This window comes from Papaver somniferum, chromosome 10, assembly GCF_003573695.1.
Source record: "Papaver somniferum cultivar HN1 chromosome 10, ASM357369v1, whole genome shotgun sequence".
Classification (NCBI taxonomy): Eukaryota; Viridiplantae; Streptophyta; class Magnoliopsida; order Ranunculales; family Papaveraceae; genus Papaver; species Papaver somniferum.
This window is the reverse complement of record NC_039367.1, coordinates 64375312-64447400: the sequence shown is the minus strand read 5'-3', so window position 1 is coordinate 64447400 and position 72089 is coordinate 64375312. Positions and strand designations below refer to the sequence as shown.

The window sequence follows — 72089 nt, the reverse complement described above, 5'->3', positions numbered from 1 at the left end:
CCAGGGGGGAGATAAGGGCGGCACCCTCCATTAGGGAGCTGATAAGTGTCTTAAGACGCAAATGTCATGAGGCTTTTTATTCGCAAGGGTATTAAGGCTTGTCATATTTGTGCAACAATCCTGAAGAGGCAATAATACAAAAGAAAAAGATAAGACGAGATCAATGGGTTTTCGCATGAAAGTGCGAAGACGTCCTGAGATTTCGTCGCAAGACGGCAATGTCATGGGGCTTTATTTTCGCAAGAATATTTAGGCCTGTCATATTGTCGCAACATTCCTAAAGAGGCCACGATACAAAAGAAAATATTAAGGTAAGATCAATGGGTTTTTGCATGAAAGTGCAAGGACGTCCAGCGATTTTGTCGCAATGACAAGAGGTGGCATAATAAGACCTTTAATTAGGAAGGCAAAATAAGACCACACAGGAACGAGATTTTGTAAAGAATCAAAATTCACTTCGCATAAGATTGCGAAATTATACATAATTAACTGCGAAATTAAGGCATAAAATAAGAAAAATTTATAAAATCTCTCATTTGGATACAAATAACAGAGGCAAGTATGGGAATGAATGAAATTAGAAAATGTTATTTGTCTGCATATGATAGATTTACACAAAAATTTATGATTATATTGATTAAATGTATTGCAAGGAAGAATTGTTTTAATGAATGCAGGTCAAAATGAAAGAAACACAAATATACAGAAAGAAGGAATAAATGTACAAGTATTACAGAGAATCAAAGAAAGAAACAAAGACTACTTCTTAGGTGATCCTTCATTATCTTCATCAGACTTGTCAGAATCTTCATCACCATCAGAACCTTCATCACCATCAGATTCTTCATCATCAGCTTCGCTATCAGAAATAATCAGACTGCGAGTATTCTGTAGGATCTCTTCCAAGAGACAAGGATAATCAGAGTGAGGGATACTATGATCGTCACAAACCATTTGGATAGTTTGATGCGAAAATGCATAACATCATTCTTAAAATTCGCAACAGTGATCTTGATTTGATTCTTTAATCTAGAATACTTGTCGTTGCGAGAAGAAAGAGTCTTTGCGAGTTCCTCCTTTTCAGCTTCAAGTTCCTCAATCTTTTCACGATATCTACTTTCAGAATTTGCGAGCAAAATAAAATCAATTATTAACTTGATGAAAATTCATAAGAAACAAAAGATTAGTAAAGAAGAGCAGTTAATAACCTTCTTTGTCAGAAATCATATCTCTAATCAAGGTTGTATGCTCGGCTTGGAGACTAACATTTACACCTAAATCTTTTCTGGCATTATCTAAGATTTTCGCAGCCCAAACAAATTCATCCTCATTACTTATAAGAAGACGAGAATGAATTTGGTTTTCCCTTTTACAGAGCTCGATGTTCTTGCGGTTAGCCTCATCTTGTTCAAGTTGAACTTCAAGAAGAGTCTCTTGGAATTTCGCCAAAGCCTTAGCACCTTGATCAGAGATACGATCCTTATCATCTATAATTCCGCTAATTTTGGTTCTCAACTCGTTGATTTTCTCTTTAGAATTAAGGAGGAGACGTTTAAATCGGTTGGCCAAGCCTAAACTAGATCTATGGTCAATTTCTAAGAGGCGAAATTTGGATCTAAGTTCATCTAGAGAAAGAGATGAAATTCTATCATTTGAGAAACTATTTAAAGAATTATTAAGACACTCAAGAAGGGTATCATTATCCAAGTCATTAGGAAATGAACAAAGAAGGGTAGCTTCATCAGAAAGACCATAAATGTCTGCAAAAAGGATCATTTAAATAAGGTAAAACAACAGGATGAATGAATGAAGGGAAAGGAGAAAAGTAACATACCATAAAGCTGATTATTAACTTGCTGAAGACTAGAGATTTTGTTCTTATATGAAGAAGAATCAATTTCTAGTTGTCTATTTTTCTCGCGAAGACATTTGACTTCAGCTTCCAATTCTTCATTTTTTGTGCGAAATTGAAGATTCTTCTTTTCAAAATTTTCGCTCTCCTCTCTAGATCTGAGGCAACGGCGAAAGAAGCTTTTCCAGCCTGCGAGAAAATACAAAAAATATTAATACAGAAAAAGATTTTGAGTTACAACAATGAAGAAGTAAAAGGATGAAAGTATACCAGACTATTAAGAGAATGCAAGAAGTCGGGAGTCACTGATGTAGAAACTCCGCGAAGAGAACTATCACCATCCAGTAAAGGGACATCGCAAATTGTAGCGAGATCTTTGCAGGTATTAGCGAATTGGCTATCTCCCATTCCTTGCAAAGAATCAGAAAAGAGACTAGAGAGCTTAGCCATAGAAGATTCAGGTGGAGAATCTTCATTTGCGGCAAGGTCATCATTATCCTCATCATCCTTGTCACTTTCAGAATTTTAATGAGAAGGAATATTTGAAGGAGAATAAGAACGGACTTTTGTTTTCTTTGAAAGAGGGGCAATTGATTTTTCCCTGCGTAGAGCACATTTGCCTTTATCACCAGTCTTCGCAACATCGACAAGTTCTTCTATTTCAGCAATAATCTTCACACACAGATAGAAATAAGAAATGGAAGCAACATTATACTGTTTAAAATCATAAGATAAAATTTCTTACCTCATCTGTGTATGAGCGAAGAGCTAACAAGGTACTAGTCCTCCCAGTCCTGTTATAACTATCTTTCAGTTTTTGGATCTGTAGAATATCGCAAGGGTCGGCGAACACAAAAATAAAGACAAATAAAGAAATATAAAGTGATCAAAACTGGAAGAAACATACCTCTTTCTCCTTCTCGGTCCAAGAGAATACCCAAGGTTGATAGGTAGCGAGATTCTCAGGAAGAATATTTGATCCAGCAATATAAGGCCCTCTTAGCATCAAGGGAAAAACACACCATTTATCATCTTTGGATTGGCGAGGAGTTGTGTTCTTACCAGAATTCCAATCAATATCTTTCATAAGTATTTTCGCTTCATCAATGTTATCTTTCCTTTTTAAACGAATACCCCAGTGAGTATTCTCTTTCTTCATGGAGATCAATTCATAATTTTCAAAGAAGCTCGCTACTGTATATTTCTTGGAAATTATTTCTAAGTATGCGAATTTAGGATCCCTAAGTTCTTTGGAGTAAAGATATCCTTTACCAGCACCACGATTAGCGAACTCTAGCATCATACGGATGCAATCCCCACTCAACTGGAAGATAGCTCGCGAAAATCCCGAATGAGCAAGAATTTCATAGAACAGAGGGATATCTGGGTCGTAAATAGGAATGGGGAGACCTGCGAGAATTTGACCTAGCGAAATTATGATTGATTTATCATCACAATATTGATCAGAAAAAAGTTTGATAGAAAGAATTGGTTTGGCACTTTCACCAGGAATGGTAGAAAGTGTGAAACCTTTCTCTGCAAGATCTTTTTGGACGTCTTTTAAGTTTTTCTCATGTTTATGGCCACTTGGAGGCATATTTGAATATAGAGTATGGGAATGAATAAAAAGTAAGAATATTGAAGAAGGAAGAACTACAGTAGAGGAATTTACGGAAGAACAATAGAGTTGCAGAGATGAGAGAATTAAAAGAGAAGAGAAAGTAAAAAGAAAGTGAAAAGAAGAGTAAAAAGAATATATAATGAAGATTTTTTACTCGAAGAAATAAACACCATTAAGACGAAAAGACATGAGCGGTTGAAAAGCAGCGGTTACAGAAGACGTGCCAAGAAACGGATGGAAGAAAGAATACGTGTGATAAATGCAGAATATGAAGAGAGGAACAGCTGCGGCATTTCTCACATCATTCTCTACTTTGCAGAGAAGATATGAGAAGAGGCAAGATGTAGGATCAGAATCTCGCAACAATAATATTTCAGCGAAATTATCAATAACACAACACAACAGCGTCGCAGAATAATTTCAGAAATGATATAATAAACGACATCAGCTAAAATCATGAGAAAAATGTGATGATCCTGCGAAAATTAGAGAGTTTGCGAGATTAAAATTTGTAAGGTTACGAGAATGTCGCAAGCTATATCCGAAAATAAAGGACAGATTAGCTGTCATCCACTATGTATTTCCCTATAAATAGTCGTTCAACTGAGAAGAAGAGAGAGATCTTTCTTAGAGGAAGAAACAAGTAAATAGGAAAGAGAAAGTCTAAAGTAGAGGTTATTCTTGATTCCTTTATCTTTTCTTGTGAGAATATTCAAAGATTCATCAATAAAATTAAGATTGTAAATCTGAAAATGAGTTGAGTATTAATGGAATCATGTTAGGGGTGTAGTGTAGGATTTCCTGCAACTACAGTCTCTTTTGATGAACTCAAGAAAAGAGGAGCTGAAGAAAAAAAGGAGGTTTCCCGTCAACATGAGAAAGATCGCACCCGGCGTAAGAGACAGAGGGTTGAGGAGAAGCGTCGATTCTTGGATGGAGTGCCTTCTGATTCTGATGTTGATGCTTCTGAAGAAGAGATCACATGGGAACCATCCGGCGTTACATTAAGCCTGATCGATATGAAAGAGAACATCAGAGGATGATGAAGAAAATTGAAGCTGAAGCTGCAGCAGAAGAACTCGGATTCAGATGATGATGTTATCTTCCGTCCACCGGACTTCACCAATGATCTGACAGTGACTCTGAAGAAGATGATTCCGAGAAGGACAGTGACGATGAAGCTGACAATTCGGATGAGTCCGACGAGTAGTTTTACTTCCATCTTCTTTAGACGTTAGAGCATTCCCTTTTAGTCTTCATAGTGGATATCTTTCTTTTGACTGTTTAAACGACTTTACTTCAATTAGACTTTTCTTCTGAATGATGAACATTTTGTTAACGTCGATTTCTTCTAATCCATGACATGGACCAATGTCCTACATCCAAAATTCATCATGACTTGTCGATTTTCATGAGAAGTAACATAACACACGGCTGAGAATTCATGACGTGTACAAGGCCGCGTGGCCTATCCTTTGACCCGTGATGTTCAGTCCCCAGTGCGTTTATTTCTCCGCGTCTTCAGTATCGATCTTTGAATCCTAGGGTTTTAGTTAAACTCGTAACTGAGTTGACTATCCGCGCGTGATGACTATCGCCTGATATATATCTTCAAGGACTCCAAATCATGATCCACTCAAATATTTCTTCCATTACTGAGTCAGTTTCATCGTGCAGAGAAGTTTGATCTTACCTGCTGTCATGTCGGCAATAGCATTTCTTCTCAAGATGATCTCATCGAAGCGTGAAATAGCAAACGTCTATCTCAGTAAGTTGTACACTTCTTCTTCTTCTCCTTTCTTGTCTCTGTTCGATCGAGATTGTTGATCACAAGAGAATGATTTGTCGTAGGACTGTAAGAAGAATGCTACTCCTCATAATGCAAGGCCTAAGCGGACTGTTAGAGCTCCTGCCCGGTATGGATCGGCTCGTGCTGAAGCTGGATCGTCTGTAAGTAAACCTATGACTCTTGAGATTGTACTGAGTCCCGGGATTAACACTCCTTCGTTTCATCGTAGGCGGATGTCCGTGTCGTCGATGCTAGACGAAGAAAGAGTGGAAAGTCCGTGACCGTGGTTGAGGTTGAGGAAAGCAGTAACCGGGCATGTGAAGATTCTGCAGGATCCGTAGAGACTGGAGACAGTGTCCATTCGTGAATACCCAACCGTGGACTCTTATTCGAAGCTCCATTGATTAATACCTTCCACAATGAAGTGGTCGGTGGATTCGTGATTCCCAAATGTCATGCGCCTCTGTACACCAAGATTTGGAAGAGGTATGGTCACATTGCTACCACATAAGTGTGGAAAGGTTTTCTTCCAACTCTTTTAACCACGGTAGCGGGGCTATTGCGATCATCGAGGAAATGAACCAGATGCATTTGCGAGACGTCAAAAACCATGAACTGCACAATGGGATGAAATGATCTCGAATTGTGAATATTGCGATTCAATGTAAGCTGGCTCCGTCGTCTTGAGATAATCAAGGTTCATAAGGCGCAGAGGCTTGATGCAATTTCCATGAATGCCGCTTTACTGGATGAGAGAGGATACTGGCTCTGGAGTCAGCAAGGGTTGAGAAAGCGGTCGAAGACTTGAAGGCAAAGACCAAGATTTTTCAGAAGAAGCTTGACGAGGCTTCTTACAGGGATATCCGTTGCTGGATGGTTTGCTCTGAGTGAGCATTGTGGTTGTTGTTTTTTGAGTAAATCTGAGTTTCTAGTTAGGTGAAACAGTTGATCATGGTGAACGAATTTTGCTCATTTATGAAATGTTTAATGAACAAAGGAGCATTCGCATGCTCTTTGGAGGAATGAAATTACATTTTGAAAATGCTTGAAATGAAAGAGGTAGTTGTTTCATGGATCAGGCATAATAAGCTTTGAGCCATTTGCCATTGATGATGTTTCCTTCCTTTCCTCCATTGATTGCTAAAATTTTGTAGTATCCGCTAGACACTGCTTTGATAACAACATATGGCCCTTCCCATTTAGGAGAAACTTAGGAGCAGACATGTCTTGTTGAATGTGCTTTGCCGTCTTTAATACCAAATCTCCTACTTGAAATGTTCGAGGTCTTACCATTTTGTTGTAGGCTCTGGAGATCCTCTGTTTGTAAGCTTCCACATATTTTTCCACCTTGGTTCTCCTTGATTCAAGCATATCCATTCAGCGATTCTTGATTGGAGATTTCAGCCTCATCCCATTGTACACCACTGGATGCTGCAATCCTGGCTGAGGGAATTTGATTTCTGCTGGAAGTATGGCGTCAGCTCCATAGAGGGAATATGGAAGTACCGATCGATCCTTGGTGCAGTTCTGTAAGCCCATAGAGCCATGGGTAATTGCTCATGCCATGATCGAGGATTGTCATGAATCGTCCGACTGATAATCCTGATCAAAGTCTTGTTGGTACTTTCTGCTTGACCATTTCCTTGTGGATAGTAAGGCGTGAGAAGATTTGTTTGATCCCATATTTATTGAGCAGCTTCTCAACATCTTGATTGGCAAAAGGAGTTCCGTTATCTGTGATGATATGCTTAGGAACTCCGAATCTGCATATTATGTGCTCTTTGATGAAGGCGCAATCGTAACTCCAGTGGTGCTTCGAAAGGAATAGCTTCGACCCACTTGGTGAAGTACTCTGTCGCAGTGATGATGTATTCATGTTGTTTTGAAGATGCTGGATTGATCTTCCCAATGATATCTAGTCCCCAGTTAGAAAGGCCACGGACTATTCACAGAATTCAACGGGAGACAAGGAGTGTGGATGAGATTACCATGGGTTTGGCATTGGTGACACCTCTGAACGTGTGCGGCTGCATCATCTTCCATGGTTGGCCAATAATATTCTCATGAATTTGAAGAAATAGTTTCCTCTTTCCTTGATGTTCTCCATCATGTACTTCCTTCAGGATTGTAGGGATTTCATGTTCGGCTAAGCACCTCAGTAAATTTCCACCAAAGCTTTTGCGGTATAAGATCCCATCGAGATAGACGAATCTCTTAGCTTTCTGAATGAGTTTGACTGCTTGCTTCTTTTCCAGTGGTAGTTCGTTGTCCCGGAGGTATTTGATGTAAGGCTCCCTCCAGTCCCCAGTGTGGTGGACCGTCAAAACCTCCAAGTGATGAGGAGGTGTTTGGAATCAGGACAAGATCCTTGTAAATCTCTTGACTGAGTCTCCATGGATGGCCAGTAGTACCCCATTCTTTGAAGCTTTCTGTAAAGTGTTACCACTAACGTTTGCCCACAGACTTCCTCATGTATGCGCTTGAGTGTTCTTCCGCTTCGTCGCTCCCAAGACATCGTGATAGAGATCCATCAGGGTTTCGATAGTATAGCCCTCCATGAAGCAAGATAGTTCTTCAATTCCTTGAGGCTGACTTGGCCTTCTGAAATAGAGCTGCTCAATTCATGAATGATGGGTGCTCGCCAATCGTTCGCTGGAATGTCTTCGATCTGAGTGAGCCAAGTTGAAGATACGTACGCCTCTGTACAGTGATCGTTTTCTGTGCTCCTTCGAATTGCAGCTTGGAGGCGAGAGTTGCTAGGCAATCAGCATGCCTATTGTTAGTCCGTCCAGTATGGACGATCGTTGCGTCAGCAAAATAGGTCAACAGTCGCTGAGCTTCGGTTCTGAATGGAGCAAGTGTGATTTCTTTGAGAGAATATGTTCCATTCATCTGGTTGACCAATAATTTTGAATCTCCCCTTATCTCGAGGTGTGTTGCTCCTGCTTGCTTGGCCAAGGATAATCCTAATAGGAAGGCTTCATATTCCGCTGAGTTGTTGGTGCAGTGGAAATCCAACTTGAACGAATGTGAGAAAACTTCACCAGATGGAGACACCAGCACTATGCCCGCTCCTCCGGTGTCACTACTAGGGGTGGCAGATCCATCAAAGTATAGAAGCCATGTTTCTTCCTTGATGACCAAGATGTCTGGGAATTCGCCGGGCTTCTTCATGTAGTGTTGTTGTGTCTTCCCCTGGAAAAGCGAGCAAGTCTGCGACCGCTTGACCTTTGATGGCTTTAGGTGGCGTGCAAGCTATGTCAAATTCTGACATCTGGAGTAGCCACTTCGCTGGTCTGCCTATCAAGGCTGGATTTGATAGCAAGAACTTTATGGGATCAGCTTTGGAGATGAGTACGACCCTGTTAGATAGTAAGTAATGTCTGAACTTCTGGATTGCATGTACCAATGCCAGGCATGCCCTTTCGGCCTTTGGATATCGGAGTTGAGCATCTCTCATTGTGCGGCTGAAGTAGTAAATCGGTCGTTCGACGCCTTCGTCGTCTTCCTGAGCGAGGAGTGCGCCGATGGCGACGTCACTGGAGGCTGTGTAAAGAATCAGAGGTCGTCCCTGCACTGGAGACCTCATGACGGCCGGTGACAATAATATCTGTTGTATTTTATGGAAAGCTTCTTGTTGAACAGCTGTCCAGGTGAAGCTTGCTCCTTTTTCAGCAGAGGTGTGAACGAAGCAATGAGTTGAGCTAATCCAGGAATGAAGCGTCGAATATAATTTACCTTGCCCATAAAGCTCTGTAGTTCCTTCACGGTCGTGGAGGAGGCATGGTGGTAATAGCTTTTGCCTTGTCTGGGTCGACTTTGATCCCTTCAGCCGTGACCAGGAATCCTAAGAATTTTCCGGAAGAAACTCCGAATGCGCACTTTAAAGGATTCATTTTTAATTTGTATTCTCTGCATCTTTCAAACACCTGCCTTAGAACTTCGAGATGAGATGCTCGAGTCTTCGATTTTACCACCACATCATCAACATAGTCTTCTACTTGCTTGTGCATCATGTCGTGGAATATGGCAGTCATGGCTCGTTGATAGGTGGCACCAGCATTCTTTAATCCAAAGGGCATCACAGTGTAGTGAAAATTCCCAATGGGAGTACGGAACGCAGTCTTGTTGGCGTCATGTTCATACATCTTGATCTGGTTGTACCCACTATAGCCGTCCATGAATGAGAACATACCGTGACCACTGGTTGCATCGACGAGCATGTCAATGTTGGGTAGAGGAAAATCATCCTTTGGACAACATTTATTCAAGTTCCTGAAGTCGACACAACATCTGATTTGACCATTTTTCTTCTTAACAGGTACCACATTTGCTAGCCACGTTGGATGAAGAATAGGCTTGATGAACCCTGCTGCCAACAGTTTCTGGATTTCGACCTTGATTTGCTCCTCGACTTCGTGTCTAAATTGTCTGGGCGGTTGTTTGACAGCTTTGGAACTAGGGACGATGTGCAGGTGATGGGTGACGAGTTTGTCATCCAGACCCGGCATTTCTTCGTACGTCCAGGCGAAGACATCTTGATATTCTTTCAATAATTTTATCAGCTCGGTCCGCTCCTCTGGTGATAGTGCTGAACTGATCAGGATTGGCCTTGGATCGTCTTCAGTCCCAATGTTGATTGTTTCAAGATCGTCAGGTAGAGTCAGTGTCGTGTTGTAGTTGTCGTGGGGCATCTTGGACTTCTTCTTCAAGTGATAGCTCACTCTGACACGATTCTTCATGGTGGGGAGACTTTTCATCGTTCTCCCCGATTAATTGCTAATCTTTCCGTCGGCGATAAATGACTCCCTTCTACGTCTCGATCGGTCGTGAAGTTTGACCCTGGAGTTGAGACTTGATCATTATGGCGTTTAGTCGGTGTAGTAGGTGACTTGATCATTTTAGCAGCTGAGGATGACGGATCGTTATCAGCCTTCTCGATAGTCTTCCAGCTTGGAAGTGGAGTACTGCGAATCCTGCTTGGAGGTTCCGGGACGCCTTTTTGAGATTCAAGGAACTCAGTATCATAGACGGGAGCATAAGGAGATGATGAAGCCGGAATGCGAACGATCTTGTTGTCGAGCAGGGCCTTCATGCATTGATGGTATGTTGAAGGAACCACCTTGTTATCATGGAGCCATGGGCGTCCCAGTATTATGTGGTAGTCAGGTTCTTGCTCGATCACATGAAACTTTGCTTTCGATCGAATCGGCCCCACCCTCAAATCTATGTATGCATATCCATATGTATGGCTTTGACTTCCTTCAAATCCTGTCATTAGGATGGGATAGCGAACGATTTTACCTTGTGGGAATCTGGCCATCCTGAGAGTCTTCATAGTGACAATGTTGGTGGAAGCACCGGTGTCGACAAGAGCTCTTCTAAATTCGGTGCCTTTGATGAAACCAGTGACATACAATGCTCGGTTGTGTCCTTCATCCGTCATGCGATCTTCTTCTCCAAAAGAGATGTTGTCGATCGAATGCCCAGGCACTAGGGAGACTTCTTCAACTGATGGTGTTGGTGGCGTTATTTGCACGCTGGATGATATCTGGTTGAGTGCTGAAAATGTGTCTGTGCGCTGATCCCTGGAGAAGTGCAGGAGTTCACATAGATTTTCAATCAAATGTGTGACCTCTTGTTCCACCGGCTTCTCGTATGTGGTGAAGCTGTTGATTTGAGGGTCAGATGACGCTTCAGTCCCCGGTGTTGAGGCTTCTGGAGCGGAGATACCGCCTAACTCGGATGTTAATCTGATGAGAAAGTCGAGGATGTGGTTTATCGTCTCCTTCATCAGGTCCATGTTCCTGGTATGGACCTCTAGGATTTGAGCCAACTCTGCCAAAGTCGGGATCCCTCTGCCTTCCATGCCGCCAGGTGTAACATGAGGAATGTTGCCGTTTGAAATATTCTGATCTGAATTAGTTGAATTAGTCCTAAGACCAACCATCTTGTGAGATTGTTAGATTGCAACCGAGAGATTAATCTCCCACTGTGGTCGCCAATCTGTAGATGGGGAAAAACGATTTGCTGGTTTTTAAGGAATTGAGGAGACGACCGTACGGAGGAGACTCCTCGAACCGAGCGAAATGTTAAACCTCACACAGATGCACCGCTGCAAAGGGGGTGCTTTAGATTCGAGAGATCAATCTGTAGTACTCCGGCCTAAATCAAGACAATGACCGTTCCAGAGTAAATTCGGTCACAAGAGAGGATGGGTTGATCTGTAGGAGGGAAGCTGGAAATGTGTGGAATCAATGGTAATCAAAGATTGTGGGTGTGTGAATTGAATATGATAAGCTCTGAATGATTGAAATTGCTCAATTGAGAGTAGTTGCTCAATTGATGAGTTGATGATCTCGTGTTGTCGATGAGACGTGAGATTGATGATACTGTGATGATTCAATCATGATTCAGAGACTTATTTATATTGCTGGAATTTTAGACACCATGATTCCATGAAGTGTGACAGTTGATGGAATCAAGGAGTGGGGAAGTGGAGATCGTGTTTGAAACCAGTTGCTCAACGTGTGGAGACTTGGTCGATTTTCCACCCACTACCTCGTGAATTCCTTCAACTGATTGCACGACTTGCTCACATTCCATCGTGTGTTTGAACACACGTGCCGTAGACCGCCAGACCAAAACCCTAAGTGATATCCCCCAAGTGACACGATTGACGTCTCGTGGTGTTAGTCAATTGATGACTTCGTGGTTTGATGGGACGATGAGTCCATGTAGTTGCTGAGTTGAACATGATGTTCTGAAACTCATGAATTGAACATGTCATGAGACAGAGGTATAGTTCTTACGATGAAGTGAGCAAGTATTGCTCATTCGATGGATCGTTGAATATTGATTGTTGAACCAATATTCCTTGGTTTGAGCAAATATTTATCATCTGAGCAAGTGTTGCTCATGTGATGAATTGTTGAATATTTGATCGTCTGAGCATGTGTTGCTCATCTGATGGATTATTGGCAGCGTACCAAAAATATTAATTAGAATACTGGTCGTTGAACCGAGCATAATTAATAAAATTAATGACCATGAGGTCGTCGTAAAATTATTAAGGTTGGAATCTGGAATGATGATCCTTGGATTCAGAAACCCTAATTTGATCAATTGATGATCAATTCATGGTTCGTCAGAAGTTTAACCATGGGACGAAGGAGGGAGCGACTACATGGGACCGTGGATCAACCATGTAGTGTCCATATGCTCACGTGAGCAAATACGAAGAACTCCTGAAGAGTTGACGATTTGTTGGTGGAAGAATGATTAAATGCTGGCTTAATCATTTATTCAAAATGCTCGTCTGAGCCTTAGGTGAGAAAACCTAATTAATTATGACGAGGCGAGGGACCGACCATGGAGTCATGAAACCGGCCCTGGGTTGTCACGTGACCGCCTGACGATCACTTCATGAAAATCCAAAGTGTTTGGAAGAGTTTTGGACCTAATACGAGCAATTGTGCAAATTAGGTCAAAACTGTGAAAATTGATGGGACCGGCTTCCGTGAGCCAAAGAGCCAATCTTGGTCGGTCAAGATAGCGTGCTCGTGTCCCCAAGGCGTCCGCGTCTCAGTCCTGAGAATTTTGATATTTTCTGGCGTGCAATTGAGCATCCATTCGAGAAAATATGCCAAAATTAGGGTTTCGACGAAACTGAGGAAAACACCATGAGATGATGAAAAATAATTATAAAATAAGGAATGAGGAGGCGTGGGACCGCCGTGGTCAAGGCATGGTCGGCCGGTCGTGACCACGGTCCCGTGGTGCCTTTTCCTTAATTTTATAATATTTTGATGATTTTATGAAAAATTCATGAATTTTGAGAAATTTGATGAATTTAGGGAGTTTCCATGAATTGAAGGAGTTTTCATGAGTTCAGGAAGCAAAAATATTAAAATAATAAAAACAGGGCGTGTGGGACCATGGAGGCATGGCCGGCCGGCTATGGACCGGTCCCACGAGTTTTCATAATTTTTTAATATTTTTAGGTATTTTTGATGATTTGAGGGAATTTTTCCTAATTTGAGAGAAATACCATAAAATCAAGGAATTTGATGAATTCAAGGAAAAATAGGAAAATAATAAAAATATAAACAAAGGGCGTGTGGGACCGGCTAGGGCATGGCCGGCCGGCTAGGCCCGGTCCCACAAGTTTTCATAATTTTATTTATTATTTATGATGATTTGTGCAAAAATACCATGAAATCAAGGAGTTTTTTCATGAAATTAGAAAATAATAATAATAAAATAATAAGGAACCGGGGTGTGGGGCCGGTTGGGACCAAGGCATGGCCGGTTGGCCAATGGTCACGCCCCACACTCCTTTCCTTAATTTTATATTATTTTTATGGATTTATGGAAGTACCATGAAACCGAGGAGTTTCCTCGAGACGAAGGAGATTTGATAAAATGAGAGAATTTTCATCAAATCATGGAAAATAATAAAAATGCATTAAAAATATAAAACTGGCGTGGGATTGACGACACGCACGGTCGGTGGTCGTGTGTCCGTGCTCCCAGCACCTGGTCAATATTTTTAATTATTTATTATTTTCTTCCCTATTTTGCATAGGTTCATCGTTTCGTTGTATTTTGAAATACTCGTTCGTGCGGTGACTGTTAGTGTATCGTCGTTAAATACACTTTCACCATTTGAATCGGGGTTTGCTTAGAGGTAGCTCAGACGCCCGGTTGTTTATTACTAATTGTGGAATCCAGTGGAGAGTAATTCACAAAACTGAGTAATAAGATGTTTATTATTAATTCATAGGATCAGCTGAGGATTCGACTACGAATTCAGAATAATAAAGTGAGCATTACCATTCCATGGGATCATAGATTCGACCATAGAATCGGAGTAATTAAGATTTATCTATTACCATTTTAAGACCAGTTGTGGATTCGATCATGAAATCGGAGTAATGAGATAATATAGTTATTGTTATTCTATGAGATCAAGCCGTGGATTTGATCATAGAATCAGAACAATTGTTTATTACCATTCCGTGGGACCAGTCGCAGATTCGACCATGGAATAGGAGCAATTGTTATTGCCATTTCATGGGACCAGTCGTGGATTCGACCATGGAATATGAGCAATTGTAATTAGGAATAATTAACTTTGTTGATCTTTACTAGCAGATCAAGCTGTCTAAGAGCATTAATTATCACGATATGAGCTTGTCGGTAAGTCATATCCTTTATATAGTCAGGATAAACTCGTTGTTTGTTCCTGAAACCGTTATCGCTCTATACTAGCAGAGCAAGCTGTCTAGGAGCCGTCCATCTCGTGATACTATATAGAATTAATCACTGAAAGTATTCAGTATTCATGAGATATGTCGTTGTCCAGTCGTGAGACTACATATCTACATGTACTCTGAGAGAAAGTACTCTCCGTTGAGAATTCGATGAGAGACCCGTGTCTCGATACTCATGTCTGATTGCTGAATCAGAGCTTCGTATAATTATGAGTTTACGATTTTAGCCCTTGTCGAAAATCCACTGTCTACAACTGGTTCTGCTGTTTTTGGTAAATTTGGGTGTGTTGATGAGGAACGAATTCAAACCCTAAACAATGCACTGCACGGGAGTACTTTTAGATTCAAGAGATCAATCTGTAAGCCTCTGGCCTAAACCAAGGAATGGCCGTTCCAGACTCAATTCGGTCACAAAGTGAAGGAAAAGGGGTTGATCTTAGGGAGGGAAGCGAAGAAGGTGTTTGAGATCAAAATGTTGAATTGTGAAGGTGTGGATGTTTTATGACTTGTATCAGAATGTGGAACTGGCTTGCAGAATGTAAGCTATCAGTTCTTGGTATTTTCTGGATACTGTGTTAATAACACTTGTGTTCTTGTTGTCGAAATAGGTTGAAAACCTATTTATACAAGTCATTTGAGCGCAACCCTGATCTCGTAGGAAGTGGAGAAAGTTAAGTGTGGAGTAATGGAGTTGTGTAAGAGGTGGTGAACATTGCGTGATCGTTAGAGCATTTCTCGGTCGAACTCGCATGCGTTGCTATCTCAAGCATGTTTGTCAATGTTAGTGATCAAAACTATAAGTCTTGATTTCTAGTCTATTATAGCTAAGTCTCGGACAAGGATAGAAAGTGTAGTTGAGCTCAAGGACTTCATGGCGATTCATCATACAAGTAGAAGAACTACTCAAGGAACATGTGGAACTTCTCGACAAAAAGGTATGTGAAGACTTGAACTTATCTGCCACTCAAAAGTCTATCTACTTTATCTCCTACTTCTTGAGACAAAAATTCGTATGCTATATATATATACTTAGATTATACACATTTGGTATTTCGAGACGAGTATACCTCGCCTATCTATATCTCGAAATATGTGTTGGTAAGCTTTTCGCTTCGACCATGTTTATCTTTACCTAGTGACTTTCAATCATCTTGAAAATTGCTTTGACGAGAAATGGTGTAACAACTATATAACGTCCTCTAAAAATGTTTCAATGATTGGAATGAGAGTTTAGATTACATAACCAATGATGGAAATAAGCATTGTTGTGGAAACACATTTATGTATAAGTCATATTCCTTGAACCAAAGTTTGCGAACTTTGTTGATCAAGAGAAACCGGAAGAATGGCTTGTTGCCAAATCCGCGAACTCAGTCCGCGAACTGCCGAAGTTCTCAAACCCGAGAATTTCTGCTGGAGTTGACAAACTACCTGCGTGATCTAAGTCCGCGGATCCAGTCCGCGAACCGGCGGAAGGTCTCTTGCCGATATTTTCTGCTGGAGTTTGTAAACTCTGCCGGTTGCTTAAGTCCGCGAACCTAGTGTGCGAACTTAAGAAGGTTATATATCTGAAGATGATTTATGAACTTAAACTTTAAAAAGACTAAGGAATGCAGTTTGAAAACCGTGGCTATAAAAGTTCATGAATCGATTCAAGTGAATCAAATCATCTTTGCTTCAATTGTGTCTTGTGTATTTACATAAGATTCCCTTGTAATTGAACAACTCTCTAACTAGTTCATTTGAGTCATTTGAACTAGTTATGGTGAAGAATAACATGTTTGATATGAAATGCTCATATGGATAACCTTTTGGTTAAGTATTGTTGAACCAACAATGTACACGTTTGGGTACGGGTAACAAACCTAGAAGCGTGTAGTTCATTTGTGTATAACAAGCTAAGTTTTCGATCTAACGGTTGAGAAATATTAGCTTGAATCTAAATCAGGTTTTCATCTAACGGTGAATATTGATTGCTTTGTTACCAAGGCAAAACCCTGGTTTGAAAGACTATATAAATGAGACATCTAGTATTGTGCAAAACTAATCCACACACCTTACGTGTGATACTAGTTTGCATACTAGAGTCGGTTCTCCTTTAACCTTTGGTTTTCTTCTTCTAAAACCAGGTTAACGACTTAAAGACTTCATTGGGATTGTGAAGCCAGACCGATACTACTTTTATCGTATTTGTGTGATCTGATCTTGCATCTTCTATCGTACGAGTACAATCAGATTGATTGGCTTGAGATTTGATATCTCCGACAGGAAAGATATAAAAAATAATCACAAACATCTTCGTCTCATTGTTTGTGATTCCACAACATCTTGTTTCGCTACCATACGATTAAGATTGTTGTGAGGTGATTGATTAATCTAGGCTGTTCTTCGGGAATATAAGACCGGATTACCAATTGGTTCTTGTTCACCTTGATTATTATCAAAATACGGAACAAAAACTTTAGGGTTTTTCTGTGGGAGACAGATTGATCCTTTGATAGACTTGTCTGTGTGAGACAGATTTGTTTATTGTCAAAGCCTGCGACTTTGGATCGTAACAACTCTTAGTTGTGGGTGAGATCATCTAAGGGAATCAAGTGCACAGTATCCTGCTGGGATCAGAGGCGTAGGGAGTACAACTGTACCTTGGATCAGTGGGAAATATATTGGGGTTCAACTACAGCCCAGTCCGAAGTTAGCTTGGAGTAGGCTAGTGTCTATAGCGGCTTAATACAGTGTGTGTTCAATCTGGACTAGGTCCCGGGGTTTTTCTGCATTTGCGGTTTCCTCGTTGACAAAATTTCTGGTGTCTGTGTTATTTCAATTTCCGCATTATATTGTTTTATATTTATAATTGAAATAATACAGGTTGTGCGTTAGATCAATCAATTGGAGAATCCGACCTAACGGTTGTTGATTGATATTGATTGACACTTGGATATTGGTCTTTGGTACCATCCAAGTTATTCCTTATATTTGATTAGTACTCGCAGTTTCTGTTTGAGGAAATCAAATCAAGAGAGAGATATAAACTCGTTGATATACTTTTAATTGATTGAGTCTTGTTGATTCTCTTAAAAGTATATTCGAGTTTTTCCATACAGATTGCTAAGCGAAATATTGGGTGGTGTTGTTAGACCCCGCTTTTTGAGTGATCACACCTTCACCCACCACTCCATCATTGTTAACCATCTGTCTTTTCCTAACACGTTCTCGTAATGCGCGCGTTGCACGCTGCATGCTGTAAACCGTCAGACCAATACCCCAGTAAGCATCCCCCAGTTTGTGACATGTTTGATGTCTCGAATAAGTGGGTCAAGTCGTGGGACCCGCCGCGGAGAATAGCACGGTGTTATTAGGTGAAAAAACGAAGTGGTTTATGAGGCCAATAAAAACATTGTATGTATTCGATGCATGTGAAGCATCGCATTTAAGCAGCTCAAACTAATCGATGCGTATGAAGCATCATTGTTTTTGAGCTTAATTGAATAAGTCGCAAATAAGCGTCTTAAAAGTGGAAGCTTGATCGACCACCTTTGGGTGATCGTTTGGTGGCTTTAGAGATACGCCATTACTTGGCCGATCACCTCATGTGGAAGAAGGATGGTCGGTCTTCATAATGTTGCTTTGCTTGCTTTCTAAAAATAAATCTATACCATCCAACTAGGCTGGCAAAGTTGGATGGTCGTGATCATTTGCGGCAGTTTCAAACTGCCATTGACGCAATTTTAGGGTTTAGGAGGCCGTGCGGCCAACTCCTCTTTGGGCGTGCGTTTCGAGGCATTGAGCCCTAGATTGCGTAGGCCGGTCAATCACGTGTAAAGGTGGGTCTACAATGATCACGTTGACATCTTCGGGGCCAATTAAAATTAAATCTAAGCTACTCAAATCAGCTGGTGAAGATGAGTGGTCGAGATCGATTTGCGACAGTAATGTGTTGCCGCAAAGTGATTTTAGGTTTTTGAAAATAGCGCAGACACCCATGTTTGGGCCGGCGGTTTTATGTGTTTTGGACTTGCTATGAGCAATTCGATCGGCGACATGTGGAGTTGGTTCGATGATGAACGCGTTGACACCTACTTGATCGTTTGAAACACGATCTAAGCCGTCCAACTAGGCTGGCGAAGTTGGACGGATACGATCGATTAGCGGCAGTTGTATAACGTCGCTTATTCAATTTAGGGTTTTCAAGGTTGCGCGATCATCCTAGCTCAATCGAACGATTTGGTGTGTCATTGACTTTCTTGAGTAAGTCGATCAAGTGAGGATAAAATTGGGTCGGTGGTGGACCCATGTATACTCCCTTGACTGTCCGAAACGCGATCTAGGTCGTCTAATTAAGCTAGCCAAGTTGGACGAACACGATCGATTCGTGACAGTTGTAAACTGCCACAACCCGAATTCAGGGTTTCGAATACAACGTGCCTTCTCGAGTTTGTGCAAGCGATCGAGCACCCAATAGGATTGTCGTAGGCAAGTTAATCGTCCAAGGAGAAAGTGGGGCCGCCAAGGACCATGCTGACACTTCCTTAATCGTTTGTAGGAAGATCTAAGCCGTCCAACTAGGCTGGCAAAGTTGGACGGTCGCGACATTTTTTGACACTGTTTTAGACAGTTTAGCTCATTCGAGCTTCTTTCAATAACGAGATTACCTTGTTTAGGTATAGCGTTCGCCAACACTAGGACGTGTTGAAGCAAAGTCCAGTTGGTTGGGATGTTGGTGGGCCCACAGTCGGTCGATGCAGTAATTACCTAGTTATTCCAGGAGTGGTCTAGGTTTGCTAAAACATGCGGCCAAATTGTGTGGCCGTGATTTTTTCTGAGACTGATATTAACAGTATAGATTTTACTTAAGAAATTCAAGCGTGATTGAGCCCACTTAAAAGTGCGCCGCTACGATATTCTCTTTGTCAGGGAGTGATTCAGCCTGTGTGAGTACTTTCATGCAGACTTCAATACTGACACTTCGGGAGATTCATGCTACTCTGCTGAGAGTGAACATTAATCGTCATGTCATGCCAACATTGAGGGTTTTCTTGCGGAACATAGCGTAGGAAAATACAAGGCATACAATGCATTAAATGGATAATGTTACTAGGAAAATTCATAGAATATTCGGGATTGTTGCACCGTTCTGAATGAATTCCATACATATTGAGTTTCTCAATGAGTGAAGAGGTTTTTTGCACTCATCACTTCTTAAAACCCTTGCAGGGCGTTAGCACATTAAATACAGGGTTTTACAATTTTAGACATATTCGAAAAACCACCATCAACAGTGTGATACAATCATTTGGTGTAGACTTGGAATGTTTCATTATGATTATTTCAAACTTGAAAATTGTTTTGATGCTAATAGTGTGTGAAAACGGCTATTGTCATCCTCTAAGAAAGTTTCAATGATTAAAATAAGAGTTTAGAACACTTAACCAACATTGGATTATAAATATTTTGTGCACTCTTGCATATATGTGATCCATGTCCGGGAACCATAGTATGCATACCCGTATGCGTACCTATTGGTTTGAGAAGTCTGGGAACCTAAGCGCGTACCCGTACGCATACTAGTGTAGGTTTATGAACGGAAATTTCTGCTCGGTTTGGAGGTATGTGTACCCGTTCGCATACTAGCGAAAACCAAACTTGGTCCGGCTATTCAAGTATGCGTACCCGTTTGCATACTTGAGTGGTTAAAGTTCTAAAATCGGTTGTGACATGAACAAATACATTTATATAATAAGGAATGTGATAGGTGTTGTAAAACACCTAAATTTATATCAATTGTTTATGCTTTCTTTGCGAGTTTCTTGTAAATTATGTGGCTTATGTTTGCTTTTAAGTGTTTCGGTATTATGGAGTCATTTGGAGAAAAAGAAGAAGAATCATCGTCTAAAAGGCCAAAAACATCATGAGAAATTGTTATTGGGAGCGAAGCTGAGCCAAACACAACCATCGCAGCTTAGTCTAGAGAAGCATAGGGAGAACATTCTTGGTGGCCACTGGGTGTCTTGAGACATACTTGGTTGGCCCTTATCCAGTTCATTTGGGTGGCTGTATCGTTTTCCTACACAACACCTGAAAATCAGAGAGAAATCAATTCTCTATCATAGCTTTCTTTTTCTCTTTCTTTACCTGAAACTGAGATGGCGGCACCATTACTCAGAGAAATCGAGAGAGGCAGAGATGGAGGCGTTGTTAATGATTTGAATTCAGAGAGAAAAGAGAAGCAACATCTCAGTTGCTGAATCAATTTGAGAATGAAATGGAGTTATGGTTTGAAAAATCAAGGATTCTGAAGTTAGGGTTTGGTTTCTGCTGCTCATGGAGAGATCTGAGATGAGTGGAGAAGAATATGGTGATTCAGAAGGATGTTGAGCTCGAGTATGAGATGACACATGGATGAGAAGAATAACTAAGGGTTTGCTCTGAATCTCAGTTTAAGAAGAACAAGGTACTGTGTTGTTGATTTTGGTGATGAATCCGAGCTCTAAAGAGAAGAAATGGTGCTATGGCTAAGCAGAAGCTTGGGTTTTGATTCAACTGTTGATTGGGCTTAGATGGAAATGAATTTAGGGTTTTGTTGTGGAAGGAATCAGGGATCATCTTGTCAAGAAATTTGGGTTTATTCTCAAGTTCGAGATACAGAACGGAGAGGATCTGAAGCAGGATTAAAATGGAAATTGGGGTTTTCTATGATGTCAGTATTAACAAGAAGTTGCAGGAAGAGCACGTGTTGATGACTGCAAGCATAACAGCTGAGTTTACAAAGGATTGTGACTGATGGTGAATGCACAGAGTGCCTAGATGTATGTTAGGGTCAATAAGCTACAGATGGTTTTATTGAGAAGCAGCTGAAGTTGGTGTTACTGCAAGCCAAGTGAACTTGAATTATAGGGAAGCTAGTGATGCCGCTGAGATGGTTAAACAGAGAAGAAGACCTAGATTAATGTTAGGTTTACAATTTACAGGTTATGGGACTGTTGGCTGTATGCAAAGTGCAGTTCGATGTCACTGCAATGTATGGTTCAGTTCGGCGGTGGAGACAACTGGTGTTGTGGATGTGTTTACATGGGTTGACTCTGAAGAGTTGCAGTTGAGGTTGCGAGTTGCTGTTCAGTGAGATCATGGTATCGCAGCTGTTGCAGGAGCCAAGGAAGGAGTCGAGAACAGCTGCAATTGGTAACAATTGCAGGTTGCTTCTAGTGGAAATGACAGGCTCTGGTGATGAAGGTGGAGTTTGTGAATCTCAAGTTGATGTTATAACTGCAGATGGATAATGGCTTGTGATGGTGAATTGCAGGTGATGAATTATTGAAGCTGCAGTTCAAGGTGCTGCTGCTCAGCTGATGTCGTGCAGCTGTGATATTAACTAGGTTTGTAGGAGTTCCAGTATTCGATTATGTATGAGAATTGCAGATTCAGAGTGGAGGAAATATATGGTGATGCAACTTAACTGATACTGCAGTGATGCAGGTAGTGTTGTTGCAGCTGCTCAACTGCAATGGATGTACACAGGTGGTATGACTGAGATGGAAATGAAGATGAATTGCAGGTGGTAGTTTAGTATGGGTTCAATGTTACAGTGCAGTGATTGGTGGTGGTTACAATGGGTTTTAGCAGTTAATGGCCTAGAAGAGATGGAGTGCTGAAATTAATATGATGTTGTGTTGGTTCAAGAATCACGTAGATGAATGTTAGCTTTACAGGTGATATTGCAGCTGAGTTGGTGTTGGTACAGTAGGAGATGAAATTGAATCATGGGTTTTGCAGCTCGACTGAAGTTATTGCAGTCCACGCAACTGATTTTGGTGGTTTAAGGAACTGATGGTTGCAGGAATGGCATTGAATAGATGAGCAGTTCTGGAGCTACAGCTGAGTAACTGGTGATGTTGCAGTACATGGATGAGAAGATGGTGGTGTTTATAGCCAAGGAGTTGGTGGTTCGCTAATGGAGTTGATGATGCAGTTGGAGTATGGAATGCTGAGGCCACATGATTGATTTGTTGGGGAGGTACAACCATGTTGGTGAAACACAATTTATGGCCTGTGAAAGATTGCAATGGCTCTGGCCTTGACCACTCATCCCATCCAGCTGAGTAAGTTGCTGACTCGGTCTGACTTTGACCCAGTTGACTGGTGACCGGTTTGACTTTGCCGGTCACCTGAGCTATTTCCCGGTTACTTCTCCGGCCAAGTTCCGGACATTGTACCATTTTTCCGGCGAATACTTATGGGACATATTTTTCTACATGGGTTTTTCTCACTTATGGGCTTGTTGGACCACTTGGACTTTGGGCTTTGAAGACCTAATTTTGGAAAGAGGAAAGGCGACAAAAAGGAAAAGCTTCTTCTTTTGGATTATCACGTATTTTTCTACGGGGAGCTTTGGAGGAGAGAGGCGACTAGGGTTTGCTTTTATTATGTTTCATCTTCTTCATTTTTATTATTGATTATAATGAACTCAAAAGCTATCAGTAGCTAAATACAATTATTGGTTATGGGATAAAGTTGATTTCACAACATGATATTGCTTCAATGAATTAGTTTTGTCTCAATAATTTATTGTTTATGATTCATGGTTTATATTGTCATATGATTTGATTGTTTGTTTGGTTGAGTCCGGAATCAATCCGATTTGCATTCATTTCTAAAGCTAGATTAGAGTTTTCAATACGAAAAAGTTGTTTATCCCTGATTCTAAGTAGCATAATTGTGGGTAGTACTTGTAGTGATATATCCTACTAGTCACAAATGAATCATAACCTTGGTTAAATCGAATTAGTGCTTTTACACGTTTGATTGCCTTGATTAGTCTTATTCCATAGAACTTAGTGCTTTTAGGGAGTTGAACTTAATTGTGCTTTTACACTTTAGGTTGCTTTCTAGGAAGAATTCACATATGCATCTTTTAATGTGGTTGTGATGAAATCAGGGAATTAGCGGGATAGACTTGCGATCAAGATATCCTAGGACTTTTAATAAATGAGAGATTAAAATATCAATTCTAGTCATTGATGATAATACATGTTTGTGAATGATACCATCCCGTGACCAATATCTTCCTCTTATTGATTATTTTCATATTTTATTGCTTTCAATTATTTTTATTGCATTGATAAACAAAAAATCCCCCCTTGGTTACTAAGAAACTGAAATTTTATAACAACAAAAGCCTCTTTGTGGGAACGAACTCTTTCTTACCACATACTTTATTTATTTTAGATGAGAGAGAAAGTGAAATTATTTTTGACGCATACGACAGCGATCAGAATGCATTCTTTGCAAACCGTGACTATAATGTTCATGAATTGATTCGAGTAAATCAAACCGATTTTGCTTCAATTGTGTTCTTGTATACTTCTATGAGAATACAACAATTGAACAACTCTTTAACTAGTTTCATTTGAGTCATTTGAACTAGTTATAGTTAAGATGGATAAGATTGATATGAGAGTGTTCATATAGCTAACCTCGGTTAACTACGGTTGAGCCAACATGGTGTACACATTTAGGTACGGTTACATAAACCTAAACGAGGGTACATTTCATTTGTGTATAACAATCTAAGTCCGATCTAACGGTTGAAAGATATTAACTTGAATCTAATCATAGTTTCATCTAACGGTGAACGTTGAATGCTTTGTTACCAAGGTAACTAAGATTGCAAACCCTGATTTGAAAACTATATACAGGAGAACTCTAGCAACTGGGGAACCTAATCCCCACACCTCCTGTGTGATACTAGTTGCGACTAGAGTTGATTCTCCTTTGACCTTAGGTTTTTCACGAAACCCTGTAGGTTAACAACTTGAAGACTTCATTGGGATTGTGAAGCCACCCAACTATTTTCTCTGTAGTTGCATGTTCTGATCTTACTTTTACTATCATTATTGAGTATTATCTTTGTTAAGATTTGCTTGAGATTTATCTCCGATAGGTAAGATTAAAAGTAGTCACAAACATATTCGTCTCATCGTTTGTGATTCCATAATATCTTGTTTCGTTAATCGATTAAGATTATTGTGAGGTGATTGATATTTCTAGGTTGTTCTTCGGGAATATAAGTCTGGTATATCAATTGGTTCATGTTCACCTTGATTTATCAAAAGACGGAACAAAACTCGTAGGTATTTATGTGGGAGACATATTTATCTATTCCAACAAACTTTTCTGTGTGAGACAGATTTGTTTATCAAGTCTTCGACTTTGGGTCGTAGAAACTCTTGGTTATGGGTGAGATCAGCTAAGGGAATCAAGTGCAAATAGAATCCTGCTGGGGTTCAGAGACGGAAGGAGCGCAACTGTACCTTGATCAGTGTGAGATTGATTAGGGATCAACTACATTCCATCCCGAAGTTCATTGGTAGTAGGCTAGTGTCTGTAGCGGCTTAATACACTGTGGTGTTCAAAACTGGACTAGGTCCCGGGGTTTTTCTACATTTGCGGTTTCCTCATTAACAAAACTTCTGGTGTATGTGTTATTTCTTTTCCGCATTATATCTTGTTATTTAATTGAAATATCACAGGTTGTGCGTTGAATCGATCAATTGGGAAATCCAAACTTTGGTTGTTAATTGAAATTGATTGATCCTTAAACATTGGTCTTTGGTACCGTTCAAGTTATTTCTCTTATATTCAATCGGGCTCGCAAATTCCTATTTGCTGATTGAAGATTGAATTGAGAGATTGAGATATAAAACTCTTTGATATACTTTTCTCTAGATTGATTCTGATTGTCTAGTTGATTCTCTTGAAAGTATATTGGAGTTTGTCTATTCATTTCCAAACAAAACATTGGATGTGGTTGTTAGGCCCCCGGTTTTTTAAACTCGCTTACATATTTCTCAAATTATGTGTTGTTAAGCTTTCGCTTTAACCAAATTCATCTTATATTCTTGACGAAAGTCAAAAGATGATCATGTGAAAATCGCCTGGTAACATCTTACATGATTTGTGTGAGACAGTCATTTGATGTAGACTCCGAATGTTTCGTATTGATCATTTGATCACTTAAAAATTACTTTGAAGCTAATAGTTTGTGTGAGACAGCTATTGTCGCCTTCCGAGAATGTTTCAACGGTTTAAATGAGAGTTTAGAACAATTGGATATAAGCACAGTATGCGTACTTGCATATGTGTAATCCAAGTCCAGGAACCATGGTATGCATACACGTATGCGTACTGGTTGGTTAGTTGAAAGTCCGGGAACTTAGCGTACCCGTATGCGTACCGGAGGTAAAGTTCAAGTCCGTGAATTCAACTGAGTTTGGAGATATACGTACCCGTTCGCATACTGGCGAACCCAAACCAAGTCCGTATGCTTAAGGAAAATATCTTGATGAACCGAAGGATTTGTAGTAGTCGAAATATTCAAAAAATGCTTAAGGAAAATATCTTCAATATCTTTCCTATTGTTATACCAAATACCCAAAGAACCTTGAATAACATTAATATGAGATCTTCTCTTATTGAAATTCACCAGAGCATGAAAATAAGCAGTATTTCGGTCAGCTTCCAAAAATTTATCTCATGCTTGCTGCATATAAAATTCCTTTTGAATAGAAAGCCATTGTTGCATAGAATTTCTTAACTTCTTAACTTGTGGATGAGAAGTGGGCAAATTATTGTCGAGACATTGTTGAAGTTGATTCTGGATGTTATGCAGATTATCTTCAGTATTTCCAAAAGAATACCTTTTCCATAATTGCAGTTGTGACCGTGTGAACTTTAACTTGCTGGAAAATTGGTAAGAAGGAGGTCCCAAGAAATCTTGTTGCCAACTTTGAGAAATGGTACTTGTACATGAATGCATTTGAAACCAACATTTATAAAGTTTAAAAGGTGCATGCTTATTAGAACTAGGTGTTGTATGAAGTAAAATGGGACTGTGATCAAATGCAACTGGAATTAAGTGCTGAAGATGAGCATGTGTATAATGATTAATCCAAATTCTATTAAGTAATGCTCTGTCTAGTCTAACTGAAATGTAATCATCACTAGTTGTATGGTTAGACCAAGTAGTGTCTGCACCTGTATAACCCAAGTCAATTAGACCAATTTGCTGAACAAAGTTCCTTATATGTCTAGCATGATGAGGATGAGAAGCATTCTTAGAATGAGTTTCTGAGGCATGCATTGAGAAATTCAAGTCACCCAAAAGCACCCAAGGAAGATCAACAAAGTTATGCATATCCAATAAATATTTCCACTAAATTTGATTATCTATAGTATTATGATCATCATACATGAAGGTAACTAAAAAAATCTGGCTTGTTATCATGAGTATGGACAATGGCATGAACAATATCAGACGTAGTATACATTATTTCAAAATCAATTCCTTGTTTCCAAGCAACAACAATACCACCAGATAACCCTATAGATGAGTCAAACCAGTAACGAGGATACTTAGTATGAGAGAGATATAACCTCACATTATTAGCTTGAGCTTTAGTTTCAGACAAGAAAAAAATGTCAGGATCATTTGTGGTTATGCAAAAACGAAGGTAGTCCCTAGTATGTGGGTTTCCTATACCTTGACGGCTCCAAGATAAAATTTTCATGGTATTGAAAAATATAAAACAGGTAAAAAGGTGAAAATAAAAATAAAAGAGAGTAAAAACAGACACTAAGATGATAAAAATGAGAAAGTTTAAGAAAAACACCTGCTGCCAATAGGTCTTTGTAATTTTATTTACAAAATTCTTTCAAAAACCTTGGCTAATAGACTAAAACCTTTCATGAACAACATAATTTCTCAAAATCAAAGTGCTTTTATTCCTAAGAGGAGCATTTCTGATAATATCTTACTAGCTAATGAAGCCATATATGTTGTCAATCATGATGATAAAGTTGAGGGCATAGATGCCATTAAACTTGATATGTCTAAAGCTTATGACAAGCTTGAATGGGATTTTCTTGAAAAAGTTTTAACTAAAATGGGTCTGTCTAAGCACTGGGTTAAACTGATGAACTAGTGTGTTTCTACTGTGTCTTATTCTGTCATTCTTAATGGTAGCCCTACTGGCTTTTTCTAACCTGAAAGAGGGCTAAGACAGGGAGACCCACTTTCTCCCTATCTTTACATCATCTGTTCTGAAGCCCTATCTTCTTACATTGATAGCCTCTAGAAGAAGGGGATTTTAGAAGGCATTAAAGTTTGTAAAGAGGCCCCTGAAATGACTAACCTTTTTTTTGCTGATGATTCTCTTTTGTTTTCTAAAGCTACTTCAAAAAACTTTCAATTCATAAAAGACTATCTTCAAAAGTATTGCCTAGCCTCTGGGCAAGAAATCAATTTTGAAAAATCTGGTATTTTTTTTGGCAGGAAGATCCCTGAACATAGGAAAGCTCTTTTGGATAATATCCTAGATATCCAAAGCAGGGATTTAGGATAAAAATATCTTGGCACTCCCACTGTTTTCCAATCTTCTAAAATCCAGACCCATATGGGTATCCTCCAAGCCATTGATGCTAGGATTTCCATTTGGCTTCATAAGCTCTTATCTCAAGCTGCTAGAACTACTCTAATCAAGCACATTGGCCGAGCTATTCCTATTTTTCAAATGGGAGCTTTTCTTATTCCTAAACATCTCTGTAAACAAATGGATTCTCACCTCTGCAAATTCTGGTGGGGTGAAACTTTAGATCCCAAGGATAGAAAGCTGCACCTCCTAGGGTGGGATATTTTATGCTCCCCCAAAGCTGAAGGAGGTCTGGGGTTCAGAAAGGATGAATTAAAAAACCTAGCAATGCTTGCTAGGAATGCCTGGAGAATCTTAGAAAATCCTAATTGTTTACTTGCCATTGTTCTTAAGGATAAATACTTTCCTAAAACTGATTTATTGAATTCCAAGTGTACTGCCAAGTGCTCTTGGACTTGGAAGTGTCTGCATGCCATAAAGGAACTTATAAAACCTTTCATTTCCTGGATTGTTGGGGATGGTCAATTCATTGACCCATGATGTGACAAATGGATTCCTTCTCTGGGTTCTGCCACACCCAACCCTCTTGTTCCTCCTGATCCTAGTATCAAAGTTGCTTATTTTATTGATTCCCAAACTAGAAGTTGGGATGTGTCTAGACTTAACACCCATTTTGATAATGCTTCTGTCTAGAAGATTATCACCATTCCCTTAAGCCAGCTTTGCACTCCTGATATGAGGACTTGAGATATTTCAAAGAATGGCAAATTTTCCTCTAAATCTGCCTACTTGGGGCTCAGAGGCCTTAGGCCTTCCCCTTGTAAAAACCTTTGGAAGTGTATTTGGAAAGTAAGAGTACCTTATAGAATTCAAGTCTTTTTTATGGAGAGCTGCTAGAAATGCTTTGCCCTCTAGAACTATTCTTCACACTAGAATTCCTACACATAGTGTGGATTGTCCTAGGTGTTCTGATCCTCAGGAAACTATTATGCATGCTTTGGTCACTTGTCCCTTTGCTAGTAGAGTCTGGTTCATCTCTGATTTCAACATAAACACTCAATTTTTTCAAAACAAATCTTTTATTGACTGGCTTCTTTTCTGGTTAATTGATCCTCAATCTAAACTCTCTGAGGATGATCAATGTCTCTTTGTGGCTATCTTATGGTGTCTTTGGACCAGTAGAAACAACTTCATCTTCCAGAACATTAAGGAAAACTTCATTGTTGTCCTAGCTAGAGCTAGATCTATGCTCCTCACTAGAAAAAACAGAAATCCTAGTGTGACTATCCCTTCTACCGTACATGTCAGTATTTGTGATAAATGGATGCCCTCCTCTTTTGGTTGGATTAAATGTAATACTGATGGTGAATTTGATGATATCTCTGGAGCAAATGGTGTAGGGTATGTGATGCGAGACTTCTCAAGAAGTGCAACCTTTTGTGCTTCCTTAGTCTTTGATGTTTGTTCTGCTGAAGAAGCTGAAGCAAGAGTCATCTGGGAAATTCTGAAGAAAGCTGTGGAACAACACCTAACTCACATCATCATAGAAAGTGACGCGAAATCTCTCATAGACCAATTTTCAGTTGGGAATTTTGATGGGGACTCGCGAACATATGCTATCTTTAAAGACATTCTATTTTTTTCTTCCAAGTTATCTGCTTGTATCTTTAGTTTCCAACCTCGTTATTGTAATTTTGTAGCTCATGAGATTGCTCAGTGGGCTAAACAAAACAATTCTACCATGTACTGGTCTACACCCCCTGTTTGGATCCTTCCAACAGTTGAGGAGGACCATTAGCCTTTTTGAATGCCTTTGCTTATAAAAAAAAAAACACATGCTGCCATGCATCAGAGTCATTCTGTGCATTGTAAGCAATTGTTGCAGCAATATCCCACATATCATTATTATTAGCCGCAGGGTTTTCATCTTGATCATAACCAGTCTTATTCGCAAGGGCAGTGACAATTTCCATATCCGAGTTAACATCATTAACATGGGGTGCAGAAGTAATAAACAAAGTTGGTGCACGACGGTATCTCATTTTAGTTCCACTAGTACTAGCTCCATCACTTGTTACAGTAGAAGAAGGTTTAACTGATGCAGAAGGCTGGAATTGATTATTGTAAGAGGAAGAAGCTCCGACATTAGAATCAGTAGCCGAAAATATTGAAATCCTCATGCCATCGAAGGGTCTTGCCTGATCTTGAACAACTGGTTGGCTCAATCTGTGCCTCTGAGAACCATGTTCCAGGAAAAGTTGTGCCTCTTGTTGAGGGTTCCGTTGAGGAGGTAAAATTGGCTCAGCAAATCCGAAACCTCTAACAACTTCTTTCATTTCAATCCTTTTATGAGTCACATCAGCACAATCATTTCATCATGGTTTGGGACTTTATAATCTGGACAGAGACGATAAGGTTGCTTCTCATAAAAAAACCAATCCATCTAGTTACACCAGCAACATTGGCAGCAGTAATACCAGTAATAAGAGGAGTATTGACATTAATTAGAACTAGTTCTCTATACTTATAAGAAGTAAGAGGGTTCACGCCATCAAGTTCAACGACTCTCACCTCACCAACAATATTACCAATCATTCGCAGGATACCAACAAAAGTAAATTCAGGCACAAGATATTTGTACTCTAACCAGTAGGGAGAAACTGAGAAATCTAATTGATGATAGTCCATAATTAAATTCCATTCTTTTAGCACAATCAAGTATCCATCAAAGTTCCAAGCTCCTCAAAACAAAATAGCTTCTTTATCTTCATAAACTTGGAATTTCATAACAAAGATATTAGGTTCTAAAGTGCATACCTGAACCATCCACTGATTATGTCTTCTTAAATGAGGCCAAATAAATTTAACAGCACGTTCAGCATCCTACTAAGACATAATACCAGAAGCATATAGTTTACCAACAAGACTATATTTCCATTCTCCGACTCCAGCTAAAATGACAGTATTTGAGTGCATAATCACCCTTTTCCTAACAGGTTCTTCATTAATGAAACATCTTCCATTTGATGAGTAAGATTGTTTAACTCAGGTCTGGCCATAGGAATGAAGATGATGTTATAAGTGAAAGAACAATGAAGGGTATGAATGAAAAAGAAGATGATACCGCTGATTTTATAATGAAATTTAGTAAGAGGTGTCATATGGATACTGTATTTGAGATAAGTGTTGAAGAAAAGTTTAAGAAAGTGAAACAGTTGATAAAGGTTTGAAGGTATCAAAGCAACTGAATCATTGTAGATAACATCCAGAACAATTTTCCATACAGGTGAGATAGTATTACAAATATATAAAATCCAATTCAAATAAGACCAATCTGAAGAGATAAAGAGGAATCTATGCACCACTGCAATAAAAAGCCAATTGTGAAGATGCCAACCTTGAAACTCCCAACTTTGAAGATAACCCATGATATGATAGGACAATACTACAACATCAATACATGGAAGCAAGTGGAGAAGTAATTAATCTGCCATGAAAAGATAAAAAGAGAATTAGAATCAGAAATTGACACATCAGAGAAAGAGAAGGAAAAATAAAATAAAATTAGGTTAAAAAGGATAAAAAAGCCTGGCATTTTTAGGGGCGACCCCAAAAGAATTAGGGGCGACACAAAAAGACAAAAAAGGTCACCCAAGCGTAGATCTAAGGTACCCCTTATCTTCGAATTTTCAAAATGGCCGATATGCCCTTATATAATCGGTAGCAAACACAACAATCGGTAGTTAACATATAATCGGTAGTAGATATATACTAATTAGACTCCGATTATTGTGTGCACATTTCGGCTAATATGCCATTCTGTAATCGGTAGCTAAAGTAACTTATAAACTTACCGATTATTAGTAGCCCCAGATTCAAACTTGGCTAAATTCCATAAGTTTTGAGGGTACATAGCCCTACCATAACCATGTCGTTTGTGTTTTGGATGTAGCCATAATCAGAGGTCAAATTGGTTACATAACCTCTCGATTATGGATTGCCCCAAAATGAGATTTTGCTTAAATCCCTTATTGATAAACTTTGAAATATGCCATAATCGGTAGCTAATCTAACTTGTAAACTACCGATTATAAGTGGCCCCAGATTCAACCATTGCCAAATTGCATAGGTTATGAGGGTACAGAGCCAACCATAACCATATGGTTTATGTTTTGGATGTAGCCATAATCGAAGGTCAAATAGGTTACAAAACCTCTCGATTATAGGTTGCCCCAAAATTAGTTTTTGCTTAAATCTTTTTTTTCAAAACTTTGAAATCTGCCATAATCGACACATTATCAAACTTATAACCCTACCGATTATAAGTGTCCCCAGATTCAACCTTTGCCAAATTGCATAGGTTATGAGGGTATAGAGCCAACCATAACCATATGGTTTATGTTTTGGATGTATCCATAATCGGAGGTCAAATAGGTTCCAAAACCTCTCGATTATAGGTTTCCCCAAAATTAGTTTTTGCTTAAATCCTTTTTTCTCAAAATATTGAAATCTGCCATAATCGGTAGATTATCAAACTTATACCCTACCGATTATAAGTGGGCCCAGATTCACCTTAACAACCATATCCATTTGGTTTGTGTTTTGGATGTAGCCATAATCGTAAGTCCAATAGGTTACAAAACCTCCGATTATAGGTTGCCCCATATTCAAATTTTGAAAGCTACCATAATCGGTAGATATTCTAATTTAAATACCTACCTATTATTGGCTTCCCCAGATTCAACCTTCGTCAAATTAGCCGTTATGAAATAGCCGTTGGAGTTTTTGGGAAAAAGAAAAAGAGTCGTTGGACCGTAAACCTATATAAAGAAACTCATATCTATCAACCCAATTGCACCAAACTCTTTCCCCTCTTCAGTTCTAATTTTTCTTTTCGAAAACATGGATATTGCTTTTGCCAAAGAAGAAGATTGTGCTATTTATAGAGCGTACGTTGTGGTAACTGCTCATGATCGTGTTTACAAGCTCCACAAATCGGAATCCCAAGAGCAGCTATGGAACTGTATTTTAATGGTTTTTGAGGCGTTAGATGGTAATCGAATTCGAAGATCATCCAATGACATTAAGATGAGGTTAAAGGCGCTCGATAAGGAGATTGACAAACTTGAAGATGAGGAACGATTTGTTAGGGACGCTTTTCCTTGGTGGACGTATGAAAAACGAGTAAGTATCTATGTAACTCCGACTCACATTAACATAAGTTAGTATTAACTTGTTACTCATTCGTAATTTCAGAGAAATCTTGCGGATCGCCGGTATGTGGACCTCTACGGGAAACGATTTGAACATGAAGGATGCTACAAAATCAAGAGGGACAATTTCAATGGTCACTGGAAGTTATGATCTTTTTTAATACTTTTAAGTGATTGCAAGAGTATTTAGGTGGTTTTAAAGTGATTGTAACGTTAAGGTCTTTATGTAATGGCTGCAATCGGGAGATTATTAATATAAAAGCCTACCGATTAGCTATAAGCGGTAGTTTATTTGGTTAAATAACCAACCGATTACCATAATTGGAAACCTTATGAGTTAATTTAATTTCCGAATATTATGTTGTTTGGATACAGAAAACAAAAGGACTTTCGATTGTTATAATCGAAAGCCAAGTAGTGATATATGTTCCCGATTATGGTGTTGTTTGGACACAGAAAACGAAGTTTTCTTCACATAGAATAATCGAAGGAAACATATAAAATAAACCTACCGAATAATATAATTGAAAGTTTAAGTAGTTAACTTCGTTACCGAATATGGTGTTGTTTGGTTACAGATCACAAAGGACTTTATAGTGTAATAATCGGAGGCTAAGGAATGATGTTAGTTCCCGATTATGGTGTTGTTTGGATACAGAAACAAAGTTTTCTTCACATAGAATAATCGTAGGAATAATATAAACCACCCTACCGATGACAATAATCAACAGTTTAATAAGTTAGCTTAGTTCCCGAATATGGTGTGGTTTGGACACAGAACAAAAATTATTTGTTCAAAAAGCATAATCGGTAGGCAACGAAATTAACAATCTTCTGAATCTGATGTTTTTTTACAAAATTCATAGATTCGGTAGGTACAAAATATAAATATCTCCCGATTCTGACAATAAAATTGCAATATCCCCAGAATCAGGAGATATGTATATAAACTAATCTTCCGATTGTTTGTATAAAATTCAATAGTTTTATATCTCTGCATGTGATTCGCTTGCGAGTCATCGTTAAATGCATAAAGATAGCAATAAAACCATTCATAATTCATAAAACGAACCATTCACAAACCATAAACATAACGTACCAACTTATAATCCGACACAAACTTTGAGAACGACATAATCCGACATAAACAAAGTTATCCATAAAGTTAACAAAACACCGAGAGTTTAGTTCTTCCTATTTGCCATGACTTTGCGACCTTTACTACGTCTACGACTTGGACCAACATCATCATTGGTTTCATCAACTTGAGTGCTCGATGACGCCCGAGTTCTTTTGGTCACCTTCTTTGTAGGTTGCTTGCCTTTTTCCCCATGTCAACGTTATCAATCAACTCTTGGTACTTTTTTATCTTCTCAAGTGGCAAAAGCTCTCCGACCTTTATGCAATTATTGCACCATTTGGACAAACTCTTGAACCTGCTCATCTGTTTTAAAACATAGCATACCATCAAACGGTTATTACTCTATTTTGACCCATAATATTAAACTAAATTAAGAAAACAATACGTACCAATATATCAAAACCCCGAGGTTTCTCTTTGAGGATACTCTTATACGGTGCTGCGGGCTTTGCTTTAAGATCACAGATTACACGAAGATGGGAAGCTTTCTGGTACCAATCCATATAGTTGAGAGCATTTTCAAAACCTTGGTTGGCTGGCCTTCCTAAGTCGATTAAGTAATGTATCCTTCTATCCCAACGGAATTTACAGGATGGTTTACCCGAGTAAAACACCGTGATAGAATCTTTATCAGACTTGCACTGTTCCAGATCCAAAGAGAATTTTCCATGGATTTCCTCCTTTGGTATACCTTGTACATAACCGTGTTGTCGCATCACCATAGAGGCATTGTACATCACATATCCTGTGGGGTGCCACAACGGTCCAAAATAAAGGTCCAAATCGGACCGACCCACGATATGTCCATTAGCTCGGTCTTCCTTGTATGGATCAAAGCATACGTCTTGGGATTTCAGTTCATCCAAAATCTCCCTCAAACGAATCAACTGCTGCTCTTTTGTCCTAGAATGGTTGTCATCGAAGACGTACTTTGTTCCTCTAGGGTCACCTTTCGCCCACGCCGGGTTTTCAATGGCCAATCCCAAGATAGGAAAGTGGTCGTAGATCCATGTCTATATTGTCATTTTTGCAAGTATTAGGAAATTGATTCTTCAATGGTAGAAAAATTAAAAAATAACCAAGTATGTAGAGTTAATAAACAATACCTGTAGTAGACTCACGTTCCCGGCCACTTGGCTAATTCCAAGCCTCGACACCTTTCTCAACTCTTCCATCAACCACGCATGGCATGTCGTGCCCCAAGAGTACTCATGCACTTTATTGAGAGGATCCAGAAATTGTAAAAGGTTGGCGTCGACCCGATTGCCACTTCTATTGGGGAAAATGACACATCCCAATACACATAGGAGATATGCGGTAGCCGCGTGGTTGACTTACTCATCGGTTAAAGTTCCTTTCTCTTCTTTTTCCTTGGTGCCCTTGAACATATCCATCAGAGTATCCATGTTGAACTGTATAGTTCTATACTTCATGCATCTTTTGAACTCAGTTGTTGATGTTTTTCATCCCAACCCAAACACTTCTTAGTTAGAGAAAAAAGTTTGGTCCATTCCAACTGGTTTGTGAACTCAGCCCTAACACCTTTGCCATGGACAGGGAGTCCAACAATCTGCACAACATCATCTGGGGTAATCGTCATCTCCCCAAACGACATATGGAAGGTGTCGGTCTCAGGATAAAGTCTCTCCATAAACGCCGATATAGCCACCCGGTCATGTTCCAACATGGAGTTCTCGGCAGCATCAGCCAACCCCGAATTAGCAATAATTGTCTTGAACCTTTCACATTCATCCTTCAAAGGCCAATCCAGCATTTTAGTTGGTGCGGCAGTGGTTTTGAGTAGACGAACCGCATCGGAATGATACTATTGGACAAGTTAAAAAAAAACTAGAATAACCTAAAACTATAACCCTTAAAACTATTACGAAGAAAAAGATAATAGGTAAATAAAATGGATACGATTATTACCTCGGTTTCATATATTTCTTTGGCCCAGGAGTCTTTGTATCCAAATAACAATTGTCCTCCATCCTTCGGCAACCCAAGGATTACACCTTCTGGAATATCCTGCACCTTCAGTCTTTGTGGGACAATGTGTTGCGCTTTCGAGGAGGATTTTTCTTTTCGGCTTCTCCTTCTTCTTGCGCACCACTAGGTTGTCCTACTTATGGTACTCTATCTCCGGGTGCTTCTAGTTGAATTCCTGCTTGTGATTGTGGAGCGCTTGGTTGAGCACCTTCTTGAACTGGTTGTGATTGAGAGGCACTTGATTGAACACCTTCTTGAACCGGTTCTGATTGAGGGGCACTTGGTTGAACACCTTCTTGAATTGCTTGTTGAGTTCCATCTTGAGCACTTGAAGCGGCTTTAGCAGTCCTAGCTCTCCTTGCACTAGCTGTCAGGTTCTGACGCCTTTCCTTCCTTGCACTAGCTGAGACAATTGCATCTTCGACTTTTTTACCTCGCCTATCCCTAAAAAACAAAAGAAAGTACAACAGGTTAGTAAACTATATAATCAGAAGTTAATCTAAAACCAACGTTCCCGAATATACATATTCGGGAGGTTGAGTTAACCATTAGCCTCCGAGTATGAACAATCGAAAGTTTCAGTTCACCAAAAGCTACCAAATACGGATGATCGGAAACAAAAGAAAATTTTTGGTGTTCGAATATATTTATCTACACACAATAATCGGATGCTAAATTTCAACATAATCTTCCGAATACGAATAATCGATAGTCAGAAAAATTAGACCCTTCTGAATGCATCACAATCGAAAGCCTCACAAAAATAATTTCTACCGAATATGCATCACTTTATGTCCAGAAATTACTAAAGTGGTTGAGCCTAAACAATCGGAAGAAAATTACAAAACATATCACCCGATTATTGCGTCTCTAATACTTGTTCTTCCTTAGTATATTCGGAAGGAAAAAACACAATTAACTTCCGATTATGATCGATTTAGGCCTCAGTAACGAAAAACGTTCTACAATCGGTAGGCAACCTAAATATTTACCACCCGAATATGACAAATGTTCTTGTGAAATGAAGAATTCGACCACAATCGGAAGTTTAAAACAATAACTAACCTACCGAATCTGGGTAATAACCGAAAACCCTAAAAAAACATGGATTCGTCGAATTGAAGCAATATAAACCAAATTAATGGTAGAATCTTACCTAATCGGGGCCATTTGAAGTTGCCTGAGAGTTTGGCTATCAGTATCACCTACTTCAGGGACTTCATCTTCTTCGTGTTCTTCGGGTTCGTGAGTTAAAACCTCTTTATTACGGGCATGCAATCCAATGTTTGGATCCTCACCGCGACAAACGTTTTTGGTTTTAGCTTTCTTACGTTCATTTTCTTTCATCTTTATAGAGAATAATCGACGATGATTCGATTCGGCGATTAATGATAACGATGTATTGAAGTGGAGTTCAACGAGGGGGAAGTTTTCCTCTCTGAAATCGGAAGGGAAGAGGAGAAGAGGAGTTGACGTTGAAAAGAAAAGAAAAGAAAAGAAATGAAATGAATTTAGGTTGACATTGGTTTTATTTGTCAAACGGTTATTAATCGGGAGGTAATACCACCTCATTAGCTACCGATTGTTGAGTAGCCCCAAATCGGTAGACATGGTTACTTATAACCTACCGATTAAGGGAAGCCCCAAATCGAACATTTGCCAAATTCCATAGTTTCGAAGGTACAGAGCCAACCATAACCATTTGGTTCGTCTTTTGGATGTAGCCATAATCAGAAGATAAATAGATTACAAAACCTCTCAACTATAGGTTGCCCCAAAATGAGTTTTTTCCTATAATCCTTCATTGCAGGAAATTTGAAATCTACCATAATCGGTAGGAATTGTTACTTTTACCATCCCGATTATGGGAAGCCCTAAATCGTTAGCTTAGACATTTTTTTATTCGTCCGATTATATATGAGTCCAAATTTCACCATTGCAAAATTCTAAAGATTTCTTATTTCTGTACTTTAACAATCGGTAGTCTCGTGAGCTTCTGGATCCTACCGATTGTTATAGAAGCCGGATACGAGTTTGGCACAAAATCGATATTAATCGGTATTATAATATCGTTACTAAGCTTCCGATTTCTTTATACTAATCGGACACAAAATAACTTCCAATTATGTAAGGACATTAACATATTCTCCGCGTTTTTGGACATCCCTTAACGGTGTATATGGGTTGGGAATAAAAAAGTCGCCTCTAAAAATGCCAGGTAAAAAAGGAGAGAAAAAAGACAGTCGTAAGATCACCTTGTCCACATGACTTGCATCTGTGAGCTTATTTTAGTGCAAATGTAACCAGCACGACGGATTTTACGAACATAACCTAACCTCTAATCGATAGAAAGACATGCGGACAAGGTGAAACCCTAACTGTAACTGTAAGCGTTGTAAACCCTAATTTTAAGCGGCAACCCTATATCACCTTATAGATAGAAAGACAGTTGCTTGCTACAGCTCAGTTTGACTTGAACTTAAAGTCTTCACTTAAAGAGTGACATAGCTACGATGTGAATTTCATCACAGACTAGTCAAGGAATCGATCATCAGGCAATTTGATGGAGGTAGTCCTGATTTTCGTTCCTCTTCTGATCATTTCATTTTTCCAGTCATCTTCATCTTCTATACTCCCAAAATCACCTTATCTTGGAATCCATCCCGAAGGTCATCTCATTTCTCATTTCTTTCTCTTTCTTTCTGCTTCTATTTCTCTTATTTTTCACTTTACTTTCCATCCTCATCTCAAATTTGTTTTGTGTTGTGTATGAAATTGCAGATGAGAAGTATTATTTTGAGTCGCAGTTGATCCAATGCAAAGATGGATCTAAATCTTTCACTCGAGATCGTCTTAATGATGGTTTTTGTGATTGCATAGATGGTACCGATGAGCCTGGTAACATTACTCCTAACCCCAATGTATTCCTGTCCTCTCCATTAATTATCTTTGCTGCAAGAAAAATACTGCCATTTCTTTTAAGTTTGTTTGGTATCAGTTTCCAGTACTTAAAACTTAGAAATCGACCAATTTAATTTTGGCATGCATGTCTATATTCTAAGCTCATTTTAAGAAATTATTTACATGATTGGATAAGTAATGACAGATTGGTTATTTTGAAAATAAAATCTGTCAGTGACGGCGTTGGAAATTTGAGTCTATATGAAATCGGAATACCACTTGCGAGCAAATCTTAGAGATGCTTGCATTGAGAGAAGATATTACTTTCCATAGGCTGATTCGATAGGTTATATGTGGATTCTGTCAATCTAGACCATACAGTTTGAGTTCATCATTTCAGACTTAATAGACATCTGTGCATCATTAACGGATGGTGTATACTAATTGATCATGACTGATTAGTGCAGTGCCACAAGTACCGACAAAGAACACAACTGGTACTGGGATACAGAGCTGAAGCTTTTCTCATTTAGTCAAGCTAGAATGAGCTACACATGAGCCTAGCTTGGCAGTAACTCAAGTTTAAAACGTGTGTTAGTTAGTATTAAAGAAAGTATCTATTAAGTAGAATATATGATTGTCGATTTTATAGATTTGGGTTTAGCCGTTTAAGTTCTGTTTGCGTAAGAGTAGAAAGTGAAATTGTTAGAGAAGAGAGTATATATGTGTGTTTGAGTTCTCTATATTTGTTGATGGTTGATCGTCTGGTGTTTGCAAGGTGGTTTGTGTTGTTTTCTCCTTTGCTGCGAGTCCTTTTGTTGTTGGTTTATGACGATGATGATCATTGTTTCTACTTGTAATAAGGAAAGAGAGAATGAAAGGGGATGTGAGATGATCTCAAACTAAAATTGCCATGCAAACACACAGTGCCTTTTTTTTTAATGCAAACACTGCTTGTATTGAGTACTCACATTCCCTTTCATTCTCACTTAGATGGTGAATATGAGTGTTTAACTAAATGGTCTTGCAGACACTGAGGGATCAGCCATCAACAAACACTGTGTTCTTATTTGCATTTTCATTTTGTTTTGCCACTAGTATTTTCATACTTTAGTTCAATGCACCTATCATTTGAACCTAGGTCCTTGGAGTCAACAACCATAGATTTTACAAGTTTTACTAAGCAAACACTTGTTATGGTAATTAATCAATTGTAATTGCAACATCATTTAATTTAAAATTTTTAATCACATTGCCCTACCAACTAAAGGGTTGTGCTAAGCTTAGTAACAATCTACCCAAAAAAAGACGAGAGTTCAGTGATTAATCTACACAACTAGAAAAAAACGGAATAGAAATATCCAGATATGAATATTGTTATGGCATAATGGAAAATGAAATTGAGTAATGTCTTCTTGAAGGTTGTATATGTTCCATAGGAGGGCAGGTTTAGATGTTTTCGGTTTTGAGAGCAGAAAGTTTATGGCAACACTAGAAAATAGTTTTGAATGTTTTCTAGAAACCAAGAATATGGAAATCACAACAGAAGGACATGAACTAGCCTTCTTATAACTGACGATACAATTGAGTGGATGTCTTTTCAATCCCATACCATGCAAGGATCACCTCATCAGGCTCACAACTAGTTTCACACCTGTGTTACGATGGCCCTCTTTTTTTTTTTTTTTTAGCTGTGTCCACATGGCTCAGTTACCAAGAAATATAAAAGAAAAATCTTAAATACCTTAATTACTCTAACATTTACTATTATAGCAGTTAGGATATTCTTTTAGAAGTTTTACATATTAAAAAGTTATCTTTCATCAATAATTCTATTTAGCCCACCCTAAATACCATGGTTAATCCCACCGATAGTGTGGCTTGACTTTTTCACTTTTCGTTTTTCTCTTTCTTCTTCGACATGTTTCTTTTTAACTTTTCCAAGAGAAATAAGAGTAAAACAAAAAAATGAAAAAGTCAAGCCACGTCATCGGTGGGATTAACCGTGATATTTACGTATTTACTGTGTGCAAACCATATCCCCGTTTTCTAGTTTTTTAAGTTGTGACACCATGTCCGTGTTGTTGTAACACAAAACTTATACTGAATGTTTAGATGCGTTTGTAAATAAATTGTTCAAATGAAATTTGGGCCTCATCCTTGTGGCACACGGCTTTCATTAGGTTGGATGGCTTTAGTACTTGAAAAATGACCATTCTATTTCCTGGAGCTGTTTGAGATGTTGCTTCCGGTGATTCTTCTGTTCATTGACTTCCTTGCTTGATGTTTTTATCACTCTCGTTATCAATAACAGGCAGCGATATCTCAAAACATCCACCCGCGAGTTTTCTTACCGATTAGTTTGATTTCTCCTGATTGAAAAGGTGGCATATAAAATTTCTCTGTGAAACTATTGTATGATTTTATCACTCAGCTAGCTCATTTAGGTTTTAAAGCTTAACAGTTACTATTAACTGACATTTTGGGACTTTTCTGTAACCTCCTGGAACTGAGGTACTCATTTGGTTGTCAGGAGTTCAGATTGTCCTGCATTCTATGTCATAATTAGTTCTGAAACGAATTCCATGTTATCGATCGTGTTGTCTATATCCACTTGCAGTCCCTTCTAGTTCTTAGTTGTTTAGTCAGTTTTCTTCTTCATTTAGTATTATTCTATTAAGTAGCTTGAGTTTTGTTTCCTGTATCAAGTCTTCTTCGAATCATATGTTCTTGTTTGCTGATAGCACATCAGCTCCAAGGAGCAAACTTTACTTCAAAAATGTAGGTAGCACCTAAATCTATTCTTGTCTGGAGTGTTCTTATTTATTTAAAATAATCACAGTGTAGGATATCAAGTTTTTCACATGATCAAGGAATTAAAGATTGTGTATTAGTAAATCGATTGTATATCGATGGAGCAGAGTTTTGGTTTACTGGAATTTCAGTCTCATGTATGCAACGATTACTAATGTTCATCATTAGGACTGAGTGGTCTATGTTCTTAAATGATCATGACTATAATAACCACAAGAACAAAAAAGAATGACAGTCGCCAAAGTAAAAGGTCTGAACACTTGAATGGATGTTAGACGAACTGCGCTGAGATTGGGTTTGATTGAGTAGGTGAAGCTCAACACCAACTCGCTTTCAAGCTGTTTGTGTTTGCAACAGAGCTTGTGTTTGTCATCTATGAAACGAGCCAAATTTGGTAGGAACCTGAATTTTATCGATGTCAGATAACTTATTTGTTCATCATAGGGTGTGGTGGTGTTGGCAAGTTTCTCAAGCTTCTTACATGCTTGTTGGCAAAGTTGGGTCGTGCCAGGAGCTTTTTTTTTCCTCGTTATGAAGCTAAAGTTGGTAAATTCTTTTTAATGTTGATTTTATAGAGACTTGGGGCCGAATTATGTTTGCACTAATAAATAGTAACATATGAAAAACATTACTCAGGTGCGTAGGAATACTCCTTATTTGTTGATGGTTGATCTTTCGGTGTTTGCAAGGTGATTTTCCCATCTCTAATTCCCGAAGATTACTTTTGTGCCCAATCAACGATATCATCTTCATCATTTGGACAATAGTCCCCCTGATAAAAGAAAAAAAACCGAGAATCTTGTTTCCTAACAATACAAAGGCTATGCAGGCAGGATATATGCTTTTGAATTGTCAAATATGCCTGTTGAAGGGACCTAACCTGGAAGCAGTTGTAGCTTGAGGTAGGCCTTATCCAAGAGGAAACAAGGTTGTAACCTAGGACAGTTTGGCAGTCCAGTCACCTCTTTTCTAGCCCCATGCTAAAGAATAACAATTAACGTGTAACACATATTTTGCAGATTTTTGCGGGACACCCAAAAGAGCTTAACATTTTATTTTTTTCTGTTCGTCCAATTACAAGTATAAATAAATATCCGTAGCTTTACCAATTGGCAGAGAAGTTTTGATGGGAAGAAGTCCTTAGTAATAGAGATAAATATAAAACTCCATTGCAAACACCGAAAGATTAATCATCAACAAATATTAAGTGTTTATATGCACATGGATTTTGTATAACCTTAGACATAGAAATCTAGGTCTATGAAATCTGACCCAAACTAATAGGCACCATGGCATAGCGCAACACGCCGCACGGATAATAACATGGTACAGTACAGCAAAACACGCTAAGCTACCATGCTGTGCTGGGCTGATCTGGGTTCAAATTTCAGCGTGCTAGGCTAGGCTGTGCTCGTAAGAAAACACTTGCAATGCTAGTCAATGTGTGACAACATATTATTCTTGGTAGAAGTTGCTCTAAGTGCTATCGAGTTTAATTATTCTTTCTGTTCAGTCGTATGAATTGTGTTTGGTGACGAGTTTTGGCTTTAGATCTTGATATCAAGGCCCATTGGATTTGTTATTTTACCAGAGTGGCATCAGCTTGGTTGTTAGAGTTTCATTAACATGTATCATTCAAATTCAAGAAGAAAAAGTTGTATCTTGGAAAAGAAAAAAGAAAGTAGAGTGCTTGAAATTGAGAATTTTCTCCACGATGATTTAGTTGACTGCCTTAATGGCACTGGCCAACCTGGTAAACTGCGCCTGCAGCTTTATCCCATGATTAGTTAGCTGTTATGTAAACTCAACCTCATGTTTGTCTCCCCATAATCGTATTATATGTTTTGATTTACAAAGGTTGGCATGGTTACACTAAAAGTCATTTGCTCATGGCCTTGTGTCAGAAAGGTGGTATAGTAAGTGTTTGCTTAGTAAAACTAATCAAAGTCTATAATTGTTGGATTGTTGATTCCATAGATGTGGATTCAGATGTCGTTTACATTTGGATAAAAGTAATGTACTAGAGTTACAACTTAAAAAAATTGTGTCTGGATATTATTTATACTTGCTGATGGTTGATTTTTTCGGTATTTGTAAGATGGTTTATTTAGTTATTAATGCATTTTAAGCTCTATCAACTCTTTAGAAATGCTTTCTTCGCCAGTTAGTGGTGATGTTGATCCTTGCTTGTACTTGTAACTGGGCAATAACTGAAATAAAAACCTGGTAAGTATTTTAGATATAATTTCTTTTTAAAATGTTGACCGATTACGAGTACAATCGAAGATCAATAACATCATTAATTGACCGAGAAAGCACTTCTAATTGGTAGGAAGAGTGTGAACTTATAGATGATCAATTGAATTTCAAACTAAAACTGTTTTATGGAAACTGGTGAGTCAAATATTAACGAGTCTGCAGTACTTATGTTCCTTTGTATTTTTAGTTTGTACCTTCGTACTTTTATTCTGATGCAAGCGGGATTTGAGCGCAAGCCTTATGTGATCAACAATAATAGACTTTACCAACTTTATTAAGCAGATACTTGGTTTAGTCGTCACTATTGCAGCAACACCTTTTCTTCTTTTGGGTGGATAAAGTTATGGCTGACCAGGCAGAAGTGTGTCAGAAACATATTGCGAACAGTAACTTACTTGAGAAAAGACGTGTAGAAAACTGAATTTATATTAGAAAGATAAGAAAGTCCACTGATAATGGTTACTGGGTAAATCTGCTATAGGGGCAAATACAAATAGGAATCTACTTGCTAAAGGCTGGTTAGATGTATCATTATATCTTATACCGTGTGTCCAGGGTTATATGCTTGTTAGTGGTACCAGTTTCTAAGTGTCTTAAAACTGGAAAACCAGAAGTAGATTCATTTCGATTGATATGTCATTAATTGGGATTTGCTTCAGTAGTACTAAAATTGATAAACAATAGTCTGCTTTAGTTTAGGTTGGCTAAGTTTATGATTGTTGACTGCATGTCCAGACTGACAAAATTTACTTTTGATACTCTCTTTCTTTCTCGCTTCGTTGATTATATTTCATATAGATTAGTGTAAAGGCAAAATTAAAAAAAAAAGAAGCATAATATAGGTCTGCATGGAAACTTTCTCTTCGTTGATGGTGCTAGATCAATATTTCTGGAGGTGTTTATCTGTCCATTACGGATGTTTTCTTCGCCAGTTAGTGGCGTTGCTGATCTTTGCTTGTACTTGTAATTAGACGATTAGCCAACAATAATAACAAATAAAAACGATTTATAACAAATGATCACATGTTACATCAGTTTATTACTCTTAATCCCACCCGGATAATGTTATGTCTGTAATATGAAAACACACATACATATTATGGAGGTTGTGCTTGGTGTATATGGTGTATTATTTGCTTATGAGCTTCAGGCTATGTCCTAATATTGAAGGCAATAGGGGTCATTGTTAGACGCTGACCTAATGTGTTGAGTTTTCTTATAACAACCAATACCTATGAAGCATCAAGCAATTACTACCTGACTCCAAATACATCATAAATGACTTTAAATCGTTTTGTCTTTTATTAGTTATTTGATTTGAAGTTGGATTATTGTCTGATTACAAGTACAAGTAAGGATCAGTAGTGCTACTAATTGGCAGAGAAAAAATTCTCGACGGATTGAAAAATTATCCTCAGTAGAAAAATGTCTATAATCGCTTTGCAATCATTGGAAGAACAACCATCAACGATCACGGAATATAAGTATGCACTTGAATTTTGTTTGTCTCTGATTTTGTTTATTTTTGATGCAAACAGGATTTAAACCTAGTCTTAGGAAGTTAACAACTGTAGCATTTTATCAGTTACCTAAAATGATACCAACAATTGTAAGCTGGTTATTTATGTAGTAGAATAATAGCATTTCAGGTGAAAAGTTAACACCTTAAAAGTGTGTTTATCGAGGCTTGAACTCTGAGGCCTAACAAAGTGGAGAAGGGGGTAGTGTGGCAGTGGCTAGTTGCATTTCAAATGAGTGAGCATTTGGGAAACTAGATAGCTATCTATTCCTCCACTATCATCGTATCTTCATCATCTTGTAGTCTAAATCTAATGCTATTAGGCTAGTTGCATTTCAAATGACCGAACTTTTGGGAACCCAAGTAGCTAACCTATATAATAAAGTTAGTGTAGGGCAAGGTTATGTGGCGTATATCTGAATCACATGCTCAGACTGTCTTCATAATGGTTTACCTGATTGCTTTGATGGTACTAACCATCCTTGGTTTTAGTAATTCCTCCATTGTCCTATCTGCAATTGGAACTTTACGTGATACTTGTTTTAAAGAATTCTATCGGTGGTGCTATTGTTAGAAATATTCAAGGTGTTAAGATGCGAAAACTGTGTCATTTGGCCAAAGAATTGATGTTCTAAACAGCAATTTGGTATCCATATAGATTTATAATGATAGGTAGAATAGAAATGAAACTCATTTTAATTCCACTTTGCTATAAAAATAGACGATAAGTGTTTGTTTAGTAAATCTGGTGAAATCTATGATTGCCGATTTTGTAGACCTTGATTCAAATCTCGCTTGCATTAGACTAAAAATAGAAAATTAGAGTTAGAGCATAATCCTTGTGTATTCGAGTGTTCCCCGTGTGTTCTGATGGTTGATTCTCTGATGCTTCTAAGGTGGTTTTTCTCACTTTCCTCTGCACCTTTAGGGTATGTTCATCCCTCCATCAGAGGTGTTTTATTTTATTAGTTAACAGTGATGCTAATTCTTGTTGCTGCTTGTAATATGACAATAATCTCGTCATTTAGAAGACAATAGATAAGAAAACCTTTTCTTTGGATCAGACAAAGGTTAGACTCCTTGGTAGGATAAAATGAAATTTCATTTAAAACCACTGTTCTTAATATCAATATATGAAATATATTAGCTGCCCATGGGATGTCATTAATGTGTTTTACTTTGAAATCAATATTCCTTCGTTGATTATAGCTTGTATTGAGTCTTCATGCAAGTGGCAAAAAAGCCATAAAATTTACAAACGATGCATAAATTCATGGCCTTTTATCCTACTTTCTTAATTTTAAACAGAGAATTAAAATTAACTTCCAGTTTTCCACTAATGTACCGCAACTTTTATCACCTTAAATGTTAATTGTTTTCTTCTATATTTTACTATAATCAAGCATATTAGCATAAGCAATAGTCAACAATCAACAATTAGTTATACACTGAAGAGATGTTAGGAATCAGTAGAACGTGGTTCTGAACAAAAAATAAAATTAGTTTTTTAATTGTTAAAACTAGTTTTACACTGCTATTCGAAAAAAATAAAATTAGTTATGCACTGATGAAATGTTGGGAATCAGTAGAACAGGGTTCTGAGCAGCTAAGATTTGAGTGTCATGCCTGTAGTTGTGACCTGTTTTCTTCATTAGATCAGATGGATTTATTACTTGGAAACTGACTGATGTATTTCCTCAGAGGTGTTTGATATATCAATTCCTTGGTTTCTTCTATTTGTTGTCCTCCTCGCCACTTAGTTATGCTGTTTGCAAACCTAGGTAATGTTACCCTGAATTGTCCACTTGGATATACTTACCAATCCGAACCTAACTTAACTGAACACTTGTTAAAGGGTTAGCTGATGAAGGTTCTCTTTCAAATTATTCTACTATTTTGATTGTGTTACCTACACGTTATGATAAGACAAAATTTTAAATGACTGTTCCCTAACCATTAATCAGCTCTGTGATCACATAGTAGCCGAGATATTTATGCCGCTGCTGACCTTTATTCAGATTGTCTTGCATCATCCTAAGTCGTGATGAATTCCGGCAGCAACTCCATACTGTCAACATGTGTCTGTTATCACCTTCTACTTGCAGTGTGCCCAAAACACCTATACGTTTGCTAAATCAATTTTCTTCTTCATTTAATTTTATAACTAGCTCCAGTTTATTTATTTCTTTAAGGTTTATTGTATTTGTGGACAGGTACTCCAGCTTGTCCGAGGAGCAAATTTTATTGCAAAAATGTAGGAAGTACACCACTAACATTGTTCTCGTCTCGGATAAATGATCGCTTCTGTGGTAAGTTAATCCAACAATAAGTTCTTCTACAAGTCACCTGATTCTTTGTTTCAGCGTTATTACTGATTTTTCTGGCCCACTGTTGACTATTATCAAAGAAGTTCGTTATATTCAGTCTACAACTGTTTATACATAGCAATGAATCACACAGCTGATACAAAAAGAACCAGTGATACACTATTGTTTGGTCAATCCGAACAGGAACTGAAATGAAATGTTCGGCCTCTAAGGTGTTAAAAGGAGCAAGGGGTTTTCTTGATAGTCCAAATTACAGCACGTTCCACATGTATGTGCAGCAGCATTTTAGCTTTTATTTTGTGTTCTGATTGCGCTTTTTGGTGCAAATATCCTTGTAGACTGTTGTGATGGAAGCGACGAGTACGATGGCAGCATTGATTGTCCAAATACATGCTTCAAAAACGGGAATGTTGGCAGGAAAAACCATGATTATATGTCAAGTAGAATGCATATGAGCAGTTTTGATCTGCAGGGCCGGGAAAATACAACGAATCTGGAGGATCTAATTCAGAAACTAAAAGGTATCTTAAGTTTTTGTTTTTGTGCAGTTGAAAGTCTTTGATTCGAAATCCTTAACTAAATTTTCATCTGGGGTTCTCTCTCAGATTTGAAGATAGTTTTCATCCTAGAGGTGGTTCTGGTTAGTATGGTAGCTTTCTATCTCTTCCGTCAAGACGTGTCCCTAGTCACAAGCGACCAAAGGGACGGTTTGGGACCCCTAACTTATGAGGGCAGAGGGCTGGCAAGATTTTTATTTTCTTCATTTTGTTCAATCCTGTAAATATATATACACAGAATTCTTGAACAATGAATACACGCAATAGCAAGATGATTAAAAGTTTGAAATTGCGAGGCATTTGGAATTGTTTATACTTGTCCCGTGTTAAAGTTTGATGAATGCAGGAAGTTATCTCAAAGAAAACATTTTGAACAAACACATTCTATTAATCAAGATAATTTTGTAATATAAAAGAAATGATCAAATCATACACAACACTAAACAGACAATCAAGAATTTTAATGCTTCGAAAAAAGAAAAAAAATTAGTTCAAAATCTTGGAACTAACAGATCTGAGAGCATCATCTGCAATGATTCTGTACATCTTTTCAGTAGGATGAACTGCATCCCAAAATATATACTTGGCCGGGTCTTCGCATGTGGTCAATCCCTTACATGTGTCTCCAAACTCTATCTCCCCTGTTCCACAACATCCCTTGGATGTCACTGTAAAACCTGCAAAAAATTTATGCATAAGTTTCGGCAGATGCAATTGTAAAATTTGAGGTGAACAAATAAACAAACAAAAAGCTCAATTTTCTTCAGGACTGTTGCCCACTAGTCTCACACTGCACAAGTAAATAGTTAAGATAGCATGTGACTGCCACCTATCAATGGGCAGCAAAATCTCTTATTGACCTGTGACGGCAATTGAGTGGGACATTTCATCCGACTCCAAAAAAATCAACAATTATACGTACGCCCCCCCTTAGGATCTTGCAAGCCCACAAACTGGGCACCATAAATTCGAGAAACTTGCAACTAATTGACCTTTTAAATGTTTGTACATGAAAATAAGCAAGGTATAAACTATGTGGAACGTACCATATTTTTTGGGGTTGTTCACTGCGCCTTGAATGATGGCATAGGCATCAACATAAGCACTTTTAAGCGTTTTAATGCTGGCAATTGCAGCTCTAACCTTGGCATTAAAAGTGAATGAAGCATTGTTAAAACTTTCAACACATGCTCCTGATGATCCACCCATTAGTGTCTTGACAAGCGGCATACATCCTAAAGGTGGAACCCCAACTACAACCAATCTGGTGGCTCCAATTCTATGCATTTCTTTGATGTCTTTGATCATACATGATACCAAGAAATCCTCATATTTATCCAGGGTAAATTCTTTAGCTCTGGTAGGTTCAATGAAGTAATTCTGAATGAAATCGTTTGTGCCCATACTCAAGACAAAGATTGCATTCCCAATGATTTCAGATGCTTTCTTCTGTCCAACCAATTTCATTAGCCTAATCTTGTAGTGTAATAAATACTCTATCTGCTTAGAAACTGGCAGCACATTCTGCAACAATAACAACAACAATATCAAGTAATGGTGGTTGATCTTGCGCCATTTTACTTGTGACTACTCAGTAGAGTACATCAGGACAGGCTCACATGTGACATGGACAGTAAAAAAGACTAAGCTTTCCGTACGTGACAGTAAGAAAGACTGGGTAAACCCAGCAGAAGTTGCTATGCCTAACTATGTTTCTGGTGATGTTAGCAGTTTTACTTACCGTGAGGTTGGCAGTGAGATCATCGTAGCCAGAAGCTGCAGAAGCAAAACTAACACCATGTAAGATTTGATTGTTGGTCACATTTGGCTCTAGATATCCTGGAATTATTTTCGTGAAACCCAACGCCTCCGCTGTATAAACATAACAGTCAGTTAAAACTATGGAAGCCATGACTTCAAAACCAAAAGAAAAAGAACATCTGCACTGGATTTCATACCGATGAAATCCGTCGTTAATCTTCCATTGCAAAACCTTCCAGTGGGACGACCACCATAGAAACTCTTCCCGTAAGGTGCAAAATTACCCTTAAACGTTGTAGAAAGACGATTATTGTTACCAGGATCCACACTAGAATCACCAAAGACCAGAATACATGTTACATTGTTTTCAGCTGCTAGTTTTCTCAGTTTCTGTACATCAACTCTTTCATCACTTGTATGAGCCTCCATCAATGACGGCAATGCCCAAAACAGTACTAAAACCATTACAATCATCTTAGTAATTGCCATGGCAGTCTATTGAAGAAGACGTGGTTATGAGAGTGAAAAAATAGGTGTGCGTAATATTAAAAAAAATAAATAAACAGGTGTGTGTAAGATGAAGAAGAGATATGAATTCTGAATGAGTTGAGACTTGAGAGAGATGTGGTTTCAATTTATAGCAAGTGTGGTTATGTTGCTGTTGTTAAATCATGAAAGGTACAGAGAGTGTGAGGGATATAGGAGAGTTAATGGTGTGTGTAATAAATTTGACTATGTGCATGGACCCTACTGATATGAATATGGTGCCTTAATGTATGCAACAATCATAATGGTTTTTAAAAATGAAAGAAATCCCAGTGTTTCCCTACTCGGATTCTCTTTAACCACTTGTCTTCCTTTTCATTTTTTTAAATTGTTTTTGTTTCTTTTGTGAGTTTCTTCTGTGGCTGTTGGATTATACAGACTTGACAGAAACTGGTCTCGCATATCAACTGAGCAACATTATCTGCTGGGATTAAGATATCTTGTCGTTTGGTTTTTATTCTGAATCAGACTCACTTGAGTCTGACTCGGCTGAAGTTTATAAATCAATCATACAATCATGCAACTTTGTTAGGTTAGGTAGATATTGATCATGTCCAAATCGGAGTAAAAACAAATGAGGCATAGGCGGGCTGGCCGGTGCTTGTTTTTTCTAGCACTAGTGGCTCTGAGCCTCTGACTGACTGACTGACTATAGATAGCATATCAAAATCTCAAGACAGCGGAGAGACTGTTTTATTCATCAATGAAAATATCTACAGTACAATAGAAACTTATGGAAATTTGTCAAGGGAGAGCTAACATTTTCACCATATCTTGTACCTATTTTTTGTGTTTTTACCGACACTTGAGATACAAGACATGCTGTAATACATACAAGAATTTTATTGAATAATAAATGGGAACAGCCATTAAGGATGTGACTGTGATTGACATTTCTGTCTGCATGTGTGTACACTATATACAAACTACAGTCATTTTTCAGCAGGGTTATAAGTACTTCAATTTTCATGAGTTCAGACTATAGCTTACTTGTTCAGAAGTCAGACGCAAGTGGGGGTTGGTTTGTTAGATGTAATGAGTCATGCTATAACTTAAAATCGGTCACCACCACATTCTTCATTCTCTTCTTCTTGGTCTCTCACATTTATTGCTGGTGTGGCCGAAGTTATTGGTGGTCACCTAATAACTACCCACAGCCAGCAGCAGCTTCAACTTGGACGTACGCCTTTGGCCTTCGCTTATCCTCCTGCAGTATGAGTAATCAATGTTATTCCTCGCGGCCTCCATATAAGTTGACCGTAAAAACTAACTACGACATGAAGAAATTTACGATTAATTCAATTTTGGGGTTGTTAGAATGGTATAACTGTGTGACCGATGCATTAGATGTATAGACTGGTGTTTGGAGGAAGTTGAGCATTTAATTTGATGAAATTCATTACTCGTATAAACAAACAATTATTCAGAAATACTATTAGCAATGTACTTGAAATTTTATAAGGTGATATGTCACAGTCATCTCTATGAAGAGGATATGGTCCTGCTGCTGTGCTGCATTCTTTGTTGTCAACTCCATAATTTATATTTTTAGTATTATTCATGCTGTACATTTTGTTTTGTTTCTCGTTTCCCCGAAACTATCAACACCAAGAAACTTGAAAACATGACGTAAGTGCCTTTTCTTTTCTTTTTTCATATTTGCTAGGCAAGCGAAAGATTATACTGAGTGATATAAATATTTGCAAGTAAAATGCAGATATTATTTTAACACCAACTAAAATGCAGTCCTGATAGGCCAGCAGGCCCAGCACAAGCTGCACAACCTTGCATTTACACATTATAGTTTCCTGCTGCATGCAGATGATGCCAATGCACACAATTCATTCCCACCCTGCTTGGGACCAATACACCACAGTTGGTACATAAATTCTCATTGCTTAAGGTGTAGTATTATTTAAGGACTAAAATAGAATGTTTGGTAGCATTTATTATTAATCACTGTCTAGTTGATCATTAATCTGTGTAATCGATTTCAATTAGACAATTAGCGGACAAGAGATCTGGATCCCGTGTATGTGTATATAAATGAATAAAATATGTTGAATCCGCCAGATTAGGTGTATTTTCCCTATAGACGATGGATAACATAAAAACAGTGCTATCTATGAAGAGATGCGCGACTGCCCCCACTGGTTAAGTGATAGTCAAAATTTACATTCATTGGTACTGTAGTATATTCTCACGCAACGTTTTCCGGGTGTTCTTTTTTTTGGACGTCGACGTTGAATTGTTGAATGTTTAATGTATTTTGTTTGTCATGGGATGTAGGCAACTATTTTGTGTTTTTAGTTTTACTCGTTTTATATAATCGCGAGATTGGGTATACCGGGATAAATTGGGGTATACCTCATTAGGAAGTAAAACTCAATGCCTCTTAGCCATATATTTTCAAAATGGCAAAACTGACATTGGATAATTAGTACTAATAAACCTATTTAGCTTAATTAATTTAGTTCGATTAATTACTTGGATTAAAAGGTATGAAATCATGTTTTAGTTAGATTGAACTTATGAATTTTGCTGGAAGATTTTTGAAAAAAACAATTTCCTTTGAGAATTTTCTTTGTAAGAGCAAGTCTTATGGTGGAAGAGTTCCATCTTCCATCTTCCACGCCACCTCAGCATTTGGAACCGTGGATGGAAGTGCAAGTGTAGTGGTGGAATAGTGAAAACGCTATTAAGAATAGCGTTTTTTTTCTCAGCCGTTAGATTTCAACAACTCATCCTAAATCTACGGACAAAAAAAAAACGCTATTCTTATTGGCGTTCAGATGGATTCCACGAAACGGTGGAACCTTGCTTGGATTTTCTGTGGAAAACCCCAACTTGGAAGCCATTAGACTTGACATTCCATGGTTTTTCCACACTTGGAATAGGTTGGATTCCACCATAAGACTTGCTCTAACAGAAATGAAATCACACTAGCCAAACACTTCTAAAAAGGGGATTGCAAAGTTGTTTAATGGTTTCATTCTTCAAATTACAGAAGAAATCAACACTTTCAGAACTGAAAGTATGAAAAGTCGACATGCTTGACAAAACTGGTAGATAATGACCTTCCTTAGCCGACGTGTTGATAATAAACCATAATGACAACCAAATGAGATTTTCCATACAGAGAAAAGTGTTTCAAATGCATGGATTAGTCGGCAAGATATTAATTTCATAACATGCAGACAGATCTTTAATCGTCAAAATCGAGAATGCCAAACACTGACGACTAAAAATCTTATACAAAGGTCGTCATGATTACAGATAAAACAACATGGCGACTAAATGAAAAATGGGACACAGAGAAAGGTTGATTTTAGTTGTTATTGGTAGTCATGGTCGAAATTTCGTCAAGGTAGTTTTCCCAACCATGCCGACTAATAGAAAAAATGTACACAGAGAAACTGGTTTATGGCAGTTATTAGTGAGCAAGGTTCAAATTTTCAAAACATGACGACCTTATTTACTAAAACACTAGTCGGCAAAGTATAAGGATGAATACTGTGAAGACCCTGTAAATGTTACTCTCAGAGATGAAAAGTCGTCACGATACTCAATCCAGGAAGATAACGACTAATACTAGTCGTCAAGGTAGACGAATAGATACCCTGACGACCTTACAACTGTAATTCAATAATTTCAATTTTTCCGACCTAATATGCCATTCAAACAAAAATCTAAAATACTAAATAAAGTTTGAAAGAATTAATCAACAATAAAAAAAATTAACCGGATTTTTTTTTCATTTGATAACGATGAAATATAGGGAATGAGAAAGGATTTGATCATTAGATTGATGAAGACGGATAAGAAAATAAATAAGGTATGGTGTTTGGATCTGTTGATGATGGATTTTGACGAGGGCTAAAATTATAAAATGCCAAGCTTTATTTATTTTTGACCCGGTTTCAAACGAATATATGAAATTCATATTTCATAATTTGGATATGAAAGCTCATGTTTATAACGATCTCTGAATGATCATGTAACCTCATCAAAACCTAAATGTATGGCGACAATATCGGGACCTAGCTCCCCGGCTGAGTTCTCGATATTCCACATGTTTTTATATACTGCCCGACTCATTATTCACTTCTATATAAAATCGAAAAATGATTGGACGACTTCTAGACAGATTGCATGTTAGTATAGAGCGATAACGTCTTCGAAATGTCACAATGTTTCTTGACTATATAGAATACATATGTATAGAATCTTAATGGTTGAACGGCTCCTAGATGGATCGACCACTAGTAGTATAGATCAAGAACGTCTTCAGGATGTTGCAACGTTCCCCGACTATACAGAATAAATGTTTAGAACGAGTATGATGCTTCCACTATCTCATACCTCGATTATCGAATAAATATAATGCTCCTAGACAGATTTCCTGCTAGTATAGAGTCATCAATTAATTAATTCTAGTGTAATATTCATCAATTGAATTCCTAAAAAATAATCTATTTTCATTATAATATTTCATTACTCCAATTCACGGCTTCTCAGCTAAATTCCATGGATTAGTAATAGAGACTCAACTTTTGGGCATATGGGCCACCACCGAGTAAGTCCCGAGAAAATGATGCAAGTGTACTTAGCAATAATGCACGAACGAGCACCCAAAAATATGGACGAACGAGGAAATATGAAGAGCTAAGCAAAGCTGGAAAAGGAAGATTTAATAATAATAATAAAAGAGGCGTCATGGGACCGGGCCCACAGGCCGAACGTGCCATGGCCGGTCTCACGCCTCTCCAACTTTTTATTATTTTATTATTATTATAATTATCGAATATGTAATATCATTAGATAAAGAGTATTACATTAACTAGTTGGAAGCCTAACAAGCTAAGATCCAACAACGTACTACTAGATTAATTGAACAGGTTGTCGTGCTAGCCTACCAGCGAGCCTCATGGGTAACCTAGCCAAGGGAGCCGAAGCGCATGGGGACTCTACCGTCCATGTTAATTCCTGCAATATTACGCCATTGGGGGCTCGAACCTGGGACCTCCTGGAGCGCATGAAACTTTGGGAAATGGGGATGACCAGCTGAGCTAGGTGCCCGTTCATGCAAACTCATAATTCTCCATATTTCTCCAAATATTGCTCAACTCTCCAAAAAAGCCTAATCTCACGACTATCAGGTATGTTTTACCAATAATATTTTAATATTCTAAATATTAGACGTTCGAGCAAAAAAACCCTAATTTGCTCATTCAAGCAACAATTAATAATTTCAGTCAAGATCAAACTCTTCTGAAAATACAAAATATTGCACAAATGTCCAATAAAATACCTAAGATTCTCAGGAATGGACACGTAAGGGACATGGTGGCCCGTGCACCACCATGACCGGACCTGGACGGTCCATTGGCCATTATGGTCGGCCGATCCCACGCCTCTTCATTATTATGTTAAATAATAATCCATATTTTTTAAATAATAATCCAATAATTCTCCATATTTAGTGAATCATTTTTCATAGACACTTCTCCGCGCGCTCGGACGTTCATCCATCACTAGTGGCCGGCTCCCAGGCCCATTGGTTGGTCGATATTCCTTGACCCACATTGGGCAATTCTCCATCTCCAGGATTCAGGGTTCTCCAAAAATTATGGTTTCAAATTTACGATAGTTCGATAAACGTCGATAACTTTTATATTGATCCAGCAATCAATATTTATAATATTCGGTCCTGCTACCAACATTTTAGTTGCTCGACTGTCCAAGAGCAACATGATTTGGACGGCCATCCACTCGGTCGATCATCTAATATTTAATTGGACAACCATCGATCATTCGATATTTAATACTCTAATTTCTACTTTGTCATTCGACAATTTATGACATATTCGATCAGAAATGAACACTCTACATAACTCAACAATCTCATTGGACGCTCGTCGATCCAAATTATCATAACATCATTATTGCCTCAACTGGTAAAATGATATATCACAATTCATCAGACTCAACGTATGTGCATTATTATGTCCCATCAAACACCTTATGTTCAATCCATGAGTCTCATAGCATACCACATTCTTCTATTATGCTCGACTCACCAAGGCTAAGACTCATGGTATAACGAAGTCAACAATTGACAAATTAAATACACGTCTGTCTTGCAGACTCCACATTCATGAGACATCAATGATATCACATGGAGGATATTAGGTTTTTGGTCTGGCGGTCAACAACACGTGTGTACATCCATGATGAGAAATGTGAGTAAGTCGTGCAAGCAGTTGAAGGAGTTAACAAAGTAGTGGATGGACAATCAACCGATTCTCTCAAACATGTGGAACTAGTTTAACCACGATTTCCCACTTCCCCACTCTTTCACTCCTCTGCAACCGTCACACTTACTAGAGATCAATGTGTTAGCTATTTCTGCAATATAAATATTGAACAATATAACCTTACTTAATCAAAATCGTCGTATATGAACTTATCTAAACTCAACAATGCACAAAACTTGCAGAATTCTCTAACACATCCACAATCCTTCAATACTCATTGATCTCATACAATTCTCAGATTCCCTCCTACAAATCGACCCTCATCCCTCTTTGTGACCGAATTGACTCTGGGACGACCATTGTCTAGATTTAGGTCTAAGTTTTACAGATTGATCTCTCGAACTCAAAGCACTCCCGTGCAGTGCATCTGTTAAAGGTTTAGGAAATTTTCTCAATCGAGGATATGCCTCTTGCACAACCCCCTACTTTTCTTCAAAGACCAGCCAATCTTTTTTACCCATCATCAGATTGGTGACCACAGTAGTAGATTAATCTCTCGGTTGCAAAAATTTAAATCCTCATATTTTCTCAAGATGGTCGATTAGGAGGCCTCAGAAACATTCAATCTCAATTTATTATCCCCTAATGACGACAAAATTCTTCCAATTAATACGAAATTCGGTTGGCCTGGTCAAACTCCCTCAGAAGCTATGAATGCTCAAAGCTCAACCACTATTACTGATCTGATGAAAATCCTAAATGATGTAGTAAAAAATCAAGCGTAAATTATCAAGATCCAGAATGAGATTTTCTCCCTTTTGAAAGTTCTTACAGATCAGTTATCGAGGGAACCAACATATGATAGTTCTAAGAAGAATGAAGCTAACAACTCTTCTTATGTTACCACTGACGGTGTTGATTTTTCTTCTAAGATCCATATCTCCACCAGTGACGACGAAGACAAAGTCTACACTCATTCTAAGCATAGAAGGTGCCACCAATCTAACCTGGGCGCTCGTGAAATCTCAGAATAATTCTCACAAACTTGTAAAGAACACTCGTCTGTTTTAGCACGTTTCAATTATGATTCTTACAATGAAAGGATAATGCCATTTTATGAGTCCCTCTTGGAGGATTTGCATTCTGGGATTATTGTAGCTGAAGCAACTTGCCAAACAACTGCTGCTTTACTCAGCCAATCCGAGTCATTCCAGAATTAATAAGTCTGTAAGGGTGTAAGGAAAAGCATGCATTCTTCCAATACGAAACTCAACCTACAATCTTCCATGAATGTTGTTGTTTAAGGAAGCAATAGGAAGGCCGTCTCTCTAGAAGTACAAGAACCCAAGCATGCAGATCCAGCACCCCAAGCTTCGAAGGCACGAAGGAAGCATAACCAAACTCGAGATACGTAGATTCCGACTCGGCATCAACAACAAGTAATAAATGATTAGGTGGACTCAAAATTCCCTCTTCCGATGCGCAAACTTCTCTCTTCCATGGAAAAAGTAATTGGGTTGCTGGAAGTCTGGATCCAAGACGGTGCAATCAAGCTTCCTTTTATCAGAGGAGAACCGACTAAAGAGGAAATGGAGAATCCTAGGTATTGTCGCTTTCATAGATTTATCAATCATCCAACAAGTGACTGTAATGTTTTGAAACATATCTTCATAGAAAAAGGTTGAGTCGGGAAAGCTTCATTTGGGGACTGAAGGAGTGCATAGGGACCCTTTCCCAATGAGGACATTCACTCTCTCTGAGCAACCTGTCAATGAAGCAGTCCAATCCTTAGTGGATCATATATGCAAATTGATATATCTGTCAAAGGTGTAAAGGAAATATATGTTCATAGCTTTAAATCACATCGTGTCAGGAAGACGTCTATCCATCCCGGAAATTCCCCCTGAGCCTCCAGCCACAGACAAAGAGATGTACGACTAGGGACTGCTTACCACGGTCAATCTCAAAGGAAAGGAATTTAGGAGAACGTTGATAGATGCGGGTACTGCTGTCAACGTTATCCCATTGAAGACCCTCAAAGTTGCGGGTATCACTGGACAAGAAGCTACTCATGCTCCTATCTCAATCAGGGACCATGAAGGAACACCCAGAGATGATTATGGCTACATCACTCTCAAGATTAAGATAGGTTCAACTTGGACAAAAACCAAGTTTTACATAATCAAGGAGGAATCCAGGATATGACATGATCCTTGGACGAACATGGATAGACGCTGATATGATGACCACTGACAAGGCACCTCTGATCGCACATCTCTCCTACGAGTAAAATTTTGTTATCGAAGACTTGGAGGACGCTCCATTATCATGGCATTTGGAGGAATTTTGGACTCTGATGGAATTAAAGCAAGAACCTGGAGAGGATGAAACGACTTTCTTCAAAAGGCTTTGCGCTCAGGCAAGTCTCATTCCACCCATGTCTCTGTCATCAATCGTCTCACATGCCCTCCTAGAGTGGGGACTCAATTCAGCTAACAACTATGCTATTGCAAGATGCTATGAACGGGTCACCACTGCGATATTTTAACATGTGGTTCAATCTGGTTCCTATCCGAATCAAGCATCACACTGAAACATTCATTCTAGAGATAATATGCAATTATGACAAGGAACATCTTTGATGGCCCCTGTTCCGCATTCAGGAATGTTCACATATACCGTAGAGTAATGGAAAAGTGTTGACGCTTGTACGAGCATGAAATCTCATACGTTGGAGGACTAATGAAGGAAAAGCCGAACCAAGGGACAAGAGGATCATGCTTAAAATATTCGACGCTTAAGGGATTTGACGCTTTGACGCTCAAGCATTTGAAGATTGAAGCAGTAAGGATTTTCTTAATTTATACGTATTTTCAATTCCTCCAAAACATATGCAATATTTGCATTTAGTAATTGAATCCCTTTCAGCAATTAATTTCAGTTCATTTAAATCAAAATATCTATCAAACGAAAATAAAATCCCTACAATTGTCAATCACCTACTTGTCCAAAGCCAACCGTAAGTCAGAAACCTCTCATATCTTGGCGTTATATTCTTCCGAAGCCTTCAAATTATACTCCCAAACAAAGAGTACACCTTGTGCCCCAGCTTCAACACAAATATCTTGATGAAGACATACTGATTCATGACCAAGACGAGCAAAGTGTAACTGAACTACAATCGATAATTCTTTATTATCCCCATGACAAGATTCCTAAAACAGATGCAACGTCATCCATCAATGGAATCCACAAACTCGTTTAACTTTGCAAAGTGAATGAACACCTCTGGGATGCACTTGTGGACTTGATCTTATTGGAAAGATTAATTGAAAGCTACTTGAATAAATGTTATTCACATAACAAGTCATTGCAAACTGACGTGATGCCATAAAATGTCATCAACGGAACCTCTCTACATCATTAACCATGCACGACTAAGGAATTTCCTATCCTCACCGATCACATCCAAAATAGAGATTGTTGTTATCTTCCACAACAACATCGATTCCATGATGAAGCCACTTCACAATATAGTCATACTATTCAGGAGCGTTCGGGTTGAATTCCCAGTACCCCGTCATCTTCGGAATGCTCAACTCGCCAACTACTTCGTGAATGTAAAGGCTCATTTGATGGAGGATCAAAGACTATGTCAACTATCATGATTTTCAACCTTTTTGATCTCTGGAGCAACTCCAATCATAGTCTCAACATCAACAAAGATCTTTGGAGCAAAATCTGTCGTGATCTCATCATCAACAACAGTCTTAGCAACATCATCATGATCGGCTTCATCAACTGTCCATTCTCTACATCCTAAGTATGAAAGTGTTACTCGATGGATCAGACTTCTCCAAGCACTAATGATTCACATAAAGATGTGTAGACATGAAAACACGTTAACATGAAACTCTTTCCAGATCTTCCACGACGGACAAGCACAAGCCAAAGTCTTCTACAATATGTTGTCATGAGCTGCACAGATGAGATACAACACACTTCAGGCCATTGATTCATAAAAACGTACCAATGGGTGAGGAATGGATCAATGCTTCATTAACGAGATATTTTAGTCTATTTCTCTGATACAACATACCAAAATGGCGCATCAATCAGCCATACGAGCTGGGAGATATGGCCTCTACACTCAAAACTATGGAATATGAAAACTTGTACGGGATTACAAGTTACGAATGTGCACGCATCATAGAATGTCCTAGACATATCCAACTTAAATGATTTTTTTTCTTATGATGCCTCAATCTCTTAGATTCGAAAGTTGGGGTCAAACATAGAACTATGACATCGTATGAAGTTTCAACAGCTTCCAGTTTGGATGACGTGCAAACAAAAATTTCTAGACGGGACTCATAACACTCACAGCCGATCGACGTCCACCTAGGTATTTCCACAAAGTCCTTAAACCTCGATATCTCCACTTTTCTAGAAATAAGAAAGAATAAAAGAGAAGATCCAACCAATGCTGGGGAATGATAGTCTGCCGACCATGATACTGCACGTACCTCCATGACGACTCCAGAAGTTTCGAAGGTTATATTTTCGTGAATGAACAACTCACGAAGACAAGACTTGTGCAACTATCATAAAAGTCAGAGTATATGTGGACTAATAATATCAAAGCCCTTTATCAAGCGTTCGAGAAGCAAGCAAATGGTCTAAATACACAAAAAAGATGTTTTGCAACAAGCTCGTCTGAGACGATTTTACACTGTTCTGCACTAAGAAACGAGCTGGGATCAATCGGTGAAGAACCTAATGATGGGTCATATGTCATTCTCTATGTATGGATGTCCTTTACAACATATCCAAAATTCACAGTAATTGGATGAACGAGCTAAAAGATATGGGGAAAATATCAAGCTACATGACAACTGAAAAGTTTCTGAAGACTTCCTGAAAGTTTATTGTTCCACCACTTCCGACCACTAAACGGGCTCAAAAATCAGATGTCGGATAAAGATTCTACATCATTTTTGGTAAAAACCTAACTTCTGAATTTTCTGAAGATAAATCATAACAGAATTGATTTTTCATGCATATGGATGTTCGTCCACTTCTTCCAATCATAAACATAAGTGATACAAGCAATATATATAATAAAAAGATTATCATTCAAAAATCCCAGTCCAATACTCATGGAACAAAGTTACTAAAATAATCAAGGCAACATATATACCTACGGAAATGAAGAGATGACCAACTACTAAGAAGAATTATAGTGATTAGTAATCCTAATCATCAGATTCATTATCGTCTTCACGTTCATCTTCTATGGAATCTTGTTCAAGTTCTTCTCTAGAGTCACATTCAGAGTTTTCTCCAGGAACCTCCTCGAGATGGTCTTCAGGATCGTCGAAGGCTGTGTCTAAGTAGTCATCTCCTTCACATTCATCTTGGAAATCAATCTTGTCCAATCATTCCGCTTCCATACCAGGTGGATATGGTTCAAATTTACGACCAACGGGTTCTCAGACAGGTTCAACTTCATCTTCATCCGAGCCAAAAGCTATGCCATTAGCGTAAGGTTGAGCTTCATCTTCAGCCGGTAGTCTTACTTGATGAACCCGACGACGTTTGCGTTGATAAATGACGAGTTTCTCATTCTTAACCTTCTCCATCTAAGATATTTCATCACGTATCTGCCTTTCTTCCATATCTACTAAGACAAGAAATCATAGGTTTTATCACAGACTACTCTCTCAGATGATTGAGAGGCATACCAAGTATCAGTTCTCTCGCCTCGATAAAAGGATGATTCAACTTGGCATAAACATCTGCAAAAGTTCTCATATTTGGTTTGGTACTTCTGGATTTCTTATCAGGAGAGTCAGAGATGTGCTTATAGCCAGGAGTATGTTGTCAAAAGCGTGGAGTCAAAATACGTCGATAACAAACACAACACATGCTAAAAAAATGGTAACAATCCAAATTCTTACTTGTTTATAATTTCACTAATAACAGTGATTATAGCACAAAAGTTGATGCTTTAAGGACATGCTCGTTCCTTCACAAAGAGTTATTCCTGCAAAAACGAGCAAAGTTCATTATTCAAAATCAAAACTTGATTTCGATTAAAAAAAGAACGTGAGAAACTCATGTTTATTTTTTTTTACTATGTACAGCCGCCTACTTTTTCAAAATTGGACTGACGTCCGTTCTAAAAAGATCGTGAAAGCTCACGTAAAAATATTATTTTTCCATGGACAATCGTACACTTTCAAAAATAAAAAAAAATCAATCAAAACTTGACTTCAAAAAAAAAAAAACGTGAGCAACTCACGTAAAAAAATATTTTTTTTACTATGGACAGTCATCCACTTTTCAAAATTGGACATGCATCTGGCATCCATTAAACAATATTTTTTTTTATGATCGACTCATGTGTTAAAAATAAAAATAAATATTTACTGATTGGACGGACGTCCATTAACATAAAAAATTAAAAAAAAATAGCAGGCCCACAAGTGCTAAATACTCCAAGTTGGGTATTCCACCATCCAAATCAGCCATGCTTCATCAATTCACGCTCTATCGTTTTACTAGGATCACCAGTCAAGTCATTGCTTGTATGTGACATTATTGGATCAAGTCAAGGATATGGTAACATCTCTAACGACCAAGTTCAATTACTTTTTTCGTTTACAATTAGAAAAATCACTACCAGTGCTTACTGCGGAACATGATTCTACCTCACTAAGTAGGGGACTTAATGTTGATGGTGGATTTTGGACGAGGGCTAAAATTATAAAATGCCAAGCTTTATATATTTTTGATCCGGCTTCAGACGAATATATGAAATTCATATTATTATTATTTGGATATGAAAGATCATGTTTACAGCGATCTCTAAATGATCATGTAATCTTATCAAAACCTAAATATACGACAACAATATTGGGACCTCCCTGGTTAAGCTCTCAATGTTCCATATGTTTTTAAATACTGTTTATCTCAATATTCACTTCTATATATAATCGAAAACGATTGGACGGTTCCTAGAAAGATTGCCTGCTAGTATACAGCGATAACGTCTTCAGCATGTCGCAGTGTTCCCTAACTATATAGAATACATATGTATAGAATCTTAATGATTGGACGGCTCCTAGATGTATTGACCACTAGTATAGAGCAAGAAAGTCTTCAGGATGTCGCAACGTTCCCTGACTATACAGAATAAATGTTTAGAACAAGTATGATGCTTCCACTATCTCATACCTCGAATAAATATAATGCTCCTAGACACATTGCCTACTAGTATAGAGCCATCTGTTAGAGCACTGCTTGGTGGAACTCGCAAGGCGTTGCTATCTCAAGCTTGCTGTCAAGTTTAGTTGCCAAAACTATAAGTCTTGATTTCTAGTCTACTTATAGCTATGTCTCGGACTAGGATAGAATGTGTAGTTGAGCATTAGACTTCACGGTGTTCATCGATTGGAGACGAAGAACTATTAAGGGGAGCTTGTGGAACTTCATCAACAAAAGGTATATGGAGACTTAAACTCATCTATCACTTAGAAGTCTATTTATATTCTATCTCCTATTGAGACAAAATTCGCATAGCTATATAGACTTTATAGTATACACATTTGATATTTCGAGATGAGTTACTCGCTTACATATTTCTCGAAATATGTGTTGGTAAGTTTTCGCTTTAACCAAGTTCATCTTTATTCTTGACGAAAGTCAATAGATGATCATGTGAAAATCGCCTGATAGCATCTTATATGATTTCTAGGAGACAATTATTTGATGTAGACTTCGAATAATTCGTATTGATCTATTGATCACTTGAAAATTTCTTTGAAGCTAATAGTTTGTGTGAGACAGCTATTCTCGTCTTCTAAGAATGTTTCAATGATTAAGAAGGAGTTTAGAATGATTAACCGTTGATTGAATATAACATAGTATCCGTACTTGTATGCTAACTGTTGCAAGTTATTCAAAGTCTGGGAACCATAGTATGCATACCCGTATGCGTACTGGTTGGTTAGTTGAAAGTCCGGGAACTTAGTATACATACCCGTATGCATACTGGCGTAAAGTTCAAGTCCATGAATTCAACTGAGCTTGGAGGTATGCATACCCATTCGCATACTAGCGAACCCAAACTATGTCCGACCACTTAGGTATGCGTACCCGTTTGTATACTTGAGTGGATTAAATTCTAAAATCGGTTTGTTCATGCACTAATACATTTATATATAGTAAGGAATGCTATTTTTTGCAAACTGTGGCTATAATGTTCATGAATTGATTCAAGTGAATCAAAATCGATTTTGCTTCAATTGTATCTTGTATACTTCTATGATAATATAAACAATTTAACAACACCATAACTAGTTTCATCTGAGTCATTTGAACTAGTTGTGATTAAGATGAACAAGGTTAATATGAAAGTGTTCATATGGATAACTTCGATTAACTATTGTTGAGCCAACTATGTGCACACGTTTGGGTACGGTTACTCATACCTAAATGAAGTCACATTTCATATGTGTATAACAAGCTAAGTTCGATCTAACAGTTGAAAGATATTAGATTGACTCTAATCAGGTTTTTATCTACGGTGAATATTGAATGCTTTGTTAGCAAGGTAACATTGATTGCAAACCCTGATTTGAATACTATATAAGGGAGAACTCTAGCAACTGGGAAACCTAATCCTCACACCTCATGTGTGATACTAGCTGCGGCTAGAGTCGATTCTCCTTAAACCTAGGTTTTCCTAAAACCATTACAGGTTAACGACTTGAAGACTTCATTGGGATTCTGAATCCATACCCAACTATTTTCTTTGTAGTTGTATGTTCTGATCATACTTTATTCTATCGTGTTGAGTACTTTCTGCTCTAAGATTTGCTCGAGATTTAATCTCCGATAGGTAAGATAAAAAGTAGTCACAAACATCTTCATCTAATCGTTTGTGATTCCACAATATCTTGTTTCGCTTCCATATGATTAAGATTATTGTGAGGTGATTGATATTACTGGGATGTTCTTCGGGAATATAAGTCCGGTGTATCAATTGGTTCCTGTTCACCTTAATTTATCAAAAGAAGTAACAAAACTCGTAGGTATTTCTTGGGGAGACAGATTTATCTATTCAATATACTTTTCTATGTGAGACAAATTTGTTTATCAAGTCTTCGACTTTGGGTCGTAGAAACTCTTAATTATGGGTGAGGGAATCAAGTGCGCAAAATCCGGCGTGGTTCAAGAGGCGTAAGGAACGCGACTGTACCTTAATCAGTGTGAGATTGGTTAGGGCACAACTACATTCCAGTCTGAAGTTAATTGGTAGTAGGCTAGAGTATGTAGCGGCTTAATACGGTGTAGTGTTCAAATCTGGACTAGGTCCCGGGGTTTTTCTGCATTTGTGGTTTCCTCATTAACAAAAATTCTAGTGTATGTGTTATTTCTTTTCTGCATTACATTTTTATATAATTGAAATGTCACAGGTTGTGCGTAGTTCAATCAATTAGATAATCCAACATTTAGTTGTTGATATAAATTGATTGATACTTGGATATTGGTCTTTGGTACCATCCAAGTTATTTCTCATATTAACCGGCTCATAGATTTCTATCTGTTCGATTGCAGATTGATTTGAGAAATTAAGACACAACTCTTGGATGTATTTTCCTTGATTGAGTCTGATTGTCTAGTTGATTCTCTTGGATTATATTGGAGTTAGTCCATACAAATTGCCTAAACGAAATATTGGTTGTGGTTGTTAGACCCCCAGTTTTTCAATTGGTATCAGAGCAGGCAACATGTTTAAGACCTTATAATAAGTCTGTGTTTGTAGCAATATGATTCTATGGACAATAGTGTTATCTCTGACAAACGCATCACCAGAGACAAAAGTTTTGTTTCGATGAAATCTGTTGAAGAGAAAGACTTGTCGATCTCACATATAGATGAACATTATGTTCCTACGAAACAAACAAGTATTGATATGTGTTACCTTGATTGTCTTACTGACGAATCTGATTCTGAAGTAGAAAGAGAAGCAACCCGAGAGAGTGCGGCGATTCTAAAACTTGTTAGAATCCAGGTTGTTGAAATCAATAGGCTGGAACACAAGGTAAATACAATGGTTGGTAAGGTAAAAGATCGTGATTCTCAACTAAGGATTCTTCGTGAGGAAAATGTTGTAGTTTGTTCATCTCGATCCTTACTCGAGGCTAAACTCAAGGAAGATGCCGAGTAATCTCTCTATTCAAGATAAAAGTCGTTATGGGTTGTCCGTCATACCAACTACTTCTGACTCTGCTTTGATATTAGAAAACATGACTAATTCTAATCATGCTTCTCTAATGAAAACAACTTCAGAGGCTAAATTTCAAACCCTTCCTATTGCTAAAGAAGTGCTTGGTTTTTCCATTGATCATGGATTTACCACATCTCATGGAAGGAAGAAACCTCCTAACGATGTTTCTAATGCTACACACTCTAATCACTCCGGTGATCAAAAAGTATGCCTTTTTTGTGATTCAAAAGGACATGGTCAACGAAAAAGAAAACTGAAGCTGAAATAAAATTACTTTGGTCGACTTCAGCGCGCCTTAGATTTAATTCTCAAAGGTGTAACTGACATTCGGATGTCTAAACCTATTGGTTTTTGTACTCTCTCTGTGAATCCTTCCAGGAAAGTCAGTTCAATATGCTCGTCGAACGTTCAAACAAATTGTAGTATTAGTACAAATCTTTCAAGGAGATTTCAGAAAGGTTCTTCTCAACCTAATGTGAAGAATGATGGTCATGATGTGGAAAAGGTACCAGTAGGTGGAAGCAACAATGGAAATATGAAGGACAACCTTAATCTGATAATTGAAGGATACAAGGATCTTATCAACAGGCTGTCAAAATCCTCCATACAAACTTCTTCTGGTAAGGATTCGAACTTAGTCTCATACTTTGATGATAGTAAGTTTTATGATACTTTTTCACATCACAAAGGGGTTCCTTCAAAAATTAGAAGAAAAAAGAGGATTAACCATGAAGAATATTCATTTGATGAGCATAAAACTCATACTTGTGCTAATTAATCACAAGGGTTGAATCCTTACTCACAAAAATATTGTTGAGCAAGTTTTACTAATAATCAGGTATACTTATAGGTAAAAAATGCCTTCTGCTTAGTTGAGCTATTATCTTATCGTCCATAGCTAATCTATTATTGTCTACAGATGAGTGTTGCCTAAATATTGTATGTGTCTCGAGAATCTCTTCGATTGTCGCCTTTTTATTTTTGAAAAAGTTTTTTTTTGCAACTAAGTTGCCTGCTACTCCTGTGCTCTAAATTTTTCTCTCTGTGGAAATATAAAATTTATTGAGCCAAAAATTGTGAAAGAAAAAATATTCACGTAGCAAAATTATACGGCTTTGTTTTAAACTTTTAAAAGGGTTCGTTACAAGTTTTAGTTTTGTTTTCTCTTTTGGGTCTGGGTTGTGTTCGTACGGGTACCCATGACTTACTTGTCACGAACTGTCTTTAGAAACCCTAAAAGTTACCATCCCTAAGAAACCTCGTTTGATTGGGGGCCATGAATTTTAATTGGGGCCTTGACATTTTATTTGCACCGCAAATGTATCAGGGGTGTATTCATCCGATTGTGAGAATACTGTTTTATCCTTGACTATTTTTTTTCTTCAAATAACGACTCTTCAAAGACAATAACGACTTTAAGGGTCTTCACGGTCGTATTCAATTCTATTACGACCCTTTAATGAATTTTTACCATTAATGACTCTTCGAAGATAACGACTCTTTTTAGAGAATAACGACTGTCAGTAACGACACTTCAAAAACAATAACGACTGTTTGGAGTCGTCATATACAAAATAAAAACAATAACGACTCTTTCAAAGGGTCGTCAAGGAATTGATTATGTATATGACGACTCCAAACTGTCGTACATTTCCGCCATTAATGACTCTTCGAAGAAGATAACGACTCTTTTGTAGGAAATAACAATTGTTTAGAGTCGTCATTGAAACAGTCGAAACATTAACGACTGTTTAGAGTCGTCACTGAAACACTTCAATACCATGACGATTTTTCATACAGATCTGGGCCAAAAAAAAAGAAGCAAACAAACAATTTGAAAAAAAAAGTTAAACTCTAATTAAGTAAGATAATCATTAATTAATTAAGATTATCACTATTTATTTAGGGGCATTTTAGCCATTTAGAAGAAAAAAATCATAAGGGGTGACCCAAATTAGGGTGGAGTGACATTTTTTGTCTTATAGTGGGAGGCCCCCAATTAAAATCCATGGCCCCTAATCAAACGAGGCTAAGAAACCATTTAAATACCAAATCTATTGAGTCACGTACGCGCACTCTAGGATATTTATTTATTTTTGTCAAGAATGTCTTCACCTTCTCGCACTTGTGATTTTGCAAGAGGTTTTCTTGATAAAGGTATTGGTTTCGAGTCCAAAGGGAGTAAGAAAAGAACCTTAGTAGATGTTGATGGACAAAATTCTGATGCCTCTTGCTACTATGCCTATTCTCATCAAGATGTTGAGAATGAGGAGATGGTTTTGGCCGAAGTGGTTCATGATTTTCTTAAATACTTTGAGGAAGAAAAACTGCAGCTCGTTGATACTATGAAGAGTTTTGATGTGTTAAGAACTGAATTGAAAAAGGTTAACTCTGACCTTGTTCTCATGAAAACACATGTTAAAGATCTTCTCAATGAGGATATCTTCTCTGAAGAAGCAGTGAATGTTGTCAATCACAAGCTCAAAGGTCTCAAGACTCGTGAGGTTTCCATAAAAGCTCTTTGATATCAGTTCATGATCGGTTTTGATGGTTAGGAGTTGTTGATGGTGGTTTTTATCTCAGGGCTAAATTTGTAAAACCTTGCATCTGATGTGACGTCACTCTGCGAGGAAACGAAGCCATGAGTGTCAATCTCTCCACTGGCACATTTATTGATCCGTTCAATATATTTACATGAAATTTATCCAGACTGGCGCATGTAACAACCATCCCAGACGTTCTGTAAATTTCGGCGCCTTGCCTATATTAACTTAACATAAGTTCCTTTGAATGCCTTATATGCCATGTTCCCTGGTTGAACCCTTAATGTTGATATGGCATGACGATTTGTGTTCACTCGCAGCAGAGTAGAACGAATTTCCAAATATCAAGGATAAGGTCTTTTGCATAAGGTATTCAATCAGAAAAGCATGCTGCTCTCTGGAAATGAACTTAAAAGAACTCTGTGTCAACACATAGAATTCAATCAATTGCCCTGACTAACTTGCAAAAGTTAAGGTTTTGCGCCTCGCGCAGTATATCAGACCTTGCTTTTCGAAATTAATCCTAGGAAAACTAGGTAATTAATCCGCCATGGATTAAGAGGTGCAAAACCTTGCCCATAGTCAGAAAATAGGGATCCGCAGCAGCAAAGGGAGGCGTGGCCATGCCTTGGCGCCACTTGTCATTGGCCACGCCCCATCCTAAAACCGGCCCTATTTCTCTCGACCAATCAGGTCTCTTTTAAACTCGCCACACGCACATAAGTTGTGGCTGGGCCCATACTTTCCGGCCCCATTTCCCATCGACCAATCAGGTCGCTCTAAATCCGCCACACTCTCACCAGAAGTGTAGCCACGCCCATGCTTGGCCGACCCTCTTTTAATCGACCAATCAGAAGTGTAGATGCGCCTTATGTTTGGCCAGCCCCTTTTATCACCAGAAGTGTAGCCGCGCCTTATGTTTGGCCGGCCCCTTTTCTTGGCCAATCAAGTCGCTCTAAACTTACCACCATACATTAAAGGCGAAACGCACCCTGCCGCGCCACCATACTAACTGGCAAGCCAAACGCGCCCTTCCACAACAACGTATTGATCGGCATGCCAACATGCCACTCTGCCGCGGTAACATTCCAACATGCCACTCTGCCGCGGTAACATGCCAACATGCCACTTCGTGGAAACCTGCCATAAATAGCGCCCTGTGTGCTAACCTACCTCCTGTTCGTGGCCAACGCCATGAAAAGCTTAAGATTAGGGTTCTCGAGTCAAAAGAACGCCTATGCATTAACCAAAGCCCTAATTTTCAGTCGTGGCACAAATCATGTCACTTCGACCCCACAACATGCCACGAGCCGTGTGGGACCCGGGAAGCCCTAAGGTTGGCGCCATATCATAGCCACCCACGGAAATCCCCACTCCAGTGGCCGTTTCCACACTATGGCCTTGCCATAACTCCTTTGGCATAGCTATGGCACCATTTGCATAAAAGTATCGCCATGTCACGGCTGCGTGCCACATGCACTAATTAGGGTTTCGACATGCCAAACCCTAAATTAGGGAAAGTTGCTACGCCAACCAAAGCCAAATAACGTTTCCCAGAGCGATGGGATTGATGTGGCAACAGGGCCAATGTTTCCACGCCACATGTGGGTCCAACACCATGTCGTCAAACCCTAGCCTTGGCCATGCCGCCAAAACCTAACCTTGGCCACGGCGCCAAACCCTAGCCTTGGCCATGCCGCCAAGCCCTAACTTTGGCCACAGAGCCAAATCTTAGCTTTGGCCATGCTACAACGCCACAGGCGTAACCATGCCACAACGCCACTGGCATGCCGCTATTCCACGGCTACTGGCATGTTGTTATACCACGACTACTAGCATGCCGCTATGCCACGGCTACTAGCACGCCGCTATGACACGACTACTAGCACGCCGCTATGCCACGGCTACGCCACTGGCATGCCGCTATGTCATGGCTCCACCGGGCGCCGCTATGCCAATGGCGCCACTCCGCTATACAACAAGATGCGACCATAATCAATGGCC

General features: G+C 38.4%; 3 protein-coding genes across 3 annotated transcripts; 2 read left to right on the top strand and 1 right to left on the bottom strand.

The window, feature by feature from the left end:
* Positions 1-28721: 28721 nt before the first annotated feature.
* Positions 28722-29759, top strand: LOC113315724. Its single transcript, XM_026563981.1, has 2 exons — positions 28722-28810; positions 28925-29759. The coding sequence occupies exons 1-2, from the start codon at positions 28722-28724 to the stop codon at positions 29757-29759; spliced, it is 924 nt and encodes a 307-aa protein (XP_026419766.1).
* Positions 29760-38629: 8870 nt separating this feature from the next.
* On the top strand, positions 38630-48996 carry LOC113318355 (glucosidase 2 subunit beta-like). Its single transcript, XM_026566504.1, has 5 exons — positions 38630-38973; positions 39086-39202; positions 48011-48106; positions 48463-48645; positions 48730-48996. Exons 1-5 carry the CDS (start codon positions 38868-38870, stop codon positions 48903-48905), a joined length of 678 nt encoding a protein of 225 aa, XP_026422289.1. The 5' UTR covers positions 38630-38867; the 3' UTR covers positions 48906-48996.
* A 78-nt stretch (positions 48997-49074) lies between these two features.
* On the bottom strand, positions 49075-51059 carry LOC113318354 (GDSL esterase/lipase At5g45950-like). Its single transcript, XM_026566503.1, has 4 exons — positions 50640-51059; positions 50423-50553; positions 49728-50205; positions 49075-49358 (listed from the first exon to the last, which is right to left on the bottom strand). The coding sequence occupies exons 1-4, from the start codon at positions 50929-50931 to the stop codon at positions 49168-49170; spliced, it is 1092 nt and encodes a 363-aa protein (XP_026422288.1). The 5' UTR covers positions 50932-51059; the 3' UTR covers positions 49075-49167.
* Between the last annotated feature and the right edge of the window lie 21030 nt (positions 51060-72089).

Bases quoted from the DNA above. Each gene is read 5' to 3' on its own strand.
- LOC113315724 (XM_026563981.1), top strand. From the start codon at position 28,722: ATGGCAAATTTTCCTCTAAATCTGCCTACTTGGGGCTCAGAGGCCTTA. The intron at 28,811-28,924 runs GTAAGAGTACCT...GGATTGTCCTAG, and splicing joins TTTGGAAGTGTATTTGGAAA to GTGTTCTGATCCTCAGGAAA.
- LOC113318355 (XM_026566504.1), top strand. From the start codon at position 38,868: ATGGAGGTAGTCCTGATTTTCGTTCCTCTTCTGATCATTTCATTTTTC. The intron at 48,107-48,462 runs GTAAGTTAATCC...ATATCCTTGTAG, and splicing joins GATAAATGATCGCTTCTGTG to ACTGTTGTGATGGAAGCGAC. The intron at 48,646-48,729 runs GTATCTTAAGTT...GTTCTCTCTCAG, and splicing joins TCTAATTCAGAAACTAAAAG to ATTTGAAGATAGTTTTCATC.
- LOC113318354 (XM_026566503.1), bottom strand. From the start codon at position 50,931: ATGGCAATTACTAAGATGATTGTAATGGTTTTAGTACTGTTTTGGGCA. The intron at 50,554-50,639 runs GTATGAAATCCA...ATGTTTATACAG, and splicing joins ATTAACGACGGATTTCATCG to CGGAGGCGTTGGGTTTCACG. The intron at 49,359-49,727 runs GTACGTTCCACA...AATTTTTTGCAG, and splicing joins GAACAACCCCAAAAAATATG to GTTTTACAGTGACATCCAAG.